Raw genomic sequence first — 72,089 nt, forward strand, 5'->3', positions numbered from 1 at the left:
TCCCCAGCACCGTGCTCTCCCTGCGCCACTGAGGCGCCCTGCTCTGTCTGCGCCACTGAGGCGCCCTGCTCTCCCTGCGCCACTGAGGCGCCCTGCTCTCCCTGCGCCACTGAGGCGCCCTGCTCTCCCTGCGCCACTGAGGCGTCCTGCTCTCCCTGCGCCGCTGAGGCGTCCTGCTCTCCCTGCGCCGCTGAGGCGTCCTGCTCTCCCTGCGCCGCTGAGGCGCCCTGCTCTGCCTGCGCCACTGAAGCGCCCTGCTCTGCCTGCGCCACTGAAGCGCCCTGCTCTGCCTGCGCCACTGAAGCGCCCTGCTCTGCCTGCGCCACTGAAGCGCCCTGCTCTGCCTGCGCCACTGAAGCGCCCTGCTCTGCCTGCGCCACTGAAGCGCCCTGCTCTGCCTGCGCCACTGAAGCGCCCTGCACTGACCGCGCCACCCTGGCGCACTGCTCTACCCGCGCCGCCCTGGCTGCATGAACTCTGCGGGCCGCCCCGGCCGCCTGAACTCGATGGGCCTCCCGAACTCGGTGGGCCACCCTGGCCATTTGAACTTTGTGGGCTACCATGGCCTCCTGAACATTTTGTTTTCCTTGTCCCTCCCTCCCTTGTTTACCCCTCCCTTGTCTGTTCCTTCCTTGTCTGTTTCCCATTTCCCTCCCGTGCCCCCCTGGTCTGTCCTTCCCGTCCCGCACTGGTCAGTCCCTCCCATGCCCCCCTGGTAAGTCCCTCCCGTGCCCCCCTGGTCAGTCCCTCCCGTGCCCCCCTGGTCAGTCCCTCCCGTGCCCCCCTGGTCAGTCCCTCCCGTGCCCCCCTGGTCCTTCCCTCCCGTGCCCCCCTGGTCCTTCCCTCCCGTGCCCCCCTGGTCCGTCCCTCCCGTGCCCCCCTGGTCCGTCCCTCCCGTGCCCCCCTGGTCAGTCCCTCCCGTGCCCCCCTGGTCAGTCCCTCCCGTGCCCCCCTGGTCAGTCCCTCCCATCCCGCCCTGGTCCGACCCTCTCGTCCCACCCTGGTCTGTTTCTCCCATCGCTGTCCCTAGTGGAGCGTCTGGTAGCTGCTCCTTAAGGAGGGGGTAATGTCACATGCCTGTCCTGTCTTGTGTGCACATGTGGGTTTTGTGTTGTCGAGCATGTGCTCCTGTCATTGTCAGGAGTTCCCTCCCCCTTGTTATCTGATTAGTGTATAATGGCCCCATCTGTGTTCTCTGATTCCCTTTTGATTTCTTCCCTTTATAAGCTCCTTGTGTTTGTCAGTCTTGGTTGGATAGTTGATATGTACTGTCTATGTATCCCGTTCCCCTGTGACTTCTATGTGGTATGTATTTAGTTTCCGTTTATGTATTTTTATGTATGTTTTCCCCCTCGTGGGTTTTGTTTTGTATTTATGTTTTATTTGTTGTAAATAAATTATCATTTTTCTGCACTTGAGTCTTCGCACCTTTTCATTCATTTTCACATTTAAAAAAAATACAGTATAATTAGCCCTTAATTAAAAATACTAACAGTATAATTACCCCTTAATTAAACATACTTACAGTATAATTACCCCTTAATTAAAAAATACTTAAAGTATAATTACCCCTTAATTAAAAATACTTACAGTATAATTACCCCTTAATTAAAAAATACTTACAGTATAATTACCCCTTAATTAAAAAATACTTACAGTATAATTACCCCTTAATTAAAAATACTTACAGTATAATTACCCCTTAATTAAAAATACTTACAGTATAATTACCCCTTAATTAAAAATACTTACAGTATAATTACCCCTTAATTTAAAAATACTTACAGTATAATTACCCCTTAATTAAAAATACTTACAGTATAATTACCCCTTAATTAAAAATACTTACAGTATAATTACCCCTTAATTAAAAATACTTACAGTATAATTACCCCTTAATTAAAAATACTTACAGTATAATTATCCCTTAATTAAAAAATACTTACAGTATAAATAATTTGTAAACTTTCCTGATAGTTACACCTTTATACCCCCAATATTAAATATTATACCCATATACTTACTTTTTATTTTATAGTTAATTATAGTTACACTATAATTACAGAAAGTTATGCTGTAAATTCACTTTAATTATGCAGTACTTTCCGGGCCGTAATCTAAAGCGCTACCAAAAATTCTACAGCCAGTGGTTTGAATGCTGAACTATATTTGGTGAACAAACTGAAATTCCATCGAACGGGGGATTTTTGGAGTTCATAACTGACATCACTGCTATATCCTTTACAGTCTGCTGGGAATCTTAAATGTTTTGCTGTTTCAATTTGAGCGATTTTCTATGATGTTTTAAGTTTTGTATTTGATGGTTTATTGATAAGAGAGAAGATAACCTGGGGAAAGTTGTTCTAATGTACGGATCTCACTGAAACACATAGCTTTCTTTAGAACACTTAATTCTACAAGATTATATAATTTTACAAAGTTTCTACACTTCCATACAATCCAATTACACTGCCATTTAACTGTCTTGCACATAATAAACACACCTTTGAAATCTAAAATGTCACAGACCTATGCAGACTCCCCTCAAAACATGCATTGTTCCTCAACCGGTCCATCCAGTCTTCTACCACTAGCAGAACATGTCACAAATGACCCACCAGCCTCCATGAACTCACCCTATGCTGACCAGTATGTGACACCGGCCCATGCAGCAAGGCTGCTAGGCTCTGGGGCCTCAGTGCAGATACCGCCACTCTGCTTTCATAACAGCCCAGATGGACGACGAGGTGGCCAGATGGATAGGTCGGTTCATGCCTCTGCATGCAGTAGACATGGGCCCTTATGGAATTACTTCTGTGACAATAATAATGAAAGTACATTTTCAAGAAACTGATGAAAATATCTTTGAAAAGGAAAAAGAATAAATCGTGGCCACATTTTTTGACACTGCATGTTTTGCTAACTATTTCTCATATTTCTTTGAGATATTACTTTTTAGGGCCACAGAGAAATGTCACTTCTCCAGGTAGGCATACATTCATTCATGTTATTCTATAGAATGCATAAAATAACGAACTTAAGTAACTTTTTAGCTGTTTTAATACGCAAGGGATTTTGTTAGATTTTAAATGTCTAATGTTACCCTGTTAAACTTGGTAAGATCAGCATGGAATTATGTAGTTACCTTGATATGTAAGCTACCCAGGCATTGTTTATACCTGCAGGAACAAGTGCGAGAAGATATCTTACAGCGTATGCTAACCAAGTTTAACTTGATTTGTCGAAATGAAGCTATAGATTTGGATTACCTCCTGGAGGTTGCTCGGCAAGAACTTGCTTTGGCTATTAATGCGTCCAATCATGTAGACATCCCAGATAACTTAATTAGGGGTCTACAGGAGTTAATCAATAATATATCTCTCAATTTGGAAGAGACTTCAGGAAATGCTGCATCAGAATTTGTATCTTACACCTGGGAAAATTTGGGATGCCCACGTTTGGAAATCAGCAGGGATGAGCTTAGAGAACTTCTCTCTACTGCGCTTCCTGTAGAAACTCTTGCAGTTCTGTGGTGGTTCAAGAAGAACAATGGACAGAAGACTGAAGGAGCAGTCCCTCTCTGTCAGACACTGCCATTCCAGCATATCAGATAATGAACTTGATGGTGTGGTGAGATCAATAAAAATAAGAATGCCCCATGCTGGTTACAGGCTAGTGAAAGGGGAACTTTTGGTTAGAGGGCACCGCATACAATGGCACAGGGTGAAGGCCAGTATGCAACGGGTGGATGGAGCTGGAATTTTGGCCAGAATGTTCCAGCTTGGTTTTGTAGCTCGTAGAAGCTATTCTGTTCCTGCTCCATTGTCCCTAGGTCATGTGGATACCAACCATAAACTAATCACGTGAGTATTTGCACTCTAAATTTCACTTGCATGTAAACGCATACAAAAAATATTGCTGTCTTCACATAGTGATGCGTCCATATGTACACAAAACAAATTGCGTACAATAAACAGCATAGTTGTATCTGTATGTCTTTAGATTCAACATTGTGATATTTGGTGGGATTGATGGGTTCTCAAGGAAGGTACTGTTTGTCAAACTTTGTATATGGTCTGTTTTTAAACTCACAAGGCTATAATAGTTGCCAGATTTTTACAAATTGGTATCAAAAGTAAATGTTCTATTATGAAATATTACGTTTTTATTTTATTTTAGATCCTGTATCTTGATGCTGCTGCAAACAACAAAGCATCGACTGCTTTCTCATTTTTTTTGGAGGGTATCCACAAACATGGGTGGCCGTCGAGGTAAAAATTATCTTTACTACATGACATGTTAGTCATGATGATTTATCAGTGTTATTAATCAGTGACCCCTTCAAATCTTTTGTCAGATCGCCTCTTTGATAATTTGCACTTAGTGATTATCGCTCACATGGGCGGGCACTGATTTGCTTTAGATTTCAGGCTTTGTCAGCAGTCTCCACAAAACTGAAAGTGATAATCAGGGCTAAAATCATCTGTGTGCTTGACAATAAACATACAATTACAGGATCTTGTAAAAAAGTTTGTAAATCAGTAACATGCATGCATGTTGTCTAAATGGTTTCCAGAGTACGTGGTGACCAGGGAGTTGAAAATGTGGACATCACTCGTTGCATGTTTTCAATACGAGGAACGGGCCGAGGCAGTTTCATTTCTGGAAAAAATGTGCACAATCAAAGGTACAAACCAAATCATTAAAAGTTGCATCACATGCTCTTTATTTCTTGTGGGGCACAGTCACTTGCCTTACACATGATGCCACAAACAAACATCTCTACTTTAATCTCAGCAGAAACCACTTTAGTCTAATGTTGAAACTCACCAACAATGAGCAAATTTATTTGTAACTATACGGTTATCTGGACCAAACGTGTCTTTTAGTCCCATTTGTTTAGAGGTGGGGTTAGGGGTAAGCCATCGTGTGGTCTGGATAATCGTATAGTAATTTAATTTTTTAAATCTCCCCTGATTAAAGGGGTGGTCACTACACCGTTTTTTATATTGACTTACATTTTTAGTCTCCCACAACTGATTGTATATAAATGGAAGCACATGCAAAGAATTTTCTCATTGCTTCATGTGCAGCTTTAAAATTGGTGTTCTTTCAATTCAGTTTAGAGGTCACACCATGATGCATCTTCGAAACCTGAACTTTGTAATGCCGCAAAATGAGAATTATTTGTATTTTCTTTGCTATTTTGTAAGCTATGATTTGTGCATACTTATGTGTCTTTTTTTAGAATTGAGCGTCTGTGGTGTGATGTTTGGTCAGCCATCTCTTGTAAATATTATGAAGTCCTTCATACAATGGAAGAAGAGAGAGTACTTGATCTATCCGATGAGCTTCACCTCTTTTGTGTGTGCTATGCAATTCTCCCACGGTTGAAATCGGACCTGAAGGGCTTCACGGAGAGCTGGAACAACCATCCGATCAGAACAGAGGGAAATCTTTCACCAGAACAGCTTTGGTACATTGGAATGTTACAGACACCAGTGGATGAGCCAGATATAGAGGTATGCTTTAAGCATCTATGCAAAGTTAGAAAGATTACACATCCAAAAATACTAATTCTGTTTTGATATGCTCAACCTTAAAAGGTATTTCAACTAAAAATGTAAATGCTCATGTCATTTCAAACCCGTAATTTTCATCCATCTTCAGAACACAAATTATCTTTTTTATGAAATATAAGATTTCTGTCCCTCCATTGACAGCTACACATAACTACCACTTTCAAGCCCTGGAAATCATGTAATTTAAGTAATACATGTGACTCCAGCAAGAGGGCTCTCAACTCTGGCTCTCTTGATCTACTTTCTTGCAGAGTTTAGCCACATCCTTGTGTAATTGATTTAGGTTAGAGCTAAACTCTGCAGGAAAGTGAATCTCGAGGACCAGAGTTGAGAACCCCTGCAATCGTTACTCGTTTCAATGCCTGGTATAAATGGGGCCTAAAATACATTTGGGCAAATAAATGTCAGGATTTTCATTCTGGGTAAACTATTAATTTACTTTAAATATAGCTTCTTTGGGATAGGATAATTTACCAGTTTATCAAACTAAATAATTTAGGTCAGCCTTAAGTTTTTATAATTAAAAGCAGTTCACATTGTAAAATTACAATGGTTTCTTTTTTTCAGGTGGTGGAGCAACTTTTTCGGGAGGAAACTGCTGATACTGACCCAGAGGATGGTGTGGTGGTGCCAGAGATCCATTGCCCCTTTTCTGACCAAAAACTTGCTGTTCTGCATGGATTAATTAATCCCTTGACATCATCATTGAATGACAGGGAGCTCTATGTCCAGACACTTGCTATTGTCAAAAGATTGTGCTCTATTTAACATTTAAATGTTTAAGTAAAACACTCACAAGTATACATGCAGTTCTGTCAGAATTTTAATTAAAAAATAAATCCGTTAATTGCCATTAATTTTATACAATGCTGTAAAACATTTAAACATTCAGGCGCATGTAAAGTTATCAACACGTTGAAAATTCTCTTTGAATTTTAAAGATGAAATTAAAATTATTGAGAGAAATTCTATGTGGACATTTGAGTTAATTTTAAAATCTACACTCTAGAAAAGCAACCTCCATTTTGCACTGCTGTTTTCATTATTTCTTTAAATTCATTGCAATTTGACAGATTTTTTTGTTTTTTTTCCCACTACGATTTCTCAATTATTGTACCTGCACTCTCAATTGCCTACTGTTGTTATGTCTACTCTGTTTGTCATTTGGCTTTATTGTTGTTTGTTTATTGTAAAGTGTCATTGAGCTCTGGAAAGGCGCTATATAAATAAAACTTATTATTATTATTATTATTATTATTATTATTATTATTATTATTATTATTATGTGCAGTGGGAAATGTAATGGTTTGGGTGCATGCACTGATGATTGGATAGCAAAGTGTGTGGCTTGGCAGTCGTTGCATACAAGTGTGGTCAAACTGAACAGTAATTTTAAAGGCCTCTCTCTCTGACAGAAGCAGGTGCCTATGCGCTTGACCAGTCAGCCACTGCATCACCTGTGGGACAGAGAGTGCTGCCTCATCCTGGGCATCTCAATCTAGGGCAGTAAAATATACAATGTTTTTAATAGCCATTTATAACCTCACAACATTTGTAAATTGTACCACTTGTAGTTTATTTCTGTGATCAAAGTGGAATGTTTAGCATCATTACTTCAGTCTTCGGTGTCACATGATCCTTCACAAATCATTCTAATATGGTGCTCAAAAACGTATCAATGTTGAAATCAGTTTTTGCTGCATTTGTGTGGAAACAATGATACCATTGAAACATTTTTGGTAAGCTTATAAAGACATGAATAATTGTATTCATTAAGGATGTATTAAATTGACATAAAACAAACATGTATAAGGTTACAAAAGATTTATATGTAATAAATGCATTAATAAATGAACTTTCTATTCTTCAAATAATTTTGAAAAAGCATAACTACTTCCACAATAATGTTAAGCTATGTTAATGTTAAATTTTTCCGACAATAATAATCTGAAATGTTTCTGAAATTAATTAAAATTTACCTTCGAGCTCCATCAGAAAATCCTGGAAGTGATTCAGTATTTGGACCTCTTTGGAATGTTTTAGAGTGCCACTCTCACTCATTTGTGGAACATGATGGGATACAATGTAATGAGAGTCCACCTGAAACACACAAAAAATGACAAGCATTAAATAAACCGTATCATGCAATATACAATAATAATAATAATTTAAGGATTACTGCTGTATCTTTTAAAACAGCAATACAAAATAAAACTAGTACGTTTTTGAAATCCTATCACTTCACCTTATCATTGCCACCTTGCACAACAAAGAGGCTGCGGCACACTTCCCTGTTCTTCTCCATAGTGTCAATTAAACCATAAAGATGTGAACCTTCACGGAGCTGCTGAAGCATGAGTGTTCTCCGAGCAGCAGCATACATTACAATCGCTCTTTAAAGAAATAAAACAACAATTTCAGTGTTAATGTTTAACCATTGTGTTTTCTGTGGAAGATACATAAATGTTACGACCCCCGGCAGGGCCGTTTCTAGCCGTCTCTGGCACCCTAGGCAAGATTCATATGTCCCCCCCACCCCCTCCCCCCTTTTTTAAAACTATCACTTGTAAAGTAAATATGACTTCCTTATTTCATGGGCATATTGTACATGCATTAATCCAATAATGTAGCTAGGTTTATTATCACTGAGATCACAGATGTTGGGGGGTTCGGGTACATGCTCCCCCGAGAAATTTTTGATTTCTATGATCTACATATGTGTATTTTAAGATGTTCTGAAGGCCAAAAAATTAGATAACAATAGCTTGAAAACCATGTCACTCGACGCCGCTGCGGATTGAAGAACACACTGACACAAAGACTAAAAGACGGGACGAAGCCGTAGCCGAAGCCTCGCGCCAGTTTTAAAGGTTAATCACATATTTTTTTAGGGGGGGCTGAGGCATAAGTTCATAAAAATTGGCCTAGTGACGCCCATGGTTATGACAGTATTAGCCTACTTGATCAATTTACACTAAACAGCTATCTCTGATGTAAAGATTTTTTTATTCAAATTAACTGCTATAATGTTCTGCACCTGAAATGAGCATGGCGTGTGGTCCGTCCAGTACTAATATTCAGTGTAATGTTTTGCTCAATGTTATGATAGAGAGACCAGCTTAGTAGAGAACAAGTAAGCAAAGCTTTCAAAGCAAAGTTAGCTTTCTTTTTTATATTTCCTCTTTTTTCTTTTTACGATACTGAGCCCCTGATGGCTTTGACCTTTTCATGATGATAAAACTAAAGCACGCTGTGACGAGTAGAAATATAGTGTGGCCCCTTTAAGAGTTGTTGCCCCTTTTGTGTATGTGCGCACTGAGTCTTGATCTCCCATGTGTGGGGATTATTTTCTGTTTTCTGTTGCTAACAGTCAGTTATTTTGTTTTATTGAGTAATGTTGTGGACGGAAAGGGAGTTTGTGATGAGAGTTCAGCGGGGAATAAAGTGCGATCTGTTTGATGTTAATCGCCCTCGTGTTTGCATCCACTCCAGTTACATTAAGTGAGCTATCCGCATTTTTCACTCGGACACAAGCGTTACAACGCCACGGATGACGACGTTCCCTGCCGCCCTCTACATGATCTTATTTCATTACAGCAGCGCCACTATCACCATGGCGACTTCACTCCAATAATCGCAACTAATCATAATGCCTTGAAATAGCAAAAGTACGAAATATTAATAATAAAATATATATGAAATAACTAAAAAACCTTGTTGGGGCGGGGGCTCACTGGCGCCCCCCAGCTGTTGGCGCCCTAGGCGACCGCCTAGTTTGCCTATGCCTAGAAACGGCACTGACCCCGGTCTAGGGGTGCAGGAGTGAATATAAAAAAAACTGTCCCAAAACAGAGTACGTTTAAAAGGAAAAGTTCTCGGGTTCCTGATTTTAATTTCTTTGTGAGGACAAAAAGATGAGTGTTGCCACAAGTCAATAATGAAAAGTAAATCAAAACTCAGGGATAGCTTCGGGGCTAGGCCAGGCCAAAATAACAAACAAAAAGTCAACTAAATATACCAGGAGAAACTAAATTCCCTGTCAAATGAAAAATAGAACCAAAGAAAAATACAATGTCTTACCTATCTCCCTACCTAAACATAAACAGGAGAAAAAATGGATATAAAATAATGTATACAAAATAAAAGGCACCTAGCCCCTACGGTTTATAAATGACAAACAAATAATATAACCGTGGCACACACGCCACTAAAGTAACCAAAAACAAGTGATAAAGGAGAGGGGGTAACTTAAATTAAAAGAACAACACCTATGGCTCACTCACTAGTAATTCACTCATACAACTTGTGTTTTACAACAGTACACAGGACTAAAAATCACACGGATCAGTCTCTAGCTCTCTCCTTCCCTCCTCTAGCTCTCTCCTTCGCCTTAAAGGGCCGCCGCACCACCGTGACCAACCAGCGCTCTCTGACGTCACGTCCAATTTGGGGCGGAACAACCTATTAGAAACAATAGGAGGAGAGACAGTGGAAAACAACGGGAAGAGAGAAAAACAGCAACACATCCGAGAATACAGTCACAGATGTAACATAAAATAAATACATTTAAAAAATATTGCAGAGTAAAACCTTGTTATATTCTCCTTGTTGTCCTCATTTATAGGCCCCGTGTAGCTACAGTTGACAATCTGTTTACTGTAAGATGACAAGTCTGAGGCCTCCTCAATCTATAAGTAGAGGAAAATCTAAAAGTGTTACACTTTAAAAAAAAACAATACATGTCAAAGTGAAATACATAGAAAGAAACTATGACCATTTGTTTTTTGATACCATTTTAATCAGTGGTGAAAACTCAGCCTCATGAACGTTATCTTTGGTAGCGTTTTCAAGGGTTCCACTCAACAGAAAATCATAACACCAGTCCTGAAGAAATCTTGGAGCTGGGCCTCCCTGTGCAAGGCTAACAGAAAAGACCTCCCCAGCAACTCTGTTGCAATGACAAGAAAACAAGAAACAAAGTATAGTAGAATTTTACAATTTACCAGTTAGTGTGTATTTGAAATTTACATATTTAATATTTACATATTATAAATTTACACATATTACATGACATTTACATATATTAAATTTGAAATTTAATATACAAATTTACATATGTATATTACATATACATATATACATTTGCTTTTGAAAGGATTGTTAAGCCTAAAACAAATGTTTCCTATTTAGATCTAGAAAGGTTTAAATCTCATTGATTTTTGTACAGACAACAACAGCTGAGATTTTCTTATTTGTTTTCCACAGAAAAAGCCACACTTAAGTTTGGAATTGACATGAGTGTGAATAAATGACAGCATACATTTTTGGGTGACCTATTTCTTTGAAGAGCAACACTTACCGAAACAGGCCATTGTCAAGATCATTCAATGAATACTTTGGCATTTTGCCCTCCTCTACTTCCAAGAGTCTGGTCTCTATGGGTGCTTTCACATCTCTAGTTCGGTTCATTTGGTTCGAACCAAAGGCAAACAATTATACATTGTTGCATTTTTCAGCTTTTTTGGTTCCTTTTCACACCACACTGATTGCTTTGGTCCGAGCCAGTTGAAACGAACCAAAACGCAGGCACGTGACAACATCCACATCACTCATTGGCCGTGGCGTATTTCCTAACCTGCTTTTCGATTGGTCAGAATTTATGTGTGGGAAAATTCCAGCAGAAGAGGCAAAGCCAGCAAACTATAATAACACTATGGAGAGACGACTGCGCGGGCCAGTTTTGTCCCTTGCCATAATCTACTACACTGTGTGTATTTACCACAGTAGGCAAACAAAACATTTCTATAATGAAGCGCGGATGCGACATGAAAACAACGCTCTAATGCACTGCAGACGGCGAGCGCGCATCGCTCGTCACTTCAAGAGGAGGCGTGCATTAATTATTAACTCTTGACATGCTCATCTTCCGAAAATATTGCCAACGATCTATCAGGTAATAATGTCATGCACACAATGTCAGCGCAGCTATACGGCAGCTGGTTCAGTCCAAAAATGATCAGTACTTTTGCAGTTGGTTCTGTTGGAGGTCGGATCACGTTCTCACCACAAACGAACCGCTCCAGAGTTCGTTTGAAATCGTACCGAGACCAGCTCTTCAAGGAGGTCTCGGTACGCTTGTTTGGTCTGCTTTTGGTACGATTGCTGCTTTCAGACCTGACCAAACGAACCACACCAAAGAGGGAAACGAGCTCTAGTACGATTCAACCGAACTAAATGAGGCAGGTGTGAAAGCACCCTATTCCACCAATCAGTTATATATATAAAATAAATATATCTAACCATAACAAATTAACAAGAAATAAAAAAATAGGTGTAGTGTTTAAGATAAGTTACTAAGTAAAAATATATAAAAATTCTACCTGTCAGGAATTCTTTTCGTAGAGCACCTGTGTCAACTCCAGCCTCTCCTAAGAAAGTAATCTTTAAAGTGTTGACCGGGGAGCTGATCTTTTGTCGCCTCCAAAGTAACAGACCTCGTTCTACAAGGTTTATTCTGGACACACAGATGTTGAATTCCTTGGAGCTGTCAACTTGAGCAGCTAGCCATCATAGGACATCCTCCTCACTGTAAATTGTTAAATCTTTTAAATATTTAGCACATAATGGTTTAGGCAGCATGGTACATTAGTTATACATTTTACAAGTAAATTATTACTTAACAATATAAATGTTATTTTTTAATGTGACGTAAAAATATTTAATTCAGTGCATTTATAAGTAGCTAATTTCCATTAAAGTCTAATTTTCCATTGAACATGATTTTGATCCAACAAGAAATGTCAAAATATACATCACGCACCATTAGACTGCAGTTTCTACACTGCTATGTGTATCGCATTACCTTTCCAAGTCACCACAAAAACTTGCATCAAAAGAAACGTTTTCATGCACACAGGACACTTTGCATCTGTCGACTAAAAGGCAAGTGATTATGTAAAATTCTAAAGGCAGTCAGAAGGATGTCATCCCATGACAGAAGTAAATTACCTTTTCCTCGAAGGCTGGAGGTGAATTAGTTACCTGGTTATAGACAAAAAACAACCTAAAAAAACAAGTAACCTTAAAAACCTTAAGTAAACTTAAAAAAACAAACAAAAAAGATTTTACCTCTGGTTCCGAATCTGAGAGTGTCTCATATTCCAGAGTATCGCATTCCCTCACATGCAGGGCAAGAATTTGAAGTGGCATCATTTTAAAACATTTCTTGCATTCTGCTTTTGGCATTAGCGAAAATTCCTGTGCATTGGAGGGAAGAGGAGAAAGATCGAACTCATCCTGTAAAGGTACAATATACAGCATGGTTTTCCCCCCTCCAGTTGCACATCTGATGGTACTGACACTATATCCTTCAGAGTCCGGGGGAACAAGATTCAGACGCCGCCTTCCCTGTCCACCTGAAAAAAAAAACATGTACATATATACATATACACACTCCATTATAAGTAAATATTTTATACATCATCATCATCAATATATTTCATCCTTTAAAAGTCTTAGAAACTGGTTTATGAAAAAAAAAATAATAATATACCCTCACAATTGGAAAATAAACTGTAAAATAAATGTATTAATCAAATGCATTAACCTAATAATCATACTAATAGTGTGTCAATAATATTAGTCAATAATAAAGGCATTTTGATGATACTGGAGGTTAAAAACATATATTTACTCCCTCATAGCATTCTTAACCAGACTTTTTGATAGTCAAATGCAAAATAAGATTTTGTTTTCGTCCACATAGCAAAAGTGTGAGCGGAGTAATGTGGTTTCATTATATGGACATGATCAGCATTTTTGTAATATTTAATTATTTTGCTGTTCATTCTCAGATATTCGCTTTGAATAATGGGTAACACTTTACAATAAGGTTAATTAGTTAATGTATTAACTAACATGAACTAACCATGAGCAAAACATTTGTTACTGTATGTGTTCATCTTTGTTAACATTAGTTAATAGAAATACAGCTGTTCATTGTTAGTTCATGTTAGTTCACAGTGCATTAACTAACGTTTACATGATTTTAATAAAGTAGTAGTTAATGTTAAAATTAACATGAACAAAGATTAATAAATGCTGTATATGTGCAGTTCATTATTAGTTCATGCTAACTAATGTAGTTAACTAATGTTAACTAACGAAACTTATTGTAAAGTGTTACCGTATTATGATGTTTAATTGCTGAAAACCTGAATATTGACTATAGCCTACCATACATGAAACTACTTGCATTGTGTGATTATCTGAATCTCTGTAACTTGCACTTAGGACTTGTAGTGGTGTCCAAATAGTACCAGATGCCTTGTAGAGAAGCCATCCTCCAGATGCTGACTTCATTTTGGGGTAGGTATCACAAAACAAGCTGGTCACCTAAAATCCACAATTACAACAAATTATTATTACAAATAAAGTTATTCTATGCATCACCTATGAATGAATATGTTATGCATAACCTCAGAATGAGTCAAATCATCAGTCAATGACAGATTTCGTTTCCCCAGTCCAGCCTGCAGGAGTTGCAGCTCCTCCGCTGTTGAAGGGGTCATTTCTGTATTTTTATTTAAAAGGAACGCTGAAAACACAAATGGTTTCCAAGCTTTGATGAACTTGGCTGGTTTACTACAGCTGGGTAAACGCCTTTTGGACCCCCGCTTAAAAAACCCTGGGAAAGACCTTCAAGAGATGATTAAATCAAAAGTTAGTAATTCAAAATATGCAGAACTATATATATTCTGTGACAGATTGCTTATGCTACTCTATGTAGGCTTATGAGAGTTGCTTTGGATAAAAGCATCTGATAAATGCATAGGCTACATTTGAACAAAATTGCATTGCAAATAGTAACTGTCATTGTTTTCAGTCATGACTGCAAGCTGAAACCTGGCCATCTCTTGGTCCACAGTCTGGCACTGTCCTGAGCACTGCCCCTGATTCTGACTCTGCCTCGTGCTGGTTTTACCCAGCGACTGGTTGAGCACCTCTATGATGTTATGTATAGCTGATGCAGCATCTGCTGCACCAACATTTGAGCTTTGCTGCAGAATAAAGATCAGTCTGAGATCTTTGCTTAAATTACATCATGTAACATCCTTGAATGCATCACATTTGTTGGGGTATAATACAAATGTTGGGGGTAGCAATCAAAGTACTCAAACTACAAAAATTGCACTGCAGACATGTGAATAATTAGAATATAAACACGTCAAGATTGATCTATTAGACATAAAGAAAGATAACTTGGATAGCAGCTAGAGATCAGAAAACAAAAACTTGTTTCTAGATTTGATTTTAAACTTACCTCAAGCTGCCGATCGAATGCCATGCAGTTGAGGATGCCGATGACGCTCCGTGCCACTCTTGATTAACGTTACTCATCTCGGCTTTAATATTACGTTAGTGATGTGCTTTTTTTTTTTTTTTTTTTTTTTTTTTATTGACATACAGACATACAAACCACAATAGTGCAGTAATTGACAATCGAGTAATTACATAATTCTAGAAGTGAAATAAAAGTGTGTTAATGTATAAGGTGTGTGTGGTTGAGTGTAGGTATGGGTGTGTATTCAAAAGCAAAATTACACATTTATTATTTATTATATTATCACTACCACTTATCATCATCATACCATCATCATCATCATTGTAATAATCAGTGTCCCTTTTTTTATTTTATTTTTTATTTTCCTATGTAATATTTATCATTGTCACCACTTTCAATGGGTCAATAAGTTTCACATAGTATAATAATAATATAAGATAATCCTCCCCCCACATTTTTTCAGTCCCTATACTTTTTATTTTATTTTTTATTTTATTTTTATGTTGTGTGTAGTGTCTAAGGTGCATTAAAAGAAGGGGGACATTGTGCGAGTGTCTCAACTTAGGACAGAGATGCTGTCCTAGAGAAACCATTTCTCGCCTGTCCTACCTGCCTTAGTGTTTATGAGGTATTTCAATTTAAATATACATACATACACACATTTCTCTTCTACATTGTGGTGCATTAAAAACACATGAAAAGATTAGGGGGAAAATTAGAAATAATCAATCGATTTTACTATAGTAGTAGTGGTGACAATGAAAACCAGGTTTGAAGTTCCAAAACAGCAATAATAATAGTTGATGATGATGATGATGATGATGATGATGATGATGATGATGGTGATGATGATGATGATGATGATGAAAGCAAAGACAACAATGGAAACAGCAACAATAATAAAAATAATAATAATAAATAATAGCAATCATAACAATAACAATAATTAAACAATGAAACAATATTGACAATAATTGGAATTATGCAGTAATGCCTGTGGATTGATTAAGAGATGGGAAGAGACGGAGTTACGGAGAGAGAGAGGATTCAGAGTTGTAAGAGGTCAGAAAGTGTTGGATGGCAGAGGTCGCTTTCAGATGAGGGATTATAGGGGACAGATGTGTATTCCATTGTAATAAAGTCGGCGAGAAGATTTTTCCAGTGGTTAATGTGTATATTGTTACGAGTTTTCCAGTTCATGAGGATAGTTTTCTTGGCAATGGTTAGGGCTATGAGGAGAGTTTTAAAGTTTATAGTTTTATCTGTAATTATTGTGAGGTCCCCAAGCAAGCAAAGAGAGGGATAATGGGATGTGGCCGCCCACTATAGTGGATAGTGACTGTGTGACCTCTTCCCAGAAGTGTTTGATTGGAGTGCAGTGCCAGGTTGCATGGATGTATGTATCTGTAGATTTCTGACTGCAATGTGTGCAAATTTCTGATGTGAAACCCATTTTAGCTAATCTATTGGCCGTGTAGTGTGTTCTGTGAAGTGTTTTGTATTGTATCAATTGAAGATTAGCATTTTTGGACATGAAATAGATGTTTTTACAGATTTGGGTCCAGAAGTTGGCATCAGGAGCTATTGAGAGATCGTTTTCCCATTTTATTGTTGGTAAGTATATGGTCTGAAATTGATTTGAAATGATTTTGTATATTTTGGAGAGAAGTTTCTTTGGAGATGAAATGTTAACCAAGTCTGATATTGCTGGTGGAAGTTCTAAATTTGTGGCTCGGATGTTATTGGTGTGCTTTAATATAGCCTACTGTTGTCAGACTGTCCCAAAATTTGCGCCGCTGAAGTCTCTCCTTCCGGTTCAAGGAGCCGTCAATCAAAATCTCACTAGCCAATGATAGCAAACCGCTGTTAAGCCCGCCCACACGATAGGTCTGTGTCAGAATTGCGAACGAAAACTTCAGAAGCGTAAACGAAAACTTCAGAAGCGTAAACGAAAACTTCAGAAGCGTAAACGAAAACTTCAGAAGAGTAAACGAAAACTCTGGAAGCGCATTTGTAAGTTCAGATCAGCGAAAGAAATATGAGAAATAGTTAGCAAAACATGGAGTGCATTAAAAACGAAGTCAAAAAATGTGCCCGCGGTTTATTCTTTTTCATTTTCGAAGATATTTTTTTCAATTTCAATTAATATTTTCATCAGTTTTTCAAAAATGTACTTTCATTATTATTGGCACAGAAGTAATTCCATAGCCCTCAGAAGCCAAGCCTTGGCAAAGTTCTACACATCATGTTTTAGTTGAGATGCCAGTTGTGCAGCAGTCACTCAAACCCTATCGAAGTGCCATGCCATATCCAGGCCCCCAGGTATTCTCTAGTTATTCGTATCCCCCTTCTGTGCCCAGGCCGAGTCTACAGAGCCCACCAGTAGCGAATGTTACAGTTAAGCACATAGCTGCTGAGCAGGCCCTGCAAGTGCGTTCCGCTGAAGCCACATTTCTCATTGCTCAAGTTCCAGGCTATAGTGGAGTCACCCCGTCACCCCCATTTGCTAATGCATGGGCCCCCAACATAACTTAACACAGCCCTCAGGTGGCATTAGACCAGACAGCCGCTGATAATCCTCTTGGGCTGTCTGCTCAACAAACACTGATGCCAACTTCCCAACTTAACATGCATGTTGATGCTCGCTCTCCAGTTGCCCCTCCACCTGCATCTGCCAGCCAGTCGGCCCACCCAAACGAGTCACAATTAAGGCCTCCTGCTCAAGCAGTCACAAACCAGTCTCTTCCCATGGCAGCCTATGGAGGTTTCATGCAAACTCATCAGGTGAAAAATGTGCAAGTCTTCAGAGGAAATCCAGACTGTAAAATACTAGTGAAAGCCTGGATTTTTGACATGCAATGCCTATTGGAGGCAATAGAGCTCCCAATGCGCTTCTCCACTGTTGTGCGACACCTGGGGGGTGAAGCACGAAATCTCATCCTTAACCTACCACCCCATGATCAGACCCCTGAGAAAGCGTTGGACGTATTGAGAGCCAAATACAGCGACACCCGTGGTTCCCTAGACCCTCTGGCTGACTTTTACGAGCGGAGCCAGAAATCAGGGGAGTCTGCCTGTTCTTATGCTATAGCACTGGAGGCAAAGTTGCGAACAGTAGAGGAGAAGCAAAGAGGAGGTAAGCCCTTTGTAAGGAACCAAGCAAGCCTAGCACAAGGAACACCAAAAAGAATAACTTTACAAACTCATAATTTCCATATAACAAAACAACAAACAAAAAGAAAAGAAAAAACAAAGTCAAACCATTCAGATGAGAAAGAAACAAACTAAAAACAACCAACCGTATAAAGTATTTTGATGACCAGGTTAGATGTCAAAGTTAGTGAATTAGGAGAAAATTTGTATTTGTTTCCGATTGATGTTGGCAGTACAAGTTTTAATATTATTAAGACTAATGAAATGCAAGTTAACACAATTATTAGTTGCTAAGAGATCTCAGTAACATCACTCACTGTGCTCAGATTATTCTCCTTAACCAGAGACACTCACACTCTCACATTTATCTCCTCTAAAGCTTCATAAAAGATCTCAAGAACATCACTCACACAGCTCAGATTATTCTACTTAACCAGAGACACTCACACTCTCACATTTATCTCCTCTAAAGCTTCATAAAAGATCTCAGTAACATCACTCACACAGCTCAGATTATTCTACTTAACCAGAGACACTCACACTCTCACATTTATCTCCTCTAAAGCTTCATAAAAGATCTCAGTAACATCACTCACACAGCTCAGATTATTCTACTTAACCAGAGACACTCACACTCTCACATTTATCTCCTCTAAAGCTTCATAAAAGATCTCAGTAACATCACTCACTGAGCTCAGACTTTTCTCCTCAGCTAGATACTCTGGCACTCTCACTTTTGTCACCTCTAAACATTTCATAAAAGATCTTAATAATATCACACATTGTGCTCAGAATATTCTCCTTAGTTAAAGACTCTGGTACTCTCACATTTGTCAAACAAATGATGTGCCCTATGCACATAAACTGTACAGCTTTCTTATTGTATCAACAATTAACCTTATTTACTAGCCTGGATGCCAGCCGAACTTAGCCCCCGCCCACAAATTTTTTAGGTCGGGCAGTTCGGTCTGGCCTCACTCCATAGAGGAGTAATTATCTCCGAACAGAAACTGTTCGGACCAATGAAATCATCAGGGCGGGCTTTAGACGATGATGGACAGATGATAAACAGTACCGTAATCATCACGTCATCAAAGGGGCTTGGGTTATATTTGTTCAAATCCTAAACGGAGAGCTTGTTTGTATCTGCATCACCTTCACTATTTCTCTCAGAAATGATGATCATGTTGGGTAAGTACTCTGTGTATCATTAATTTATTCATTTTTTTTACAACACCGGCAAAGACCGTGTATTCCAGCCTGATTTCAGCGCGCGTGCAGACAGGGTTGCCAAGTTTTTACAACAAAACCCGCCAACTACTAGACCTAAACAATAGCTTCTCAGGGGGTTCTCCGGGGGAAAAATGGTGTTTGAGGGGTGAAATGTGTGTTATTTTGGCAAGGTTGCCTGCTAAAATTCACACTCATGGGTCTATGTATCACATAATAGTCACTTCAACCCGCTGACATAAAAAACAACCCGCGGGGGAAAAACGCGGACTTGGCAACACAGTGCAGTTGAGCTCTGTTGACATTTGACAATGCGTCGCTTCGTTGCTCTGATTGTTGTAGCTCTATCCAATTAATGTCTTTCCTGGTTCGGTTAAAACACGCCCCATAATCACAGCCCAATGGAGCATCAGACTCATATTCTGACTAGAATTGAGTATGACCACGTCAGGCTACTTATTTACTTTATTTCCACTAACATTTTCTCAATTCTTTTTGAAAATGAAGAAATTGAAAATGCCTTTCCGATCTAATATGTGATGGGAAAAGGGAGTAGAGAGAGTGTGGCAAAAGGCAGATTCGATCCTCTGATCGAGTTGGGTCAAAACTTGATGACATGCGTCTTACCACTACACTATAGTGACAGTTAAAGGTTTGACCCATTTCTCTGTCTTTATCCCCGTCAAATGTTACTATCGATATAGCCTCTGATTTCTTACGGTCCAACTCGTCTGACGCCAGTCTGATACATTCTTCCTCTTCTTCATCTTCGCTAAGTTGTAGATTATGGTATTATTCAGTCTTATTATGACGCTTTCATCGTTTGCTCAGATCATCTCTACAGCCGGCCAGAGCGCTGCATAAATAATTACCCACGCGTCCCTTGGAGGGCGGGGCAATAACAAAAGCCAGTATGGAAATACACACAGACAAAACAAGGCAATTTCAACCTCAAAATGTACGCTTTTAAATATACAATTAATGCCATCTCAAACACGGAGAGGCTCGTTCGTTATTTCAATTAACAGATTCTGCAAAAAAACGAAAATCTCATAATTTGAAAAACAAAAACAAAAAACACTTCTTTCTCATTTTGCTCGAAAGTAGAGCTGCCGACTTGTGTCCCTGGTTTCCGTGACGGGTCACATATAGCCTTACAACAAATCATCTGACCGCATATACCGAATTGGGACAACACGTTTTTCTCAGGCACTCAGCTATCCACCCATAATTGTCTCGCGACCGGTTGAGAAACAGTGCTGTAGAAAAACACCCTATCACTAGGGATCAATGTTGCTGGGACTCCAAGGTAGCATTTAGCCAACCTGGCTAAATGGGGAAACTGGCTTTCTTTGTCCTTTCACCATGCAACTCCAGTGATCACCCAAGTCGAGTGACATGCATTTGGATATATTTAGTTAGGGTTATTTGGATTTTTTTTTTTTGTATCTTTGTATTTTTTTATTTTTTGAAATAAAAAGAAAGAAGGAAAACATTTCTATTTTGTAAGGTGGCAATTTCTTATGAATTAATACAATGTGATTCTTATGAAAAGGTTGTATTGGATTTCATTTGACATATTAGGCTCTTGATACATATTGTTTTGTTAATGCCATAACAATTTCACAACATTCCAGTATGCATTTGTGTTCACGTTTCTCATGCTGTAGTAAACAGAATCCATAAAAGAGAGTTCTGTGAATAGCACTGCTGACTGCATGGAAACAAATAACAGCAGGGATTTAAATCTGTCTGGGATTTAAATTTCAGTTTATACTATGATTAAATTAACTTTTTTGATTATCTTAAAATTGAAAAAAAAAAAAAAAAAAAAACCAAAAAAAAAAAACCCTGGATATTAATTATTAAAAATCTTCTGGATTTGTTCATTGCCCACTAAAGAAAAGATTCAGTTTTGCCAGACCAGCTTTCAGATAACTCAAAGTATCTTTGTTGGCTTCCTCTGCTACAGCTGTTCTCCTCATTTCCTCCAGCTCTCTGACCCAGTCTTCTTTCCCGGCTTCCCTCACTCTGGGGATGAAGAAATCCAGATGCTGAAGAGTGAAGGCCGAGTCTGGCTTTAATGCGATCTGAGACAGATTCTTGATGGTCTGGTAAGCTTCGGACAGAAGAGTTGACTTTTGGTCCTCAATCTCCTGCAGATCTTGGTCAAGATAATCGAGTACAACTGAAAACCTCTTAAAGGATATATTCTCATGTTCTTTTTTAAAATCGTCAAAATCTATCACCATGCTTGCGTTTCTGATGACGTATTTCTTGTCTTCTTTGACGTGTTTGCTGTGGTGGCACTTCCCTGTGCACACGGTGCAGTAGCCGCTTTTCATGACTTCACAATATTTGGGATTAAAACCCCACCAGCAGTCAAACTCATGGCAGTTTTCCTCACAGACCGTGCAGATCGTTGCCTTCCTGCTCTTCCATGACTTGCTCTCAATGGGCACCTTAATTTTCACTGTCTTTTTTACTTTAATGGGGAAATTTTTACACTTTTCAATCTTTTCCATGTTTTCTCTCATTGCCTGCTGTATCTGAATTCTTTCAGACTTCTTTGACTCTTTCTCTTGAATTCGCAGTTGTAAGTTGCAGATAAATGCTTCAAATCGAATGCGCTCTACAAGGACAGCTGAAGTCAGCTCTAAACTTCTTCTGGTAATTTCATGCAGAGACTGAAGGAAATGCCTCATGCCATCCATGCTGTCTTCCCAGGCGTCTCTTTGAGCACGAAGGTAACGTTTCTCAGTTTGACGGTCTTCATCCTGCCGGTTGTTGAATAAGAAATGAACAGGTTGGCCTTTTTTGTCTCGTCTGCAAGGGATTCTAGCTTTGTTAATGGCACCGAGGACGTTTTTAGGTGGCAGACCATCAGAGTGTGTGATTAGAAACACAATGTTGTTCACAATGTCTTTGCCAAACAAAGACAGAACTGAACAGATAATGTAATGCTGTCTGTCTGAGAGACGATTATTAGACGCTTGAGTCACAAAACACACGGCGTCAATCTCATGAACTCCATCACTGCTCTTAAACAGCATGGCTAAATTCTCAGCAACTTCCAGATCTTTTTCCAGTCCTCTAGTGTCTCCATATCCTGGAGTATCAATGATGGTGAGAGATACAGGACTCTCTTCAGGACAGACCTCATACATGGTGATTTCAGAGGTTTGTGATTCGGATTGGTCTCTGACCTCTTCTTCTGTGATTTCATACCATAGTTCTTCCTCAAATTTTACACCAAGTAAGTAGTTGACCATGGTGTTTATGAGAGTCGTCTTGCCAACGCCTGTTTCTCCCACCAGCAGAACAATTTTATTCTGTTTTCTGACGTCTTTGTTCCCATAAGTCCATTTTCGGACTTTCCCATTATCATCAAGCACTTTTCTCTCTGTATGCAGACGGTATCGCTTTGAAGGACCTCCATGAATAAGAGTTGATCTGCTTGATGGAAGAGTTGGCAGTCTGTAAAGAACAGATGGAGGCAAATTATTTGTAGAATATTTCTGTATCAAGAATCCCAGATTAAACATATATGCAGTATATTTTCAACATGATAACATAATGTAAATAAACAATATTTGAATCCAAATTCAGCTTAAATTTAAAAGAAGGTCTAGCGACACAGGCGAATCAAACACACAATCGCCAGTTACATTTAACAAATATGTTTTGAATGCTTTGTGCTTAGTAACAGACCTTCCCCCAACACAACAGAGAAAGATTCTCCGTTACCCTGGAAACCATCTGATAAGACGTTTTACGGCCCAAAAGTATTTGGCCACATGAAAAGTCCAGAGATAAAGACACAAAGCTTGTAAAACACACGCTTTTGCCTCAAATCATAGACAAACCATCTATAAATGAATATGCACCCCAGGACATTGTATGTAAACACATAACTGTCTTTCCTAATGTTTCTTCTGTATGGTATTTTGTATCTTTTTGTCTTTGTCTTAGCAACTTACTAGTTCAGGTAACCTCATATATGTCATGCCTCCTATCAAATTAATGCTCACTTCATGATGGTTCTCACAGGCTTTCACTTAGAGAGTAACAAAAAATAAACAAAACTGGAAAAATAAATAAATAAGATGAGATCAGAAAGGGAAAGGGAAAATAAGAAGGGAGTGTTTTTACCCATTTAGTTTCAACTAGGAGATATGGCTAAGCAGGTGTCATATAAGCATATGTGTGTGATACTGCATAGATCATACTCATAGGGTTAGACTGTTAGCTTAAGCTAGCAGGGACACACCAAACAACTTAACGTCAAAAGAAAAGAAACAATGGGAAATGTTTCTAGTTCTGTATGTGGTCTACAGTGCATTTGGCCGGTAACCGTACTTCATGGACTAGGCCTGGCACTGGGGAGTGAAGACTAATAGCCTGTGTGACTCTTTAAAGAGACAACAGTTGTTAGAACTATTGTAATCTTATAGCCTAGAAATCTAGACGCACCCTAGCGGCAGCAAATTTAATTTGCCCGCAAGTGTGGTCTAGCAACTCTCAATTCCTATCTGAGCTGTATTCCTCAGAATCTGGACGGCCCAATCACATCGTTGTATAGAGTCAACGGGCGGGGCCATAATGACAACGGCCGAGTTGCGTTTGCGTGCTTCTAGTAACACAGAAACTGGCGAACGGCGGCAGTCTTTCGAATCAGCTCTGCCCGCGCCTCCGGAAGACTTGGAGTTAAGCTTTCCTCTGAGAAAAGAACAAAGAGCGGCACTGAAGTCATTCTTAAAAAGGGAAGATGTGTTCGGAGTTTAGCCGACCGGATACGGCGAATGTTTAATCTGTCAGCGAGCTCCCCTTCACCGTCGTTGCTCCGGTTGGTGTAGCGCTATCCTATCGCGTGCAGAGGGAGTTTGAAAGACAACCGTTTATCCGCCCCTCGGATTGAGCTGTCTATGGTGAGTTTCCAGACCAAACATCTTGATGTGGGTCTGGCTTGTCAGGCTAGTAATCTTATACAGAGAAGGAAGATGGTGATGGTAAGGTAACTAAAGTAAGGTAAAAGTACAAAATAATATCCTTATAGCTTCCAGAAACTAAAAGGAAAGGTATGTAGACAAGTTGACATAAATTAAATTAGAAATTAAATTAGATCGATTTTGACCGATTTGAACTGCTCAAAGCGCCACAATCCGGTGACCCCTGGGGGTCACAACAGGAAGCGCACCTAAAACTTATTGAAACATCTTTAACAAACCATTCACAAATGTCTTGTTGAAGGTGTATTCAATTAAAGGGGTACTTCAGCGCTGGGAAGATGAATCTGTATTTGAACTGGGTCATCAATGCAGTAGAAATGTGAAATTATTTTTGAATTTGGTGCCTTCTAGACTGAGAAAAGACAGAAAATGTATTTTTGTCCCATGGGGATGAAAGACTACAATTCCCAGAATGCTTCGCTGCCCTGTGCCATTCCCCAACGCCACCAACTTGATTACAGTGACTGAGTTAGAGAAGACACTACAATTAAAAACTGAACGTGTCTGTTCAATATAATGAGTGAGTCACCGCGCGAGTATCACAGCACTGAGCACTAACTGCACGAGTGATGAGAGCTGAGGTAATCGCGACTACACTCGCGGCATACATTCACAACGCGAGTTCAGTCTGGCGCGTTTCTGTTCAAGCCTTTACAAGCTTAACTTTCATTGAAATTAATTTGAGAAGTTAAAAGACTTACATTGCACACAATAGCTCCGTTTAAATGAGTGCCTGTAGCTGAGCTCTCTCTGCCAGCTGAGTGTAATCTCCCATCCCCCATGCGCAGATTCAAAAAATGCGGAAATGGCTCCCTCTGCTGGCTGTAGTCTTTGGCCTTTGGGCAAACATTCCTCCTATGATGCAAAAATCGTCAATTTGCATCATAGGAGGAATTTTTCTAGAAATAAAATGCATAAATCTCTTGTCTCAGGGAGATATGAGGGGGGAAAGCACAATAATTTGAATATACTCCAGGGTTTCTACTGATACAAAGCCATATGCTAATCGCTGAAGTAACCCTTTAAAGACAATCAAAGAACCATCTAAACCTGAGGTTTCTTATAAGGCGTGATTTTTCAGTAAATTGTAGTGCTCATTTTGTGAAAGCTGGGTTAAGCTGGGCATACACTGTGCGATTTCTATGCGTTTTCAGCAAGGTTACCTACTCACACTGTACGAGTAGATCGCATGCGATGTAAAGCCAAAACTCACGATTGATGTTCTCACACTGGCCCTCATTTATCAATCTTGTGTAGAAACGGGAGTATATGTTGGCGTTAGATTATGCTTACACTCCTCTCATCGCCTGATTTATGAAGCTGTGCGTACCTCTGCAATCCAGGTGTACGCAATACCTGCCCTTGATAAATGCTGCAGCTGAAAACGATCGTCATTAGAATAACACGCCCCTATATATTCAAGTCTCCGCCTCCCGCACACCCTCATTTTACGCCATGGACACACGGAAGACGGCAAAGAAGCGAAACTTCTCCGACGTGGAGATCAGGCGCGTCTCAATCATCTCACTAGTCCACTAGTCAGGGCACTGATTAGGACATAAGTCAATGGGCTGACTCCCTGATCAGTGCCCTGACTAGTGGACTAGTGAGATGATTGAGACGCGCCCGATCTCCACGGCAGAGAAGTTTCGCTTCTTTGCCGTCTTCCGTGTGTCCATGGCGTAAAAAGAGGGCGTGGGGGAGGCGGAGACTTGAATATATAGGGGCGTGTTATTCTAATGACGATTGTTTTCAGCCCATCGAGACCATCACCAGGGAAGTGGAAAAACACAAAATTATTTTATTTGGGAGTTTAAAGAGTGGGATTAAAGGCACCTACAAAAACAAACGAATATGGACCCAAATTAAGAGTACTGTTAATAGTGTGGAGGTTGAGAAGTGCACTCCAGCAGTTTAAAGCTGTTTGGATGAGAAATTATCACAATAATGCATTATTACAGAACATGTTTTGAAACAATTAGCATTTAATTTCGTATCACGGCACATGTAGGCTATTGGGGTGTACGATATGATGATGTGATGTGGAGTACCATTCATTCACATTAATAACTACATGACAATTTGTACGATTCTTATTATTATTATGATTTTTATTATTAATGACGCTTATTGTTATTTAGATTTGTCGTTATTATTTATTTTATTATTAGTATTATTTAAAAAAAGAAGAATGTGATTATTATTATTTTGTCAGTTTGAATTATTTTAGTCCCAGTCCGTGCGCAGCTGCCGGGCCTAACCCTGAACCGTCAGGTAAAGCGCACAGGCTCGCAACTCGAGGAATACATGCCTACAAATCAAATGCTTTGGTAAAGTCACACAAATTAAACATTGAAGTCCATGTTTATAATTACTATGCTGCTGTTGTTGTGGTTTTTTACAGTGGGTCATAATATAGCATATCTTTGTCAGTGCGTTTTGTGGTGTTATGAATTGTTTTTCTGCGCATTTTCCCACTAACTCCAAACGTGCGTACACCACCTCCTGAGCTGGCGTAGGATTTGAGCGTGCCGTACGCCAACGTCCATATTGATAAATCTCAAAGTCACCGTGGGTTTGGGTGTACGCAAGGTGTACGCTGGAAATTTGGTGTACGCACTTTTGATAAATGAGGGCCAATGTGCGGCCCGACCGTCGAGCGCGTCTTGATAAAACCCCCGTGGCGATTATAGACCATGGTGTATTATAGAGAGGTAAATGCATCAGCTATTGATATCAAGAGGATTTAGAATTTATGTATAAAATTATTATTATTATTATTAGAGTAGGCCTACTTTTATTATTAAATTGATATTACATTAATTTGCCCCCTCCCCCAACAATAATGCATAATCGACACACTGCATAATAAAATTATAGATAGATTACTCCTCACTATTTAAAAACATTTAGCCTGATTAAACAAGGAATTATAGGTCTATAATTATATGATTATAATGTCAGAACACTGCAATAATGTCCGTCTCAATGAAAAGGCAGATTTATCTAAAAACAACTTGTTAAACACAAAATGGGCCTATACTTCTCTTCTATTTTTTTCTCACAATATGGACCAAAATAGAAATATTAAGAAAATAAATAAGAAAGAAAATAAGGCAATAGGCTACGTTATCAGCATGTTGAATTACATTTATCTCTCGTTGTCTGAGAATATGCGCCGAAAGCTTGTCAGATGTTACTTTCACTTTCTGTAGTGAATAATTGACTGGGTTTGAGACTGCGTTTAAACTGCGCATTGCGAGATATCGACTGACTCGCGTTCATGAAGAAAAAGAATACATTGCAACATGACATTGTGTCAAGATGGACAACGGTTCCCACTTTCCGTCATAATAAGATTAAGTAGGCCTAGGCTAAATATTAATTAATATAAAAAAAACAATGTGAAAGTAAATCAAGTTTTAAATTTAAATTAATGATCAACTAGCTAAATGAATAATATGCACTGGATATATACAACACAAACTGGAGGCACAACAGTTTACTTAATTTCTGCTGTTTGATAGCTGCCTATATAATTAAAGATCTCCCTCTTTTCGTTTTTTTTTAATGCTTTTAAAAATGAAATGGTTAAACTTCTGCTTTGGCGCAGGCGCAGTGAGGATAATTTTAAATTCAAATGCACCATAATGCAGGATATCACATCTACGAAATAATACATTTTCTAAGATCCCCCCACAAAAAAATTGCCCCACCTTTAATATTTTTCACCAGCTGCTATTGGGACCCACCAACTTTTTAATTAGCCTCCGACGCTCATGGGTTCACATGACAAAAATGTGCTAAAAACTGATAAAAAGTTTTTGAGATGACAACATTGTCAAAACGATCCCTGTTCACATATCCATCACTTAACCTGAGGACAACTCAATTAGAAGGTATCTTAAACTGTGCAAAAAAAAACAACAACCACAATTTCCAAACTACAGTCCGCGCAGTGAAATTCGGCCATTTCCACCACTGCATAGCGGGGACCCAAAACACATCACTGAGAGTTGGAATCAGTTGTTTTTGGTTCACCCACAACAGATGGAGGAGGGTGTGGGCCCTGGCATTGTGACCAAAGAAATCTCACAGGAGGAGGGGGAGTGGGTTAGGTCAGGTTGAGTGGGTTAAAACACACAGCTGAAGGATGATGAAGGGAAAAATAAATATTGTTCTTTAACACTCTTGCACCAAGTTTGTTTGGGTGGTGGCCATTTGATGTAAACAGTTGTCTCTGACTCCAGAAGAGATTAAAGTTGTCGATGAAATTCTCTCCCTTCATCATGCAGGTTTTTAGCAGCCATGTATTAAGCCCAAGCAACCGTGAGAATCTATTTGTTCCTCTTGCTGGCAGTGGTCCACTGATGAACGGCTGAACTTTCAGTTTTCTAAGTGTTTCAAAAAGTTCATTGAAATCCCTTTTAATGAGTTCTGACTACTCTCTCTGAATATCGTTCTTCCCCACATGAATTATAAGTTGATTTGCAGTCTTATGTTTCATCAGAATGTTCTCAATTTCCCTGTTTACATCAGAAATGGTTGCATGTGGAAGGCAGCATATAGTTGTATCTCTGCTGCGAATGTTTCTGATTGTAGAGTTTCTGACAAGCAAGATGGCGCCTTTGTTTGGCATGGCCGCTGCTGTGTCACATTTATGTAGTTTTTATTTGTTTGTTTTCGTCTCTCTTATGGTTACATTAACCTTGCCTTTACACCACTGTGCCACTGCTGTTCAGACATACGATTGTTTCACCCTGATGAACATTGGAGTGTACATGGAAGGACTTTGTAACAACTGGGAAAGTTATAGTCAAACCTTTCCACCCCCATTGGTGTGTGTGCCCAGCCTACATGAATTCCGATTTTTGTTTCGGTGCCGTGGTAATTCCAAGAGGAGACGAAGGAGAAGGGGCTGCAGAGCTGGCAGTCAGGTCAGAATGAGACTGTCTGGACTGGAATGGGGGTGCACAAGCCTTTTTGTGGGTGGCGGCCGCGGTGGCTGCTGCCTGTTTTTCGCCAGGATGCAGGTGCTCGTTGGACAAGATCCCCTTTAGTCAATGTGGGCCGATGGAAAAAATGCTGTCTGGATTTGCAGTTTGTGGTGGACCTGCCTGACCAGAGACTGACCACTTGGCACCGCTGGAAACCGCGTGATTGTATCAGGTGTTTGCGGCCACTACACCTTGCCATTAAGGAGACCAGCTTGCCATCATCACTCCGTTTAGCACTGCTAAATGTTCGCTCCATCACTACTAAGGCGCATGCCATCAACGATCTTTTTACCAAGGAAAAGATGGATTTCATGTTTCTTACAGAAACGTGGCAAAAGGATAAGGAAGCTGTACATTTAAATGAACTCTGCCCTGCAGGTTGCTCTGTGATTGGGACACCTCGAATGTCACGTCGAGGTGGCGGCCTTGCTGCTGTGTATTGTGACAAATTCTTATGCAGAGTAATTAACTCCGAAACCTTCTCCTCATTTGAGTCACAGATGATTAAGGTCGGTTCTGTTCATATGTTTTATTGTGTGGTAATTTACCGCCCCCTGGTCCTACAGGCATCTTCCTTACTGATTTTACTGACTTTCTATCCTCTATAATCAAGCTGGAGAAAGTTTTAATTATTGGCGATTTTAATCTTCATATTGATGATATCTCATGTATTGCAGCTACAGACCTCTTGTCCATTACTGACTCTTTTAACTTTACGCAACATGTCTCAGGACCTACACATTTAAAGGGGCACACTCTGGACCTTGTTTTCTCATTAGGTCTAGAGATAGTAAATGTGTGTGTGGATGTACATATGAGTGATCATAGTTGTGTTTTCTTTAACCTAAATTTACCTCGGGACCCTTCACCCCCGAGAATTAAGGCTCAAAGGAGAGTTATTAACCAGGATGTTACTGAGAAGTTTTCTATTGTTTGATCCATGCCGACTAAAGGGTTGCAGTGATGCAAATGTGTATGCTGAGTCTTTTAACAGTCAATGTTTAGAAATTTTAGATGAAGTGGCACCTATGAAATCAAACATTGTCTCTCTTAAAAAGCCCTGCCCCTGGATAAATAAATCTATCCAGAGTTGTAGAAGTAAACGTCGGAAAATAGAGCGCTTATGGAAAACAACTAAACTCGAAGTTCACAGGCTCTATCTTAGGGAATTAACTGCTTCTCTAAATGAACTTCTGAAAAGTGCTAGAACGAAATACTTCTCTCAGCTAATATCCTCTAATAAGAAAAACCCCAAATTCTTGTTTGATACCATTAACTCTATTGTTTCGCCATCTGTCCCTCCAATTGCAGTTTTCTCTCCATCAGACAGTAATGTATTCCTTAACTTCTTTGTTGAGAAGATTAGGGATATTAGAGTTAGTATCTTACCTCGACCTGCCCGTATAAAGGCATGTATCTTGGCTCCTTCACATCCGTGTTTCTCCTTTAAACTAGTGACATTGCATGAGGTCACCACTCTGCTAGATAATCTGAAACCTACTTCCTGTCATAGTGATGTTCTCCTGATTATGCTGTTTAGGCAGGTTTTTGATAGTATTGGCCCCTGTGTTGTAGAAATGATCAATACTTCTCTTTTAACTGGTGTGGTTCCAAACTTTTTTAAGCATGCTATTGTTGAACCTGTTCTTAAAAAGCCAAGTCTAGACCCATTGAAACCAATGAATTATAGGCCCATATCCAAACTCCCCTTTATGGCTAAGATTCTAGAGAAAGTGGTAGCAGAGCAGCTTATGACTTTCTTAAAGATAAATTATATTTTTGATAAATATCAGTCAGGTTTCCGTAAAAATCATTCTACCGAAACTGCATTAATTAAAGTCTCGAGTGATATTTTGATGTCAGCTGATTCTGGGAAGCATACAGTATTAGTTTTACTGGACCTCACATCTGCCTTTGACACTATTGATCATAATATTTTGATTAATAGACTTCAGGATCTAGTAGGGATATCTGAATCGGCTATAAAATGGTTTACCTCTTACCTTTCTGGTAGAAGTTTTAGTGTCTTTATTAATCAGATCATGTCAGATACTGCAGGTTTATTGAGTGGTGTACCTCAGGGTTCTGTCCTGGGACCGATTCTTTTCCTGCTGTACATACTGCCGCTAGGACAGATAATTGGCCAGTTTACTGATGTTTCCTATCATCTGTATGCCGACGACATTCAGTTGTACTGCTCTTTTAATCCTACTGAGTTACATAACCTGTCTTCTTTAATCAGCTGTCTGAGCAGTATCAAGCAGTGGCTAAATGATAACTTTTTACTTCTGAATTCAGCTAAGACTGAAACACTGATCATTGCCCCTGAGCAAAGCATATCTCGGATTAAACAACATATCGGTGCCCTAAGCTCGTGTGTCCAGCCGAATCTTAGGAGCCTAGGTGTTGTTTTTGACTCGGCCATGTCCTTGGAGAAACACTCGAATCTACTTATTAAAAACTGTTTCTTTCAATTAAGGAACATTTAGAAAATAAGAGCCTTGGTGTCAAAGGCCGAATTGGAGATGATCATTCATGCTTTTATTTCATCCCGTTTAGACTATTGTAACAGTCTTTTTATTTGTCTAAATAAGAAAGATTTGCATCACCTCCAGACTGTCCAGAATTCTGCTGCAATGATCTTAACCCACACCAGTAAAAGAGTCCACATCACACCGATCTTAGCTTCCCTTCATTGGTTACCAGTGAAATTTAGAATGCATTTTAAAATTTTGGTTCTTACTTTTAGAGCCCTACAAGGACAGGTGCCTTGTTACATTTCGGACCTGTTACAGCTGCGTACGTCTTCACATAGTCTAAGATCAACAGGTCAAAGATTTTTAGTTGCCCCCCACACACATTTTAAAACAAGAGAGGACCGTTCATTTCAAGCTGTGGCACCTAGACTGTGGAATGCATTGCCTTCTTCCTTACGCTGCCTGGACTCAGTGGAAATGTTTAAAACACAGTTGAAAACTCTTCTATTTAAAGAGGCTTTTATCTAGAGTGTAGGGTTTGGCTGGTCTTTTGTGTATTTCTGTTTATTTTCATTTATACTTATAATTGTTTTTGTTACTTATTTTGACTAGAACTGTAATGTTGTGTATTTCATCTTTTTGTTGTGAAGCACTTTGTGATTTTTATCTATGAAAAGTGCTATACAAATAAATTTTAATTACTTGCTTACTAGAGTCACCCACTATCAGAGTCCTTGGCTCGGCTGCGCTCTGAGCTGAGTGACGTGAGTTGCTCGACCTTGAGCGCCTGTTAGCATTAGTGCTAGCTGCGGGCTGATTTAGTCTGTGTTCGATCACATTCATCACGTTTGGGGATTCCTCACCCTCATTCATTAATACTTTAAATCTGTTTTCGAGATGTATCGATGGTGGTCGGAAACTAGTGTTTGCAATCCTTGTGTCTGGGGTAGAGCATGCAACGGCAGCAATATATGAAGCTCGTGACAATCTGATGTCTTGAGTGCGTTTGGGTCTTGCCCCCTGTTTGTGCCATCGATTAATGTGTTGGTCAATTACTTGTTTCTCTATCTGTTGAGTAGCACTAAATTTATGGGACTCAGCTCTGCTGTATGATTCGTCCGGTTTGGAAGTTCCGCAAATAACTTTGTTTCAAGAACTGCAATCCGTTGTGAAAGTCTGTGGAAGTTTGTGCAAAAAGAGTTGAACTAAAAGAGGCCTTTTCTTATCCTTTCGATAGTAGGCAGCTGTGTTTTCCCTTCCGGAATGTAAGCTGATGGCAGGGAGAGACTGGTCGGATGAAATTTTTTGTAGTAATCCAGTCTCCAGAGTTTCAAGTTTTATCTTTAAAGTCAAGCTTTGTTGTTTGAGCACTGTGATTGATTTGCTGAAGTTGAAGTTATGAGATATGTTTAGACACTGAAGTTTAGACACTCTGTTTAGACACAGAAGCTAGCGCTGTTTGGTCTGGGTGTGCTTTATAGCTTCCTGGTCAATGAGTCACCCGCCTATGACGCATCGCCACCCTATTGGCCAGATTTCACGAGTGCTTCATGACGCAATGACGCAGAGGCGTTCCCATAGTGTTTCGACGCAGCTCGAGTTCCCTCGATAAGGGAACTTATTATTTTTCTGGAGATTAACTCTCACTGTCATAATCCACAGATGTTGTGGAAAGTTACAAAATGTTTTTACGGGGTAACTGCATTTCATACTCTTCCAAAGCTAAGGCCTCTAGAAATAAACAATTTGAGGAGCTGGAAAATAAAATACATGGTCTAGAATATCAATTGGCCCATGCTTTCTCTGACAAGCTTAATCAGAAACTCTCTTTATTGAAAGCAGAATATACTTCTCTATCTATATCTAAAGCTGAATTTATCATTCACAGAACAAAGCAAAAATATTATTTTAATGTAGATAGGTCTAGTAGATTGCTTGCACTAAAACTTAAAGAGTGTGAATCTAAAGCCAGTAAGGTTGCCCCTTATCACCACTTTTATTTGCACTTTCACTAGAACCTCTCGCACAAGCCCCTAGACAAAGCCAAACAATTTCACCTATAACTATTAATAATTCCCATCATCACATCTCATTGTATGCTGATGATATTATGCTTTATCTCTCAGATTTAAACACTTCCCTTCCAGAGGTTTTGTGAATGTTCAATACCTTCAGCACCTTATCTGGATATAAATAAATAAATTGGGATAAGTCATTCTTAATGGCACTTAATAGTATTACTAAAGAAATTGCTCTTCCAATTGGTCTTATATTTGCTAATTCATGTCCTTATCTTGGTATCAAAATTATTGTCTCTCTGTCTAGGATTGCTCAGATCAGTTTTGATGAAACTGGTCAGAAAGTCAAGAGGGATATACAAAGGTGGGATAATTTAAAAATGTCAATGCAAGATATAATTATGGTAAAGATGAACATTCTACCTAGAGTAAACCTTTTATTTTCTATGCTCCCGTGTTTTCCTCCCCCTAAATTCATCAAAGAAATTAATTCATTAAAGGTCCCATGGCATGGATTGTTTTATTATTTTATGTTTCCTGGGGTGTACTTATATTGTTAGTACAGTTTTTACATCAAAACAATTCTTTTTCTATACTGATATAAGCCCTCTGTCTTGAATGCTCTGTTTTTCAGGGGCGTGTCTGCTGTGAGTCTTCAGTGAAAACACCCACTGTTGTGATTGGCTGACATCTTTGCATTTGAAATGAGATTATGTGCAGAGGGGGCGTGGTTTAGTCAGGCGTGAGGAGGCAGCTGCAGCGCTGCCAGTCAGATAGAGAGAGACGGAGCTGGGGAAAGATTGCTGAGGAAGTGAGCGCAAGTTTATTTTGTTTGTACCTGAGAGAATAAACACGAGTGAACTTTGCAACATTATTTCTCTCACAAAATGCTTTCACCACAGCTAACAGCAAGGACATGACACGTATATATTAAGAGCTTCTGTTGAGCATAATGAGCAGCGTCATTCAAACGGCAGTTTGGGCAAGTGTGCACTGCAGATATACGTGTGACAGACCGATCCGAACATTACAAAGAGTGTTTTTCTGTAGTTTAATCATTTAAATAACAGATTTGTTTCATGCTGCTAACAGAAATGACGTGAAGTTGATGGTTTTAGTCACTGGCTTGAGTCACTGATGCATCAAGATGGCCAGCGGTGGGACTGACAGTATTAAACGATTTAGAAAGAAAATCAGTGTGAACTTGAATTATTACCTTCACATCAGAAATCACTGATCCCAGATCAGGCATTAATGAACACTGTTACTCACTGTTTGTGGCGATGCTGTTGAATCCATATGGTAAAGCCTGTGCTGCTGACATCCATTGATAAACTGAATATATTCTCTACTATAATTCTATGGGCGGGCAAAGCAGAGGAAGGGGAGGAAACCTTTCCTGTTATAGGAAAATATATATATTTCCTTACGTCATAACAGGAGAATTCAAGATCAGCTCATCTGAGCTCTCAGTTTCTCAAAGGCAGAGAAAGACAGCCTGAACTCAGTTTACACAGATCCAAATTTCTAGCCACTTGGGGACAACATTCAGACTAGGGAACTCATATTAATGTTGAAAAACCTCATAAAATAAAAATGTCATGCCATGGGACCTTTAATGAAGATACTAGCTGTATGGGAGTGAGAACTATCCTGTTTGGGTTACAGTCCTGACTGGAATAGAGTCTGGTTGAATCTCTGCTCCACCTCCAAAAACCCCTCTCTGTGTAATAAAAATTCTAAAGGTACCTTTTTGCATATGTTCTGGGATTGCCTAGTCATATCCAACTTCTGGAAACATGTAGTTCATGCGTTAAAAAACATCACAAAGTTGCAGTTTGACCTTGATCCCAGTCTCATGTTGTTAAATGATGATTCTTCTTATAAACTTACATTCGTTCAAAGAAGACTGTTAATGTCCGGCTTCACTGCTGCTAAAATATTCTGGATGCTTTCTTTTCATGATATTGTTTGCTTGGAATGCAGCACTGCAAGGATTAATGGGGCTAGAATACATACGGTTACCTATTGGATAAAACAGCCCAAGCCTTAAAGGAATTGTTGTAAACTGAAAATGTACTATATGTGATAATTTGCTGCTGTTTGTTTGTATGTTTGTTTTACGTTACCCTAAATGATTTTTTTTTAACTCTATTTATGTCCTTTTATCTTTTCAGTATTTTTGCTGTCATTTTTGTTTTGTATGTTGTTGTTATTTCAAACAAAAAATAAAACAAAATATAATCCCAAAAATAAAATAAAACAAAGATTATCTTATTTGGAAAACATAAAATAAACCCTCAAGTAGAACTGAAAATTGGCAATATAAGTAAGAAAAGATAAATGGGGGAAAAAAAATCTTGGTGTGATTTTAGACCACAAAATCGTCTGGAAAGCACGCATAAAACAGGTTAAAACAAAACTGGCAAACACCGTAGCAATAGTGAATGAATCAAGACCATTTGGATTATTAATCAATGCATAATCTGTATAATACACTACCATATTTGTGTTACTGTGTGTAAATCTGGGGAAACAACTACTAAACCAACCATCGTTATGCACATTATTATTCTTAAAATCACATATATTGAAGTTCATTAATTTGGATTAAAATAAGATGGCACACGTCATGTTCAAAGCAATAAATAATCTACTAAATCTAATAAAATAATCTAGTAAAATATTTATGGAAAGGCAGGGTGGGTTTATCTTAAGAGAAGAATTACACTTTAAAAAGCTTACAATAAGAACAACATTAAAAAGTATGTGCATCACTTTTGTGGTGTGAGGTTGTGGAACAGTTTGGAGCTCACAAAAATTGTGCAAACATTAAACAATTTAAAAAGTTATAAAAAACACTTTATTTAAGGGATATTTAGAGGAATATAGGTGATGGTGAGTATGGGTTATTATTAAGGGTGTGAACCTACAATGGTTAGGTTTGATTACGATTATCATGTCATCGATTTGGTTTACTTTGATATAACAATGCATTGATGATGCACACCATCCTCATTTATACAATTTTGTTAATATAGTCTTAAGCAGTCAGATATAAGAACTAAACCTTTAATTTGGCCTACTCAAAGAAAACCCAGGAGAAAGAGATGTGCCTTCAAAGAGCCTTCATTTGAGGTGGAGGATGAAATGCCTTAAGAACCATTGACTGCACCACGCTAGATGGCACCTTGGGCACGTAGCTCAGCCTTGGATGAAGGATGGCCTTAACTACGCCCGGGGTAAACTCCAGGCAAGTTGGTGTCACGGCCAAGGCCTGGAGATCCCTCACTCTCCTCAGAGAGTAATAGCTAGGAGAAAGGCCACCTTAATGGTCAGGTTTTTCGCCTCGGCCGACTCGAGTGGTTAGAAGGGGGCCTCAGCCAACCCCTCGAGCGCTACAGCCAGAGGGATCTGCCAGGGAGGAGCTGCCAGCAGTGCTGCAATGTCTGAGACCCATATTCGGATCGGCCAACATGGTGCTACTAACACTGGTCCCTTCTCAACGGACCCTCTCCAAAACTCCCGGGAGCAAAGTGATCAGGGAAAATGCATGCAGACGGAGCCTCGGGCACGTCTGCACCATTCTCAGGATATCTGCATCCTGACCTTAATCCCATAGAAAATATATGGGGTATTGTGAAGAGAAAGATGCGATGCCAGAGCCAACAATGCAGAAGAGCTGAAGGCCACTATCAGAGCAACCTGGGCTCTCATAACACCGGAGCCGAGCCACAGACTGATCGACTCCAAGCCGCATCGCTGCAGTAATTCAGGCAAAATGACCCCAACTACATAATTATTGAGTGCTGTACGTGCTCATACTCTTCACTTTCATACTTTTCAGTTGGCCAAGATTTCTAAAAATCCTTTCTTTGTATTAGTCTTAAGTAATATTTTTATGAAGAAAGTGGATTTGGGATTTTCCTATCCCAAAATTAGTTATAATAATCATTAAAATAAATAAATATTTGAAAGATATCAGTCTGTGTGTAATAAATGAATATGATATTCTAATTATATGACCAGCACCTGTATGTACACACTGCAGGGTGTTAAAGTAACTCTAAATCAGTGTTAAAGTTTATGAGATAATTAAGACATTAAGTGATGATTTAGCATTAGTGGTAACCTAGAAATCTAGACGCACCCTAGCGGCAGCAAATTTAATTTGCCTGCAAGTGTCGTCTAGGAACTCTCAATACCCTTCTGAGCTGTATTCCTCACAATCTGGACGGGCCAATCACATCGTGTATAGAGTCGGTGGGCGGGGCCATAATGACGACGGCCGAGTTGCGTTTGCGTGCTTCTAGTAAACACAGAAACTGGCGAACGGCGGCGGTCTTTCGAATCAGCTTTGACTGCGATTCTGGAAGACTTGGAGTTAAGCTTTCCTCTGAGAAAAGAACAAAGAACGGCACTGAAGTCATTCTTAAAGGGATCCCATGGTGTTGAGACTTGTATGGCTTAATATAACATAAATGATGTCTCTTACTGAATTATGTAGTAGAAAACCCATGAAAGATCTACGTTATTTAAAAAATCGATTTTATATTTGGACCATGGGCGGCGCCATTTTGTTTGCGTTCTAGGTTGATGACGTAGAGTGGTTGAACTCCTCAATCAGCTGGCGTTACCCGTAGCTATTTTTACCACAGCGCAACTCGAAAATTGTTTCAGAGTTAAACAAAACAAATGAATTGCTTTGTAATTGTACTTAAAACACACTCAAACATACATGTGCACACAAACTCACCTACACAAGTCACAAACAGATCGGCGGGCGCGCACACACACACCTGACTGCTCTGTCTCAATCCCATGCATCATCACCAAAACATCCTGCCTCTCTTCCTCACGTTACTTTATCCCATCGTCCTACCTAGATATTTCCCTCTGCTGGTCACATTAGGCATTACAGTTAATCTACTATCAACAGTCTATCTAGGGAACAGGATGTGTTGAACAGGATTATCAACACAGGGAATAGATTGAGGGTTATGTATGCGCGCGCAGTGCGTGCGTGTGTGTGTGTGTGTTCGCGCCGATCTGTTGGGGTGTGTGTGTGTTCGCGCCGATCTGTTGGGGTGTGTGTGTGTGTGTGTGTGTGTGTGTTCGCGCCGATCTGTTGGGGTGTGTGTGAGTCTGTGTGAGAGAGAGAGTTTGTGTGCACATGTATGTTTGAGTGCGTGAAGTCGGACAGCTGTTTGTAAATCGGCTGTACACTCGTTATTGCGGTGGAACGTGAGACTGAATGACTGCACTCGAACATGTCCACTATGATGTCGGACAACACTACAAATGGCCGTCCCTTCAAATAATGCCCTATTTAAGGGTATAGGGGTCGATTTCAGATTCAGCCCCTGTCGTGGAGACTGAGCAGCCCAACATCTCGATTGAGACAGCGCAGTCTGTCAGGTGTGTGTGCGCGCCCGCCGATCTGTTTGTGACTTGTGTAGGTGAGTTTGTGTGCACATGTATGTTTGAGTGTGTTTTAAGTACAATTACAAAGCAATTCATTTGTTTTGTTTAACTCTGAAACAATTTTCGAGTTGCGCTGTGGTAAAAATAGCTACGGGTAACGCCAGCTGATTGAGGAGTTCAACCACTCTACGTCATCAACCTAGAACGCAAACAAAATGGCGCCGCCCATGGTCCAAATATAAAATCGATTTTTAAAATAACGTAGATCTTTCATGGGTTTTCTACCACATAATTCAGTAAGAGACATCATTTATGTTATATTAAGCCATACAAGTCTCAACACCAGGGGATCCCTTTAAAAAGGGAAGATGTGTTCGGAGTTTAGCCGGTGAATGTTTAATCAGTCAGCGAGCTCCCCTTCACAGTCGTTGCTCTGGTTGGTGTAGCGCTATCCTATCGCGTGCAGAGGGAGTTTGACAGACAACCGTTTATCCCGCCCCTCAGATTGAGCTGTCAATGGAGAGTTTCCAGACCAAATATCTTGATGTGGGTCTGGCTTGTCAGGCTACATTAGTGGTGACACCTGATGATAATAAGCAGAATTACTGAAGGAAAGAGAAACATTATGAAGGCATTAAGGCACGTCCGAATGTTAGCTGCACTTCCTGTCTTCTGAGAGACATTAATCTGATCCATTTTTTGAAGGCAGCATACATGTGTTCTTTGCTGCCTTTGATATCCCACAATCCTGTGCTTTACATTCTGTGACAGTTGAGCTGGGGAAAAAAAGATGGTGTACGAAAGTTGCGTTTGCGGGTCAGTTTGTGTGTAAATGTATGTTTTTTACCAACATGTTCTACTTTTGGTGTAATTTCTAGCAATAAATTACTAATGCTGTCATTTGCCTTACAAGTCATTGTCTGATAAGGCAGCGAGGCAACGAGTCAGCTGCCTAAGTTTTCGAACGCAGCCAAGAACAGAAAAAAGAGAGACACAACATTTATGACTGACTTGTAGCTGTTACACATGACTTTTAATCAGATTTACTTTATTTCTGTCATACATCTATAGAAGGTCTCACTCACCATGTGACTTATACATTCACCTTGTCTATATCTTCATGTCCTATAGGTCAGCAGTACACTGCACATGTCCCTTTAGTAAGCATATTAACTCACCTGGCACTCATCCTGGACGGGATGTGTCCACTTCACAGAAGATCTTCACTCTTCAACCTGCTTTCAGCAAAACAACTTTACTTTTTGTACAAAGACCATATTTGTTTATTTAAAAAATATATACATTACATTTTTTTAAAAACAAAATGTTTAATATATTATACATAAATATAAATTAATATTCCTACACAGCTCCAAACTGTGTTGAGAGTTAAGCTAAACAATCAGCTTTGATGGAAATACTGGTATATTTACCAGCACACAGATCGAATATGACATGTTGCATGTAAGCAGGAAAATAAAATGCATGATTTCGGATATCCTCAGATCGGATTCAGATTTCCCTCATATGTGGGAATAAATCGGGATTCTTGCATTTGTTTCTGCCATGTAAGCAGTCAAATTGGATATGCGAGTCGTACGTCATTAAAAAGGGACAAAGGCGAATGACACCAACTGGGTGGACACAAACTGCGATCACATGACACTCATGGTACGATGGAAGAAAAGACTAATGTTTTGCTGATCTTTAAAGATGCAGAAAACAAAACAATGAATAATCATTAGCATTCATTTCATATTGCGTCGTTTTACTTCCTTTTCCCAGTTAGAGCATCTTGGGCTGTTTTGCCAGTGTAAATGCAAATATCAGATATGGGTTTCTTTTTTCACAATGCTTTTGGGAAACACAGCCCTGGGCGGTGGCTCTGTAGTTCCCAACATGCTTTGCGAGAGTAAATGCAAGTACATTCAGGGATAAAGTGTTAATTAATGTGTGTTTTAGGGAAAGATAGCAGTTTATGTTAATGATCCATTATGTTGGACATTAGGTTATTGATTACCGTTGTGCTGAAGATTAGCACTGTCACTTGTGATTTTCAATTGAACGCAACATAATAGGTATAATAACCCCAAATCGCTGTCTTCTTCTTTTTTTTTTGCTTAGCAAGGCACAGTCAATATAACTCAATTATCCCTTGTTTTATGTCACGTAAAACTGATTGAAGTATGTTACAACAATTAATTTAAAATTTGTAGGTGGAATCAGGCAGAAATAATAAAGCAACAACTGCATGTTTACAGTGGAAAGATCTGTCATTTGTTGATGGGAATATGAGTTTAAATGAGCAGATAAAACACCAGAATCAAGGTGACTGCATACGGAGGATTGAGCGAACAGTCCTTACCTTAGCCCTTTAGAGCCGTCGACAGAGATGGAAGAGAATAATCCAGAAAAGCAGAGATACTTTCAGTCTGATAACCAGCTTCAATGAGCCCAATGGGACTACATCTATACTTTTTTATCAATCTCCAGAAGAGTGATAGAAAATAGCTTTAGAAGAAGCTCAACACATATAAAATCATAATCGCCCTTGGTGAGTTCACTCGCGTAAAGGATAGTTTAATATTTGATGAACACAACCTTTGAACTCATAAGTAGGGTGTGGGTGGATTTTTGAGAATTATCTTAGACTAGAGTAATTCATGATTGTAAAATCTTCCTGGTTCTGATAAGAGTAAAACTTTGATCCAGTTGTCCAGTACTGCTCAAATTAATGTTTAATTTTTGGTGGCATTGATGAAAGTTGGACAATATATCTCACTGTCCCGCAATGCACAAAACTATTTATCGAAAGTCAAACATGCCCAGCAGATCTTATATGGTAAAAGGTAAAGAGTTTGCATGCTAATTTTTGTGCACACTGAAGACTTCATTAGCCATGATATTAACACAAAACAAAAACAAAAAATCATCTTTTTCAAGTTCAAAGGTCATTTTGAAATAAATGATACCTCCTTCAAAACATCTTTGAGTCCTGTGACTTTCACACAGAGTCCAAAGTTAACACGTACTGAGAGTCAAATGATAATACATTTAAACAGCATTATGAGAATGATAGTCAGTGAAGTCAGCATTATGACCCTGATATTACTAATAATGTCAAAAATCGTATTCAATTTGAAACAGTTATTACCATAATCTTTGAAAATGCTTTAATATCAAATACAGGTGATGGGAATTGACCGAAGTGTTACAGTCTCACACAACAGCATGCAGGTTTCGTTCTGTGTGAAAACATGGCGGAGAAGTGAGAGGTTTTCCAGCCTTTATGACCCAGTGCAGAGGGAAACTTTAATAACACTTTTATAAAACTTTTGTTGTTGTCAAAACTGTTTGAACATATAGTATGTGTTAGTAGAGAACAGGTGAATCATAACTTTAGCATGAGATTGTCTTTTCGGGTATAATATTTTCAGCATAACATTGTATGCCAGGGTATGATTTACAATTTTAAATCTAACTTGTATTAATTTGTATAAATATAGTTGTTAAAGTGACCCTATTATGGATTTTTGAAAATGACTTTTCGTGTAGTGTGTAACAGCTCTAAGTGACTGAAAACATCCTGCAAAGTTTTAAATCTGAAAGTGCAGGATATATAAAGTTATTGTCTCTCAAAAGTAAAAGTTGACTCTAAGTCAATTAAACAAATCTTTTTCTTCTTTTTTTTATGAATCACAAGCCATTTCGTTTTGAAGGTTAGACTTATTGTGCACATTGCGCTTCATATTGTGTAGGTATCAGGCTAACCCGCTAACTCATGTTATTACTGTCTTACTGAAACACTACTGTAAATCAGCTGCAGTATTACCTAAAACTAGTCTATTAATGCAGATCATCTGTCCTTCTTACTACTGTGAGTAAAGATAAAGGCTGGAGAAGGGTTTATTTGACAAACTTTAATGTTCCATCAGTCATTGACGTTAGTGCTGGGCTAACGGATTAACCTTTATTGATGCAATTCCTGCATGTGCACCCCTATACATTAAGCCCCTTTCACACTGCGATTCCGGCAAATACACGGATAATGCGACCCGGCATTTGTTCCTTCACAACTGATGAAATGTATGCAGCTGTGTGTCGTTCAGTTAGCTCCCTTACAGCCAAAGTGCTGAAGGGGCAGTGGGCCAACACCCTTGCCTCTTCATCATATGCATCTTATCCTTTTGAATGATTTTTAATAACCTCATGAATTTAATAATCAGTTATTATCCTTTCAAAATAATGAATTATTGACAATCAATTTTATTTGATCATTAATACATTTAACTATTATTTAATATGATTTTGACTCTATGTCTGCTGTATGGTGTCTTTTGCTTTCCAGAGACGGTCTGACAAAGACAGTCTGACCCCTATCTATGTGCCCTGATATAGATAGCTTGACCTCTATCTCTGGGTCCTGACCAACAGGGCCTTGGAGAGAAAGTTAGAACTTCCAAGAGGTGAATCCTGCCTGTTGTTAGTAACCCCAGGACAGGAAGGGGTGGGAGGATTGGAGTCTCCCAATTGTGATTTCTTCCCATTTATATAGTGTGATTTTTCCCATTGATAGAAGTACATTTTTGTCTTTATATTTCTTTATAGAATGAGGTAGATGACATTAGTCATACTTTTCTTTCTGGAGATTGTTTGTCATGTGGTGTTGATATCTTGTTCTGTTGATAAGCTCACTGCTGCGCTAACCTTGGAGGAGAGATGTGCCCTAGTGTCTTGTGTGTGTGTGTGTTACATGTTCTGTGCAGGTCTTTCAACTGGATTGGACCGCTTTTCTCACACCCTAGACCTCTTGGCGTCTTTCTAGGACTCCCCTGAAGTCAACCCTACCCCAATCTTGGGATTGTCTGATGTATACATCCTGATTATTCTCGCATGACACATTGTTTAGACTTTATGCCAATCAGTAATATTCCACGTGTTCGTAATGATGTAAATCATGCCCTTGAAATTGGTATAACTGGTGTGGTAATTTTGTGTAAGGTTGTGTAGAGTAGAGTCTGGCCTGACACCGCCCTGAGAGACTCTGAAGCTGACTCTACCGATGAAACTGCAAACTATTCTTCAGTAAAATTCTCTCCGATGATTGAACATCCTGACTCCTGTTCTTCATTTCGCATATCTGGTCTATGGGTCAAAACTGTCAACCCCTAACAGTGCGCAACACATTTTTTTTCTCCGTCAGTGTTCTGTACATTTATGCCAAGAACAGATCGGTCTCTGCATGTGGCTGAATCAATTTTAAGCATTAGTAGCCTTCCCTTTAACTCATTCTTGTGCTTTTCCCTTCCCACCTGAGCAACACTAGACACCATATCATGGATATTTGAGGAGTTGATAGAAAAATCATCTCCTGTTGTAATGGGTTAATCATTTTTCTGAAGCCAGTGTCTTCCATTAATGTAAATGGTTTCCCATTGACAGTTACCCGCTCTATGCACGCATCTTTGAGAACATCAATTATTCAGTTGAATATGTAGGCCTGTTGTCTTTGGCTTTTTAACTATGACCACATCCAGAATTGTTTGTCAGTCTGCTGTAGATGCTGGTCTTTTATGCTGGATGAATCAGTAAAGTCTGCTGGATGTTTATGCTGAATGTGCCTCTGCAAGTTTCCTCCGTGATTCCCAGTTCCTTCTGCCCCGCACCCTTCAGTATTGTAGACAGCCATGTTAGACGACTTGCCATAGGAGAAATAATGATGAAAAGGATTTTCTTGGTGGCGGCCCATCTAAAAAAAAAAGTAACTGAGAGTGGAATAAGCTATTATATAGATTTTTTTTACATTCTAAAAATGTGTTCACTCACATTAATTACTGAAGAGAAACAAACAAAAAATGATTTGCATTACTGTATGGCTAATCTTCAAGTGTCTAAGCATGTTTGAACTGAAACATACCTCTGAACATTGGATGGGCAGCCTTCTTGTGTTTATTTAAAGGTCCCGTTCTTCGCGATTCCATCTTTCAAACTTTAGTTAGTGTGTAATGTTGCTGTTAGAGTATAAATAATGCCTGTAAAATTATAAAGCTCAAAGTTCAATGCCAAGCGAGATATTTTATTTAACAGAAGTTCCCTTTTAAAGCCTACAGCAGTCCGGTTTGGACTACACTCCTGCACTTCCTGCTGTAATGACGTCACTAGAACCATTTGTTGACTAACCCTCCGCCCACAAGAACACTCAAAATAGGGGGCGTGGTCTTGTTGCTCTCCCATGTGGAGAAGAGCGCGCATTCAGCGCTTGCATCTCCCCGTTATGGTAAGAGGCCGGACCTTTCCGGGCAAAGTTGGCTAAGCTGCTGTCCAATCACAACACGGGAAGCACTGGCCCAATCAGAACTCGTTACGTATTTCTGAAGGAGGGACTTCATAGAACAAGGAAATTATCAGGCTGCTTTAAGGACAGAGAAAACGTCTCGGTTACGTATGTAACCCTCGTTCCCTGAGGTGGGAACGGAGACGTAACGTCAGTGACTGACGAATGGGGAGTTTCGCTTAGAAGCCTATCATCTCCGAGACTAGAAAACGCCCAATGGCAGTGCCAATGCCATGGGCATGTGAGATTTGCATGCGTAACTCCGCCTACCCACGTGGGTATATAAGGAAGTAGCTGGCATAATCGCATTATGTTTTACTAGCTGAGGAGCCAAGTTGAATTCCGTTCCATCGGCACAGGGGAAGTGGCAGCGGGACGTTACGTCTCCGTTCCCTCCTCAGGGAACGAGGGTTAAATACGTAACCGAAACGTTCCCTGAGGAGGGAACGGAGACGTAACGTCAGTGACTGACGAATGGGGGTCCCAATATAATCATGCCACTCAGCTGTCTTCCAGTGCCCTGCGCAAGTGTGAGTGCCCTGATGCAAGATAGGACGGTCAAAGATCTCCACTTAACGCAGGAATACCAAAGTACACTGGGAGGCATATTCCAGGTGGAGATATGCGCCAAAATGCCTACCCATTGGGAGGACTTAAGAATACACGTATGACCTGAGGGGCTGCATACGGAAGAACACTGGGGTACCAGCCGCAGGTGGATTTTTAACCCCAGGTGGTGAAAGCCCAAGAGGAGGCCACACTCCAAGTGGAGTGTGCCCTGACCCCAAGGGGGCATGGGCGTCCCTGCTGCTGGTAGGCCAAAACAATGGTGTCCACTATCCAGTGAGACAACCTTTGCTTTGAGAGAGCCTTCCAAGAGGTCATGGTAGGTGGCGATAGCGGCCACATGAACCTTCAGGGTAGAAGGAGACAGCCTTCGATCCAATCCTTCTTGGAGAAATGAGAGCACAGACCCGATCGGGCACTTCCAGGGGTCTTCTTGGTGAGAAGAACACCAACTGACGAAGAGGTTCCACTTCAACGCATAGGCATGTCTCGTGGACTCGGCCCTAGCGGAAGTGATAGTAGCCACCACCGGAGGTGGTAGCGGGGGCCGCAGGGGGCCCCATCTCTGAGAGAGGAGATCCTGTCTCAGAGGAATCGGCCAGGGAGGGGCTGTCGCAAGGAGTACTAGTTCTGGGAACCAGGTCCGGCCGTGAGAATACGGGGCGACCAACATGACCTGCTCCTTGTCCTCCCTGACCTTGCACAGAACACGTGCAAGACGGCTCACTGGGGGAAACGCATATTTGCGTAGGCCCTGCGGCCAGCTGTGCGCCAGTGCATCCGTGCCGAGCGTGCCCTCGGTCAGGGAATAGTACAGGCTGCAATGGGAAGAGTCGTGGGAGGCAAACAGATATGAAAGCTTTAGCATAAGTTCTGCTGGGAAGACTCAAATACCACGTCACTTAATGCCTTCACTCTAATCCAATGATATTCTCATGCTCACGGTATAAAGGCTCTGTACTTACACATGTTTGAGTTTGCAGATACTGAATTGATGATTACGTCTTGCTCGCCTGCCAAATCGTCACGTCCACTGACACGCCCGCGTTCGTGAGTCTCCTGTTACCGACGATGAAGTTTGCCGCTTCCTCCTCATCCACATGCGCAGCTCGCACATCCAGTGCCGCGGGTTGACCGGAAAAAGGGCCTTCGGAGGACATTATCAAGCCATGAAGGCTTACCGGTATCCCCATCAGCCGAAGTTATCCAGCGTGTACCTACTGCACCTGGCCTTAATACTCTGGCTAATCCACCAGAACCTGCTTCTCACAGCCCAGTAACCGCTCCTGCACCTGGCCAGATGCAACAAGTCATCAGGAAGAGAACCGCTAATTCCTCGTCGCCACACTCAACAAAAAAGTCTATGCAGCACCCTCAAGCTTCTACTTCACTGGATTTATCCGAGCCCGCCGGAGTTTAAACCACACTGCGTGTTATTTCCCCCAACTAGCGGCGGAAATGCATATGACCAACCGTGAATATTTAGTTCTGTTCCTCTCAATTCCGATTTCGTTTAACTCTATGGTGGCCGATCTAGTCTAAGATCAACACGGCAATCCCCCTCCTTACATTCAAAATGGTGCATCGAGCGTTAAAACGCGAAAGGCGAAGCTTTATTTACGGGTATGTCCCTCCTTGGCTAATGTACTCAGATGGAGGGCCAACATGGCGATTACGTAATTATGCATTCACAATGGCATTTTATAAACTCACAAGAATACTTTATTACTTGATATAAGTAAATATACATCATTGAGCACATATTCTGAAGAACTAATTTATAGATAAGAATAAATAATAAAAGTTACACAGCTTGTAGCTTTAATGCTCAATTCTCCAAGTCATCCAAAGCCTCTTTCAAAGAGTCAAGACCCTGGAATCAAAGATGTAATAACTCAGAGCTTGGTCCCAGCCACTAACGTATTTGCAACCCACCAGCTTCCTCCCCCAGCCATCGGATTAAGCATTACATCCGACGTGCCTTCTACTTCAGCCGTCCAACTTTTCTTCAACCGACGGAGTCAACATTTCAGGATGCTCTGCCACACCTGAAACTCCTCCTTTTAACTTTTCTTCAGCTCAGCTCAGTCTTCGGTAGGCATCTTGTCTCTCCAGCTGTAGTGTCCCCTCTTATTAGAGTGAACATTGCCAAAGGTAAGGATATTAACTTGGCTTCACTTCTGCTTCCCTCGTCTGCCGTTGACAGAAAAATGGTAGAACGTGGTGACGTGGCAGTGCTTCTCATAATTTACGATCCCAGATAACCGGAATAGTTAATTCGGCGATTTCGCCATCACATTCAGCTTTACATAGCCATATTGTGCCAGGTTCCTGATCGGAGGGAAGAGTTAGATCTGATTTAGCTTTAATGGCTGACTCTAACCGAAGGTACAGAGAAACTTGTTTTACGAATATCACAAACCTTCTTAGCCAATCTACTTCTCTCGCTCTACAATTCCAGTCTAGTCTGGTCCGTTACAGTCACGGAATTGCTCGTTCGCCATTTCGGTGGTTTAAAAAAAAACAAAAAAGTGGCATGTTCCATTCGCAGCGCTCATCAACATGACATCAAAGCAGGCTAGTCAAATGCCAAGGCCGTCCAAGGAGCTGAACACATAAGCTCGTTCATACTTCGCTGGCTCTGCAGCGTGAGCCTCCGCCGACTGCGCGCGCTCCTCCCCAAACGGACGAGACGTTTATACTTGACACGCTCGCCGTTGTGCTATTCATAAAACGACAGAGGGTGACTCCGAGTACTCGTCTATAAACCATCAGGAAACGTCGAGTAGAGTGGGCTAAGGTACACAGGTGATGACAATTATTTAGTTATTCTTGATATTATTACTTGCGACGCGAACAAAATATGTAAGCAACTACAAAACAAACAAACAAAAAAACACCTTCAGCTTCACTCCGCGGCGACCTCTTTCCACTGAATATAAACAATGCTTAGGTTCCTAAACAGAGCAGAAAATGCTACACGCAGTCAATTAGCAATGCTTTCCTTGCGCTATTTTAACGAATCCGTTCGTCTTTTCTTAAAGAAATTCGACCACATCTGCAGTTTGCAAGTTCCTCACCCGTTTGGTCTGCTCTCGCTCTATTAGATTTACCCCATAGGTATTAATTTAATTACTTAAGGTATTTATTTATTTAAGGTATTTATTTATTTACTTATTAATTTATTTACTTAATTTATTTAGAGATTTACCCCATAGGTATTAATTTACCCCATAGGTATTAATTAATTAACATTAATTTCTATGTAAAGCACTTTGAATTGCCATTGGGTATGAAATGTGCTATACAAATAAACTTGCCTTGCCTTGCCTTGCCTTGCCATAGCCGTCGCTAACATGATCTGGGGCCATTCATAGTCTCGTAAACATCTCGATGTTCTGCGATAACAAAGCACAGTTGCCATCACTAACAAGGCAGATCATCTTGCCTTTTCAGTAAAGCTTAGTGAGACGGTTTATCTGGCAATCTGTTCTCGTAATTCTAACATTGAAGCTGGAAATATATTCATGGCCACTGCCATGTTATTGCTGACGCGCTCTATCGATTCGATTCCAGTTTTAGACAGAATCTAAAACTAGCTAATCCGTTCCCAATACCCTGTCCTCTCCTAGCAGAAATTAATTAAATTAAACGATATGCTACTTCGGCTAGACAATAGGTCTAAAGGTGTCACTCCCTCAACTTCAAAGCTTACACGTCCGCATGGTCAGCTTTTTCTATGTTCTGTTTAGCCTTCCAAATTCCAGTATTTCCCATTTTAATTTCGACCGATTGTTCCATTCTCGTTTCCAATTTCAAAAAAAAAAAAAAAATCTTCCATCCACCGACTCCTCGCAGGTATTCAATTCTATGCAAAAATAAATAACCTAATTTTCCAAGTCTCTTCTCCGAAACTTCTATTCATTTACTTCTTAAAGGCTTAGCTAAATCCTCTCTTAAACAGATCGATAAACGTCTGCCCATTACTCTGCGTTGTTGCATAAATTCATCAATGCTGTCCGCAACGGTCTCTTTTCATTTTACATCAATATCTTGCTAGAAGCAATGTTCTAGCGGCTTTTTATGGTTTCATGCATCCAGGCGAATTCTCTTCAGATACTAATACTTGCGATCCTTCTCGTGGTATTTCCTTTTCTGATATTGTTTCTCTCCTAATTGCTTCACTCTAATTCTTTAACATTAAAAAAACGACGCTCAAAGCTCCGGCGTCACCTTATCTTTCCCTAAAATCAATAATAATTTTTGCCATTTACATCGATGGTTAAATTTCTTAAAATCCGCCCTAAAATTTCTAACATTGCCCCTCTCTTTATCTTACCTAACGGTGCACCTCTTTCAAAGGCTGGTCAGAACCCATTTAAACTCTGTCGTTAAAAGCTGCAGTCTATCCCCCTCTCTCTACACCGGCCACTCATTTAGAATTGGGGCAGCTACTACAGCAGCTGAACGAGGAATCCCCATGTCAGCCATCAAGATTCTGGGTAGATGGTCTTCCTCGGCCTTCGAATCATACATAAGACCAGATTCTAACACCATTCTTCAAGCTCAGCAAGCTCTACAGTAACTATAAGGTAAATTTCTATGCATCTACTGGTGGTGGTGTCGTTATTTATTCATCCCGTTATATTATTCTAGCCAGCACTCCTCAACGACTCTCTAGTCATGTAATGTGTGGCCTAGCGGCTCTGTTCAATGTGGCCTCGTCTCTATGTGGCTGTAGCAGCCGTTGTGCCTTTGTTACATGTTCGATTAAAAAATAAATAAATAATTAAAAAAATAAATTAATTAATTAATTAATATATTTAATGTGATATTCATGTTATATGTGGTCTACTGTGACCGTGTAGCCTAATGTGGCCTTGTCTCGTGGTCTTGTGGCCTTCATGGCATGGTTAAATGTGGCCTAGTGGCTTTTGTCTCGTTGGCCTCATTCAGTGTGGCTTAGTAGCCTTGTGGCCCAGCAAAGAAAGAGGGGCCTAGTTTCTATATCAGTCTCATGGTACATATTGCCTAGTGCCACATCCGACCTTAATGACCATGTTTCGTGTGGCTTAACAGCCATCGTCTGTACGTCTTGTCTAAATGTGGAATCATGGCCGAGGAAACAGTCTATGTTCTGTGTGGTCTACTGTGACCGTGTAGCCTAATGTGGCCTTGTCTTGTGGCCTTCATGGCATGGTTAAATGTGGCCTAGTAGCCTTGTCTTAAGTATGTCTGTCTATGTGTGGCATTAGCGGCCTTGTGTTTGTCTGTGTGGTCCAATGAGACCTGTTTATTATTTTTCCCAAAGCGGCTGTACAGATGGTCCAATGAGGCCTCATCTCTGTGTTCAAATGGTCCAATGAGGCCTTGTCTCTGTGTTTTCCTAGGAGTGAACTGGCAAATGTAAAAAAAAAATAAATAAATAAAAAATACAGCTTGTCTGCGTGGTGAAATGAGGCCTGATTATTATTTTGCCAAGGCGGCCATACGGATGGTCCAATAAGACCTTGTCTCTGCGTTTCCTATGAGTGAACTGGCAAAGGTCATATATTTTAATAAATATATATTTAATAATAAAAAAAAAAAAAAAAAATCTAAGCCATAGGCATGCTGTATCTTTTCTCCTTTTTACTTCTATTATATAATAACTTAATTCTCTATTTCAGGAATCCCAAGATTTTAGACCGGTGGGTATAATCATTTACCAACTTTTGGGGGTTGGCCCCGTCCCGGTGGATTCACACTCCACCCATTTTTGGGGGTCGGCTGCGCCCCTGCCCTCGTCTTCAGGCAGTAATTGCAGATCCGAGACCCTCGGATTATACTCTACGGACGGGGCCTATGCCAAATGACTCTGTACACTATCAGCTTGCTGAGCTGTTAATAAATGCACTATTGTCAATATATTTCTCCCGAGTCTTTCTGGTAGAAATGAAAGCTTTAGCATAAGTTCTGCTGGGAAGACTCAATTACCACGTCACTTAATGCCTTCACTCTAATCCAATGATATTCTCTTGCTCACGGTATAAAGGCTCTGTACTTACACATGTTTGAGTTCAAAAATACTGAAGCGATGATTACCCCCATCCTCCCCACCACCACCAGTATGGCCCTGGCCATACCCTGCCATGGGGTCGGCTGCGCCCCTGCCCTCATCTTCAGGCAGGAATTGCAGATCCGAGACCCTCGGATTATGCTCTTCGGACAGGGCCTACGCCAAATGACTCTGTACACTATCAGCTTGCTGAGCTGTTAATAAATGCACTATTGTCAATATATTTCTCCCGAGTCTTTCTGGTAGAACTACCTGTGCATCCCCAAACTGATCCCAGATCAGCTGGACTGACTGGGGATGGAGTCTCCACTCCCCAGGGATTGGCTGAATCCGTGAGAGCTCATCGGCTGCATGGTTCAGGCTCCCCGGGATATTGACAGCACGAAGGGACCTCAGGCGCTTCTGACTCCATAATACGAGATGGCGGGCGAGTTGGGACATGCACGGAAGTGTAGACCACCCTGGTGGTTGATGTACGCTACAACGGCCGTGTTGTCCGACCTGACTAGTACATGTTGACCCTTCAGCAACGCCAGGAAGCGGTGAAGGGCGAACCTTACTGCCAGCAACTCGAGGCAATTGACATGCAGGTGGCGCTGGCTCTCTGTCCAGGAGCCCACGGCCGCATGTCCATTGCACATGGCACCCCAACCCGTAGTGGAAGCATCTGTTGACACAACAAGATGCCTGGAAACTCGTTCTAAGGGCACACCTGAGTGCGTGTCTGTCTGCAGGACTCGATCGTGAAGCCAGAGCTGAAGCGGTCTCATATGAAGCAATCCGAGCGGCGTCACCGCGGCTGCAGATGCCATATGCCCCAGGAGCCTCTGAAACTCAGAGGAATTTCAGTGGAACCGCACTCTTGCTCTCTAACTGCCGGAGGCAAGTCAGCAGTGACTGCGCGTGCTCGCCAGTAAGCTGTGCACACATGGTGACCAAGTCGATCTCCATACCGAGAAAAGAGATCCTCTGCACTGGGCAGAGTTTGCTCTTTTCCCAGTTGACCCGAAGGCCCAGACGAGCTAAGTGGTGGAGAACCAGGTCTCTGTTCGCACACACGCTCCCGAGAGTGGCCCAGTATCAGCCAGTCGTCAAGATAGTACAGGACGCAAAAACCTTGCTGCCTGAGTGGCGCAAGGGCTGCCTCGACAAACTTCGTGAAGACGCGAGGGGACAGAGCTAGCCCGAATGGGAGTACAGCATACTGATATGCCCGCCCTTCGAACGCAAACCGCAGGAACGGTCTGTGTTGCGGAAGGATGGACACATGGAAGTACGCGTCCTTCAGGTCGATCGCTGCAAACTAATCGCATGGACGAACGCATTCGAAAAGGCGTTTCGCAGTCAACATCCTGAACGGAACCCTGTGAAGGGATCGGTTCAGGACGCGAAGGTCCAGGATTTGCCGTAACCCACCGGATTTCTTCGGTACAATGAAGTAAGGGTTGTAGAAGCCGGACTTCATCTTGGCTGGAGGGACGAGCTCGATCGTGCCCTTCGCCAGTAGGGTAGTGATCTCCACACGCATGACAGGGGCATTGGGCCCCACCATGGTGAACCGGACACCCCGAAAGCGGGGAGGAGCTCGCGCGAACTGAATCGCGTAGCTGAGCCTGATGGTCTGCGCACCCAGCGGGTGCGGGGCTGGAGCGAACTGGGGAGGCTTCTTGCGGCACGGCCCAGCCCGGGTGAAGGCTGCTGTTGTGGCCACACGGGAGCGGGGGGGACCGCGGGAGGCCGCCCTTGGCGGCGAGGCAGCTGAAACGACTGTTACCGAGGCAGCTGGTTACCGACATCTCGTCATCCTCCGGAGCGCTGAACGAAACCCGCGGACCGGTCGAAACCGAGGCCGCGGACTCCATCACAACGCTCGCGGGTACCGGTGCAACAGAGGGGGGTGTGGGCCGAGGCATGAGCATCGGAGCAGAATTCCACACCATCACCCTCAGATCACTCTGGCCACCAGCTGAAGAGACGTGCTGAAAGCCCAAACACGTCAGACAGTGCGAGTGCCCAGCGGAAGACGCCACAGATCGGCCACACCCAGAAGCACACGGGCGAGACATCCTGAAAAGGACGTGTGAGCTCTTTTGTGAGAGGAATAACCTCGCAGTCGATGCCGAAGCGCCCAGGGGACCACACACGGCGGGAACGCGCCGTACACCAACACCGACTGGAAGATTCTGATCGTCTCGAAGAACTGACAATACTCAGACGGCTTAAGGAGTGAAAGGTATGTAACCCTTGGCTCCGAAGCTTTAAACATAATGCGATTATGCCAGCTACTTCCTTATATACCCACGTGGGTAGGCGGAGTTATGCATGCAAACCTCGCATGCCCATGGCATTGGCACTGCCATTGGGCGTTTTCTAGTCTCGGAGATGATAGGCTTCTAGGCGAAACCCCCCATTCGTCAGTCACTGACGTTACCTCGGAGTGACTGAACGAAAGGGAACAGCGGTGTACAGATAAGTCAACTGTGTGAAACATGCGAAACATGAACTCATGTTATATTGCACACTGTAAACCTAATCAAAGCTTCGAAAACACGCAAAGAACGGGACCTTTAAGAGAAATCTTATCTGCCGGAGAGATTGTCTGCCGACGACTGCTGCACAGGTATTTCACTCACGCTTGATACGTTAATGCCATATGCTGTAGCCTAATTGGTCACTGACACTGCCAAATTAAAATTTGAAAGAGAACAATAAAATAATGTTATAACTGGTTATAGGTCATTTCAAATAAACTTTTCCATTCAGAACAATTCAAATTGATTTTGTTTTCGTTTTTTCCTCTTAAAATTTCGTTCGTTTCTGGTTTTCTTTTTCGTTCCTTGAACCTGTTCAGAGCCATGCTTAGGACATTACATAACCGATGACCTGTCTGATGATAGGAACATTTTTAGACAGTGTTGTATGATGTATGCACAAGCTATGTTGATCTGCAAATTTAGTATGTGCTCAGGATCTGTGAATATTACACTTTTTAGAGCAGATGTTTGTCAGTGTTGGTCGCCCACCTGCAGTGTTGCACAATATCATCTACAGATGTTTGTGTAGACAAACTGATTCAGCAAATAGTATAATTTTAACACTGACGAACCCAACACAAAGTTCAGTCAGATTCTTCTCCAGTATGTGGAACCACTGGCATTCTATCTTATATGCAAATGTGAGATATCGTGGACATTTTTTTTGTTTTGATTTGCTGTGTTTGTATTGGTTTTAAGTTTGTGTTTTTGAACCGTGTGTGTCCTGAATAAAAGTTTTAATTGATTGATTAAAAACAAGCTAATACCCTTCAGTGTTCCAAACACAGGAAGTTACTCTGGCAAATACACACCTACAGTCACGTGTAACACAAATCTGACACTGGTTGTGTAACTATAACACATAAGTTAGTAAACGGTTTCAACAGACTTCTGTGTAAGAGGAATAACACATCAGCTGAGTTACAGGTAACACAAAATGTTTAGTCCTCATATAAACACTGAGATGTGTTAAGAAACGACACAGGTTTTGTTAAATTTGACAACATGTTGTCCCTGAGCGCACACACACACACACACACACACACACACACACACACACACACACACACACACACACACACACACACACACACACACACACACACACACATTACATGAGTTAAAATCTGCACAACATTTGTTGCCCCTGACGTACACATACACACAAACGTTTGTTTTTGTAAAATGCGGGGACATTCCATAGGCGTAATGGTTTTTATACTATACAAACCATATTTTCTATCAACCCTACACTGCCCCTACCCCTAAACCTACCATAGGTTCCTGGCGTCATCATGCAATGATGCCACTATGCATTTCTTTTATGGATTTTTATGCATTTCTCAGTGTCATGTTAAATCAAGGAAACCTTCAAATAGAAATAATCTGTGTCAATGCATATAAACAATCAAATAAAGCTATTTGCCTGAGTGCATTTGCTGATTACTGCCTTTCATTCACTTAAGTTAATGGTGTTTGTGTTCACAGTTAATTCATTTATCCTTCACGTCGGATTCAACAGAAAACTTACACATTTTTAAGAACATTACAGGCACTGATCAACAAATGCGGATATGTTCTTTATGCCTAAAGAAGTAGCTAGAACGAGGAAACCAACTCCTTTTTATTGTGCTTATAAACTCCATGATTTAACATATAGCCTAATCCGCACGCGCAAAACTATAGTATTTTTTTTCTTCATGTTTTAATAAAATGAAGGCCTATTTAATAAACCAGTTCACTTAAGTAAATTGTGTGTGTGGTTACAGTTTCATCCGCATACAGACATGCGTAAACATGGACATGTTACATGTCTAAAGTAGCCTATAGGAACAATAAACCTTATATCTTATAGACTTATACATTTCAATTAACAACTTAAAATAATTTGCATGCACAATTAACTACAGTAGCCTAAAATTATTTAAATCTCATTACAAAAAAGTTTTTTGCAGATTTTAATAAAATGTTATTTAATAACAGTAGTCATAATAAGTATATTTCCAGTAGCCTACGTGCCTCAGACTTGCGTTGCCAACTCAATCTTTCTCGGTAATCCTTGGCAAACTTCGACAGCTGGTTGAACCGGCTCTCTCTGTTCTTTTGTAGTCGGACGTGCTACTTCGGCTTTTGCGTCTTACGTCATCAACCCGGAGCTACGGTTCGATTCAGTTCTATTAGTGAACCGGCTCAACCGTTTACTTTTTAGGTTTGTTTTGATTGTTATTTTGGCCTTTGGACACCCTGACGAGATGCTCGCCCTCTTGTGTACGATTACTTAATACATTTCTATTTTCTTGGTTGTATATGTTTGATTATCGACCGGAGTGATTCGGTGCTGGGATTCCAAACCACAACCCATTTTCATCTTATTATGCCCGGTTAGCGTGTTTGTTTTCTTCACCTAGACTGTGGGGCATAATACGCGGGGCTGCAATGCCGTCAGACCGAACTATCAAGACTTCCTCCTGCGACTGTATATCTGGATGCCTGTCAACCGCTCAGGTAAATTCAAATAATGTACAACATACAACATCGCTGTGTAGTTAGTTAAAGCTGTAAGGCCCTTTGTTCAAACAAAGGTGCTTGTTGTCCAAACTGTTGGTTCCCAGGTTCTGATTCAGGTTTTCCGTCACTTTCCCTTTCCATTCTACCACATGTATGTGTGCTTGTGTGTATGATTGTGTAGATTAGTTATGTGTTTGTGTTTTAGTTAAATAAACTTTTTTGTGCACATTTGTAAGAGTTGATTATGGTCTGCTTCTAAATAAATGGTCGCTTTAATGAATCGATAATGGCTATGAGCTAAGAAAGAGTTATTTATCTGTGGCCACAGAAAATATCCTTTCTAAAGAGTTGATAGACAGTACAGAATGTTCGCTGGACAAACAGATTATTTTGTTGTAATATTAATTTAAATACATTAAGTTAATTTGGTTAACTGAGCCAAATTTTCATTGTTACTTGTAATGAGTTAACATTAATTATCAATATTTCCCCTTTGAGCTATTTTGTTACATATATGGTGGAGATGTAGCCATTCGTTTGAAACATTTGCTTGCAAGCAGACCCAGTAATCAATCTTGTACATTTCTGATGAGTACCATGAGTTTTATTAAAATTCATATACATGCATACCCGTTTCTGACAAAATCAGATAAAACTATAGCTTGAATGCGCCTGTCTATGAACGCTAGAAAGTTTTTCAATGCAAAAATACGTTTAAATAGTACAATTAGAAACCTGATTAGCAAAGAAATCAATCTAATTTCATTAAGAGTTAAATCAGTGCTTGTGTGACAATTGTGTAGTGTGTATTATCAAAGACACGATAGAGACACGCAGACATGTACTTTTATTGAGTGCAGAAATCTTTAATGTTGTAATAGATATTTTGGTTATATTATTTTACTGTTCTGACGTTACATCACAGAACAGTAACATTTAAATCACAATGTCAACCGAAATGGTTGCCTGTAGAATTCCACAAGACATTAACAGAATAAATATCCAAGGTCATACAGAACCAGAAAACCAAGAAAATAATGTTCGATTGAACATGCAAACAGTAGCTCATAAAAATGTAATCTATGAAAGACTATTCATAAATAAATGTAAATTCTTTGTAAATAAATGTTTTAAAAAATTGACCACTTTTATCACTATTTGCTGAATTTGTATGAAAAACTAGCCCTGAAAGCATTAGCAGATGCCCAGAAGATAATCCCAGAAGTTGTAAGTGTATACCATTTATAACTCAGAACACCTGCTTGTGAAGACTACACACTTTTTGTGTGATTAAATGCACACACACGGCAAAACCCCAGTTAAAGTTAATGAGATAATTAAGTGATTAATTGAATGATGATTGAGCATTAGTGATTAACACATGCTGTTAACAAGCAGAATCACTAAAGGAAAAAGTCTGCATTTTTAGGTCACCATTATGGTAATCAGTGTTTGCTTTAGTTGGAAAAAAATAAGTACGGAAATATAGTACGGATAAAATAAATTGCCAAGACAATTCAGCTCATAGTGGTGCGATTGGAATGGTGGCCCCAGAATGCACTGTCCATGCTTTTTGATCATCACTATTGTTGAGATTAATACACTGATTACTCTGATTATACTGAAAATGGCAAGCCTTACGCTGTAAAGTCTGCTATAATCAACGAGCTAAACCCAAATCAGAGAGACACAAGATGATTATTATGTCAAAACATATCCAAAAACATATGATCACATTTTCTCTTGGTTGATCTAGTTACTATAACCAGTAACCACAACCAGAGAAAGTCTGATGTTATAAAGTCAAGGGTCAAGAGCCCAACTAAAGCAAACACTGATCTCCATAATGGTGACTTAAACGGGTGACTCTTTCTTTCAGTGATTCTGATTCTTCAGAACTATTTTAACTATTACTGGTTTGTAACTCTTCGTTAATAATGTCTCTGGCACTTTTAATTTCATCCAGAGTCTTCTGAAATGTAACTGCCGTTTTTCTCATTCGATGAATAAATCTCACAGTTTCAGATTTGATTTCTTCTTCTCTTCTCTCAATTTCTGATTGATTAATTTCAGAGATCTCTATTGAATCATTAACAATACTGTAAATATCAAGAGGAACAAATACAGATGTGATTACTACACTTAGTTTCCCAATCGTTTTGAATATTTTGGCAGTTTTTGCAACCACATCTCCAATTGTAGATGCAATTCTTGTAAGGCCTGCAACGGTTTTCAAGGATCTCACACTTGTTATTATTATTTTATTCTGAGCAGAATATGTCTCCTCCATCTCCTGAAGCTTTTCCATGGTGTTTTTAATTTTATCCAGATGCTGAATTATTGGGTTGACCGTGATTACAAAATCATGGGTGATTATCTCAATAATCTCACGCAGGTTTTTCTGCTTGACCATGTTAGTGACGTTAGATGCTGCACCTGTTACTCCTCCAGCTACTCCAGCTACTCCAACAGCAGTGAGAGCTAAAGTAGTACCAAATGTGAACGGGGACAAAAACAGACCCACTAGTAATGCAATCCCTCCCACTACTCCTGCAGTTGCTCCTACTGTTGATCCAACCAAACTGCCAATTGTAGTGGCTTTGTGCACCGTTTCAAGCTCATCAGTGATGGTTTTCAGATCCTTTATTTTATCAGTGAGAGGTTGATGATGTTTGTCACATTCTGAATTCAGTGCCTCAATGCTTCTTTGCAGTTCATCATGAAGAGCTTCAAGTTCCCTGAAATATCAAAGTTTAAACTTGACCAAAATGGCTTATTTGTTAACATAAATAGTGAGTATGTGTCTAAAAGCAGATTGGGACACTATGGAGGCTCAAACGTGCAGGAATGAACGGACGAATGAACAAATCATTTTTAATTTATTCCAAAATGTATTTTTAAATTACTTTTTCCTTTATTATTTTCTCTATTTATTTGTAAATTTATGAATAAATATAAAATAAATGAATGCATAAATAAATAAATAAATAAGTGAAAAATACATTATTTATTTGTAACTTCAATAATGTATTTTTTTACTTTATTTTTATCTTATTTATTTTATATGTATTTATTTTCATGTGTATTGATTTCCATATTTATTTATTTATTTATTTATTTATTTTTGTGTGCAACATGGAAATAAGGGAGGTGGTCATTGCGTACCTCCAGTGTATCATTATTTGAGAGATCTCAAAAAGATCAGGTTTTTTTCCAACATAAAATACAAAAAAAAAAAAAAAAAAAAATATATATATATATATATATATATATATATATATATATATATATATATATATATATATATATATATATATATATATAATAATAATTGGTGGCAAGTGTAACAGTTCAAGTTTCTCACGGTTTGGTACATATTGTGGTTTTAGCGTGGTTTAGTATATGTGAAATTACTATCCACAAGAATAATATTTAAAAATATATAATAATATAAAGCTCTCAATGGCCTTGCACCACAGTATATAACTGAGATGGTAGCTTTGCTTCAGCCATATAGGACTATTAGATCAGCAAACCAATTTTAGCTGGAAGTCCCAAGGACACGGTACAAACACTGGGGTGATGTGGGATTCTTTTTCCGTAGCTGGGCCCAGACTCTGGAACAAGCTCCCTGCTGATTTACGTATAATCGCTGACCTGGTGATTTTAAAACTCATTTATTTAGACTGGCTTTCAATGTTTAGCAGTTGCTGTGGCATTCTGTGTATTCTATTGCTGTTGGTTTCTTTTTTAAAATGTTTTGTTGTATTAGTTGTCTTATTATTTTTATTGAAAAGCACTTTGGTTCACTTAATGTGTTGTAAAGTGTGTTCTATTTTTACAACCAAGATGGCGGCGCGAGTATATCGCGAGGCTCGGGTTCTCTCCAGATTCTGCAATTTTGCGGTATTTATCTTGCTCATCTCGGGTCTGTTCGTGCAGAACAGTTGTGCCTTTACATCGTACACCCGATGTGAGCTTCTGGACATCGGTTTGCAAATTTCCGACAGTTTTATGGACAACCTTCGACTCCTTCCTGAGATCGCCAGAACACCCGAGGCCATGCACTCTACCCGGCCGGGCGGAAGTGCTCGCAGGCGGCGTCGAGATCGTAAACAAAGGCGGGGAATGCACGGAGGACTAAGAGATAAGCTAAGAGCTAAACTAAAGCTCACACCACATCGGCTCTCTTTACCAAGCATTTTCCTTGCCAATGTACGGTCGCTGGTGAACAAAATGGAGGAGATTCGACTCAGCATCACATACAAGAGACTTTTGAACTGTAACATCCTAATCTTCACGGAAACATGGTTAAACAGCGGAATACCGGACAGCGCTATTGAGCTAGTGGGTCGCCACACACTCCGGGCGGATAGAACATTAGATGGCTCCGGTAAGACCAGAGGTGGTGGACTGTGCATTTACATTAACAAAGCTTGGTGCACACATTCTGTTATTATTGGGAGTCATTGTTCAGTTAACCTTGAGTTTCTCATGGTTAACCTTGTTAACCTTGAGTTTAATCTTGTTAACCTTGAGTTTAATGTTAACCTTGAGTTTCTCATGGTTAAATGTAGACCGTTTTATCTACCGCGGGAGTTCACTTCCACCATTATAACCGCAGCCTATATCCCCCCGGATGCTGATGCCAAGCTTGCTATGAAATAACTTCACGCAGCCATCAGTAAACAAGAGACTGCTCACCCAGAAGCTGCGTTTATTGTTGCTGGGGATTTTAATCATTCAAACTTAAAGTCAGTGCTACCGAAATTTCGCCAGCATGTTTCCTGTCACACCAGAGGAAACAAAACCTTAGACCATGTTTACACAAACATGGCTGGAGCTTACGTTGCGACACCCCTCCCCCACCTGGGACAGTCAGATCACCTTTCTTTGTTCCTCACCCCCAAATATGCACCCCTCATCAACCGTGTGAAGCCATCTGTGAAGACCATCAAGGTGTGGCCTGCAGGGGTAGACTGTGTACTCCAGGAAAGGTTCCTACACACAGACTGGAGTATGTTTGCTTCCCAAGCCACCAGTGGCTCTCACATGGACATTGACCAATACACCTCCTCTGTACTGGATCATATCAATACCACCATTGACAATGTTACAACCCAGAAGCAGATCACCACATACCCTAATCAGAAGCCATGGATGAACGGGGAGGTGCGACTCCTGCTGAAGACTCGCAACACGGCCTTCAGATCAGGAGATGCACAAGCCTACAGCACAGCCAGAGCAAACCTGAAGAGGGGTATCAAAAAGGCCAAGCACTGCTACAAGCTAAAGATAGAGGGACATTTTTCCAACTCTGACCCTCGACGCATGTGGCAGGGCATTCAGGCCATCAGTGACTACAAACCCACCCACTCCACTCGCGCAGCCACAGATGCCAACTTCCTGAACAAGCTAAATGACTTTTATGCTCGCTTTGAAAGAGACCACAGAGAAACTGCCACCAAGCTCAAACCCTCAGCTGACCACCCACCAATCACACTCTCCTCTACAGATGTCTGCAATGCACTGAGTCGGATCAGCGTGCACAAGGCTGCTGGACCAGACAACATCCCTGGACGTGTACTCAGGGCATGTGCGCAGCAGCTCGCTGGGGTCTTTGCAGACATTTTCAACCTGTCTCTTGCCCAAGCAGCTGTACCAACATGCCTCAAATGCACTTCCATTGTGCCAGTGCCAAAACACTCTAGCCCGACGTGCCTTAACGATTACCGCTCTGTAGCACTCACACCCATCATCATGAAGTGCTTTGAGCGGCTGGTCCTGGCACACCTAAAAGATTCTTTACCACCCACATTGGACTCAAACCAGTTCGCCTACCGTAGCAATAGGAACACAGAGGATGCTGTTGCCATGGCACTGCACTCTGTGCTCACACATCTGGACAATAAGAACACTTATGCACGTATGCTGTTTGTTGACTTCAGCTCAGCATTCAACACTGTCATCCCAACCAAGTTAATAGCCAAACTGGGAGACCTGGGCATCAACACCTCAATGTGCAACTGGATTTTGGACTTTCTGACCAGCAGACCCCAGAATGTTCGATCAGGCTCTATCTGCTCCACGTCCATCACACTCAACACTGGTGTACCACAGGGCTGTGTGCTTAGCCCGTTTCTCTACTCCCTCTTCACCTCTGATTGCAAGCCTGTGTATGGATCTAATTCCATCATCAAGTTTGCAGACAACACTACGGTGATTGGTCTCATCAGCAACAACGATGAGACTGCCTATAGGGAGGAGATCCAGCACCTGGCCACATGGTGCACTGAAAATAACCTGCTCCACAACACCACCAAAACGAAGGAGCTCATCGTGGACTTCAGGAAAGACTCAAGAGGCACACATGACACCATCCACATCAATGGAACGGCTGTTGAGCGTGTCTCGAGTTTCAAGTTCCTGGGGATCCACATCTCGGCAGATATGACCTGGACAACCAACACCTCCAGCCTGGTCAAGAAGGCTCACCAGCGCCTCTTCTTCCTGAGGACACTGAGGAATAACCAACTCTCCTCGACTATCCTGGTGAACTTCTATCGCTGACGAAATAGAAAGCATCCTGACCAACTGTGTTACAGTATGGTATGGGAGCTGCTCTATTGCAGAGCGCAAGGCACTGCAACGGGTGGTGAAAACAGCCCAGCGCATCACAGGGACTCCACTACCTGCCATCGAGCACATGCAGAGGAAACGCTGTCTGCATCGAGCTCGCAGCATCCTTAAAGACTCCTCTCACCCAGCCTACAGACTGTTTACTCTCCTGCCGTCCGGCAGACATTTCAGGTCCCTCCGGACCAGGACCAGCAGACTAAAGAACAGTTTTTTTCCAAAAGCCGTCTCTTTGCTGAACTCTAACCCTCGCTGACCCAACTCCCCTCATACATGGCTAACTCTCCTCTCCCCCCTCACATCTGCCTTTACTTCGTTTGCACTACTGGAATGTTCATTTGCACTACAGACTGTTTAAAGGGTAACTAAACCCCTGTTCACAGCCTAACTCCGCCCTCTGGCAATATTTGAAAAATGCTGCAAAAGTGGGCAGAGCCCAGCGGAGAGAGAGGGGACGAGACGAGGGCGGCGCTGAGCGGGGGGCGTGCACCTGAGACCCGTAGTGACAACTTGTTTGACAGTTGTCAGACTCGCAAAGATGGATAGTGACTGGAGTGAGGACAGTAGTTTTGCAACAGAGCAGTCATCTAAAGTAGAGGACTTCTCTCCACCACCTTCACCTGAAGTGGAGGAGGGTGAAATGTCTGTAGACACAGAGTTTGTTGGCTCAAACTGCTATAACTCCCGATGCATACGATGCTTTCATTTATTCATTCATTCATGCTAGCGAAGCAGCAGCGCAAGAGAGAATGAGATCACTAACTAATCTATGAACACTGAACAGCCATATCCTTATACTGAATGCCACTAAAAAAAAATCACAGGACCAATAAGTTCAAACCTAATAGCCTATTAAAACAGATTTCCTCATATTAAATATTCCTCATGCATTAAATAAAAGTTAGACTACATACGCCGGCAGTCTAGCACGTTACGGATTTGTTGTTCATTACCACGGCAACCATTTGCGTGTCAGGGTTTGTCTGAAAGCGTCTGAGGTATGAAAATGATCTGTAGACATGACAGGTGGCAAAACTATCAGAAGAAAAGCTTAACATGTACTTACAACTGCATTATATATCTGTATTTTCTTCATTAGAATGTTGAAAGCAAGTGAAGAGAAAGTTTCATTCATAATGTTTCTACTTCATTTAACATGAGCGCTCATACTGGACTGAAGCCGTTCTCATCATGTGATCACGGAAAACATTTCTCAGGGCGTGGTGAGCTCGTGCAAGGGGCGTGGATAGTGAGCCGTTGGAAGTACTACGTAACGAAGTACCATAACGTCCAATAGGAAAATTCAACTGCAGTAGCCACCGTTCAACCTTAAGAGGGCAGCACTAAGACGTTTTTATACCATATATTATAGAATTTAAACACTTTAAACCCAACTGTCAAAACATTTACTCGACTCAATGAACAATAATAATAAAGCTCCATTCTTGCAGATCATTAACTAAAAAAAGTTGTTCTAGGGTTTAGTTACCCTTTAATACAGCGACAGCTGTTTACTTAAGCATCTTGCACTACTCCACCTTAACTTGAATATGCTCATTTGCACTATATCATACATTGCTACACTGCTCATCTTAATCTAACTTATTGTACACATTGATTCTATGATCATATTCATAGTACATATTCACCTGTATAGTCTGTTTATAGTAATAGTTATCTGTATATTATATTTATATAGCACATATTAACCTGTATATTCTGTTTATAGCAATAATCATCTCTATTTATATCAGTACATAACCATGTCCTGCACTTATTCAACCACTGTAAATACTGCACTTTCTACTATTGCACTTCTGGTTAGACCCAAACTGCATTTCGTTGCCTTGTACCTGTACTTGTGTAATGACAATAAAGTTGCATCTAATCTAAAGGGCTGTGTTGAAGCCATTTTCTATGGAAGCAATAATGTTTTAAGTTCATTTAGTAATACCCGAGAAAACCTGTGTTGCAAAGAAATTGTAATGTAAACAGTTAACCAGCGATCTAGTATAATGTAATTTGATTGGCTGTTAGATTTAGCATGAAAGAAATAGAACCCCGCGAATTAGTCAGAAGCATTGGACTTTGGAGCAACACAGTCTTTTGACCTACACGGAACGGCACAGTTAATTTGTAAGAAAAGTATATCCTAAGTTTTGTTTTTATGATTTGCGATTCATAAATAAACAGTCAAACGAAGAACCTTGGATTCAAGACTTTTATTCACTGACGTTTTGTGTTGAGTACAAAAGAACTTTAAAGTCCTAAGCTAGTGAGTAAGCTTGTTGCACTCACATTAAAGTCAAAAGACTGCTCGACGAAACCGAAAGACGAGCCGCGTGAAAAGATCGCTAAAGAAAAAGACAGCCACACGTGATGACGGCGAGCTAAACGGCCGGGCGGATTTTATGGAAACCTGCTAGTGGCAGCTAACAATAGACCAATACGGAGGAAAACTGCGCCACAGCAAAAGAATACTAAAAGAAAGCCAGAGGTGGCCTACCTATTGAATCGTCGGCTGAATGAAACTTTCCCTGGAACAGGTCTGATATTTTCTTAATGTCTTTCCTGACGATGCGTAAGTTAACACTATAACCTTCATCTAAAAGTGACAGTAAGTGTTCACTGGATATTTCATTCTGGAAGTCATAGAGCTTTAAATAAATAAATCCCGCACATCAGTGACTCTTTTAAATGAGTGTTTACAAGAAGACTAGAAGCCGTGGACAATATTAGGAATTGTGACAGTTTTGCGTGAAGATTTTTAAAGTGACATGACATGGCAGATGAAAGTGCAGCTGCGTGTGTTGACCAAAAGAGGGCGCCAAAGCCCACAGAAAAGGCTGTAGAGGAGAAACTACAAAGGCTGAAAGGAGAACGCAGGGGAAAGTTGGCACAAATAACCAAACAGAAGAATGATTTAGTCAAATTGAAGGAAAATGAACACAATGTTGATTTCATTAAAGATGAAGAATTGCTAAGGTTTGAAAGATGCTTAAGACAGTATGAACGGATTAATGAAGAGTTGTGTGAGTTAATTAATGAAGATGACAAGAAAGCAGATCAAGATGCTTATGAGAACAGACATTCGGAATTTCAGCGGTTCATAGAAGATACAAACAAATGGATTGCAGATGTCCTAAAGAATGAGACAGATGATATTAAGCCACAGGATAGTGTATCCGAAGCTAACTCCGTCGTAAGCCGCACTTCCAGTACTAATTCTGCAATGCTGAGAATTAAAGCTGAACGTGAAGCACTGTTGGCAAGAGCTGCAGCAATGAAAAAGAGAGAAGCAATAGAACAGGAAGAAATTCGTTTGAGAATTAGAAAAGAGCAATTGGAGCTTGAAACTGAGCTTGCTGCTTCAGATGCTAAACTGAAGGTGTACGAAGAATTTGAAGATGCTCATGAATCTAAACATGATTTATTAGAGCTACCTTTAGGACCCAGATTTGAACCACTGATGCGTAGACAAGAAAAACACAGTATAGACCATTATGTGCGTCGTGGAGCTGGTAAGACGTCCCTTACATACAATCCAAAGCCAGCCACTCAAGTTGGTGCTTCAGATGGAAGAAAGTCACCATCAAGGTTTGATGCTGTCAGCAGCACGCCACATCTTAGTCATCATGATCACACTGATTTTTCTTCAGATAGCCTTCACGAAGTGTTGCAGCGTCAAAACGAAGTCACTGAGATGCTCATTAAACAACAGAGTTTGTCTCAACTCCCTCAAAGAGACATATCAACGTTTACAGGAGATCCTCTGACTTACAGATCTTTCATAAGGTCATTCGAGCATGCTATCGACAGTAAAACAGACAGTCATCAAGACCGGCTGTACTACCTCGAACAGTTCACGAGTGGAGAGCCACTTGATCTCATTCGAAGCTGTGAGCACATGAAACCTGAAAGAGCTTATACAGAAGCCAGAGAACTGCTTGACCGTCACTATGGAGATGAAATGACCATCGCTACAGCTTATATCAAGAAGGCTATGGAATGGCCTCAGATACGGCCAGAAGACAGAAAAGGATTGAAGGCTTTCGCTTTGTTCTTGGTTGGATGTTGTAACACAGTGAATGATGTGGACTACATGGACGAAATGAACAACCCCACCAACATGAAGTCCATTTTATCCAAACTTCCATTCAAACTGAAGGAAAAATGGAGAAATTATGCTTATGACATTCAAGAAAGCACAAGAAAAAGAGCCAGATTTCCTGATTTAGTGGAATATGTGTACAGACAAGCAAAGGTTGCCAATGACCCGCTGTTTGGAGATATCCTGGACTCCACTTCAAGTAAACAGACCAACTCAAAAAAGCAACCAAGTATTAGAAAAAGTGAGTCTAAAAGAAGCAGCTTTGCTGTGAATGTGTCTGCTACCGAAAATAATGTCAGTAAAAGCCAACCTGAGAAGAAACCTTTTGCAATAAAGTCAGCAAGTGTTTTTCAAAGTCCCTGTCTTTACTGCCAGAAGAACCATGCACTGAATGCGTGCAACAAGATTCGAGAACAGCCTCTGAAAGAAAGAATTCAGTTCTTAAAAATGAACGGCCTTTGTTTCGGGTGTCTGACGGCAGGTCATATGTCCAAGGACTGTAAAAAAAGGGCCTCTTGCCCAGATTGTTCATTCAAGCACCCAGCTATCTTGCACGTTGTTAAGGAAGACACTTCACCAAAAAACAACAGTGCAGACGACGGGACACAAGACACGAGTGAAGTCACAAGTGCTCTCGTATCTGCAGGGTGCAGAGAAGGTGACTATACTGGGGCCGGGAACAGTGAGCGTATTCTTCCCATCGTACCTGTGCAGATAAAACACAAGAAAGACACAAAGATAATCAGGACCTATGCTTTCCTGGATCAAGGAAGTACAGCGACTTTCTGCACCGAAGAATTGGCGAAGAAGTTGAATATGCGAGGCAGAAAGACAGAGTTCCTGCTTCGTACTATAGCGCAAGAACAGAAAGTGGATAGCTATGAACTTACCGATCTGGAGGTGTGTGGCTTAGATGAGCAAGACTACATTCAGCTTCCCAATGTGTATACTCAGCCAGATATACCTGCAAAAAAGCCCAACATCCCACAGAAGGAAGATTTGGAAAAGTGGTCTTACCTAAGTCGAGTCCATCTCCCAAAACTTGAAGCAGAAGTTGGTCTGCTCATCGGTGTCAACGCGTACAAAGCCATGGAGCCATGGGAGATCATTAATAGCCGGAACGACGGACCATATGCTGTGAAGACCGCTCTTGGCTGGGTCATCAATGGGCCAATCAGCAGATGCCAAGAGAAGGAATCAGATGGTGGCAAAAAACAAAGTTTCCTTGTCAACCGTATTTCTGTAATAAGCATTGAAGATATGCTGATGAAGCACTACAATGCAGATTTTCCAGAAAGAAGATGTGAGGACAGACGAGAACAGTCACAACATGATAAACAGTTCATGCATATGGTGACTACATCAGCCCAGCTTGTGGATGGTCACTTCCGCATCAAGTTGCCTTTGAAGGATGACAAGTTGAAGATGCCATGCAACCGTGGTATTGCTGAACAGAGGCTTAACTCTTTGAAGAAGAAGTTAAGTGGGAATACAGACTTCTTTCAAGAGTACAAGGCTTTTATGGACAACATACTGGAAAAAGGCTATGCAGTAAGGATTCCAGAAGAACAGTTGATTCGCAGTGATGGAAGAGTATGGTTCATTCCACACCATGGGGTTTACCATCCAAAAAAGAGGAAACTCAGAGTCGTCTTTGACTGTGCGGCAACTTACCGAGGTGTGTCGCTAAATGATCAGTTGTTGCAAGGACCTGATCTAACTAACACCCTCATCGGAGTGATGTTGAGATTCAGACAGGAGCCTGTCGCCATGATGGCAGATATAGAGTCAATGTTTTACCAGGTGCGGATTCCAGACACGGACACAGACATGCTACGCTTTCTCTGGTGGCCAGGTGGTAATCTGAATGTGGAAGCAGAAGAGTACAGAATGTGTGTGCATTTGTTCGGTGCAACATCATCCCCTAGTTGTGCGTCATATGCATTAAGAAGAACAGCGGAAGATGCAGCATCAAAAAGTACCCCAGAAGCCACTCAGACAGTCCTCAAGAACTTCTATGTGGACGACTGTTGGAAGTCAGTAGCCACAGAAGAGAAAGCCGTTGCTCTTGTGAGGGAGCTGATGAAGTTGTGCTCCAGTGGTGGTTTTCATTTGACCAAGTGGGTTAGCAACAGCAGAGCCCTGCTGGGCTCCATTCCTGACCATGAACGAGCTGCGGAAGTCAAAGACCTCGATTTGGAACATGATAAGTTACCAGTGGAACGGGCATTAGGCATGCAGTGGTGCACAAGTTCTGACAGCTTCAGGTTCAAAATAAATCTACCGGACAAGCCATGTACAAGACGGGGCATTTTATCTGTAGTCAGTTCGGTGTATGACCCAATGGGTTTTTTGGCACCACTCCTACTACCTATCAAGCTAATTTTAAGAGATCTCTGCCAAGAGAAGAAAGGTTGGGATGAAGAGATTGATGAAAAATCATGCCGGACATGGAAGAAGTGGCTGACGGACTTAGACAAACTTTCAGAACTCAGTCTTGACAGATGTTTCAAACCCTCTGCATTTGGGCCCACGAACGCTGCTCAAATTCACAATTTCTCAGACGCTAGCCAAGATGGATATGGTGTTGTGTCGTATCTCTTGCTGACAAATGACCGAGGTGAGAAACATGTATCATTCTTGATGGGAAAGTCCAGAGTCGCTCCACTCAAACAGATCACAATCCCAAGAATGGAGTTGACAGCAGCAATGGTTGCAGTCAAGATCGATCGGATGTTGAAAGAAGAACTTGAAGTTCCTCTGATAGAGTCGGTCTTCTGGACGGATAGTACAACGGTACTAAAGTACATTGAAAACGATGCCCTTCGCTTCAAGACATTTGTAGCCAACCGAGTCTCTTTTATTAGAGAAGCAACTGCATCTTCTCAGTGGAAGTATGTCAACACCTCACAAAACCCAGCTGATCAGGCTTCAAGAGGTTTGAAGATCCAGAGCTTCATGGAAAGTAAAAGCTGGTTTCAGGGGCCTAGTTTTCTGCGAAAGGAAGTTGAATGGCCTGAACAACCTGAGCAATGTCCTTACCTTACTGAAGATGATGTTGAAGTGAAGACATCTGTTGCAGTGTCATGCACAAACTTGAACGAGTGCATAGATCCACTGAACCAGCTTGTTGAGTATTACTCCAGTTGGCATAAGCTGAAAAAGGCGACAGCCTGGATTTTGCACATCAGAAGGACGTTGCGGTACCTGAGCGAGAAGAGAAAAGAGTTTGAGCAGAACATACAGCAGAATGAGAACGATCCAGAAAAATGCAGATCTATAGTTGAACAGCAAATGGTGATGTGCAAAAAGAACATAGAAAAAAGAATACTTACCATGGAAGATCTATCCAGAGCTGAAATTGAACTGGTTAAATACAGTCAGAGACAAGCTTACATGGAGGAGATAAAAGCTTTGCAGCCAGCAGGCTCCCATGTGAAAAAGAACAGCTCTATCTTCAAACTGGATCCACACTTGAAAGATGATGTGTTGAGAGTAGGAGGACGTTTGAACAGATCGGCGATGCCTGAGGAGGCCAAGCATCCTGCCATTCTGCATAAAGAGCACAGAATAGCTCACCTCATTCTTCACCACATCCATCAAGATTGTGGACATGGAGGTAGGAACCACATCTTAGCCATATTGCGACAACGGTATTGGATACCAAGAGCCAATGTAGCAGCAAGAAAAGTGATTTCAGAGTGCAACCTCTGCAGAAGACTGCATGCAAAGGCAGGAGAGCAGAAAATGGCAGATCTGCCACAAGACCGTTTGCTCCCTGACAAACCACCCTTCACCAACACGGGTGTAGATTATTTTGGACCTTTCGAGGTCAGAAGAGGACGTGCAAAGGTTAAGCGTTATGGAGTGCTCTTCACATGTTTAACTGTCAGGGCAGTGCATATCGAAGTAGCCCATTCTCTCGATACCGATTCATGTATTAATGCCATAAGACGCTTTCAAGCCAGGAGAGGTCAAGTGTCAATAATTCGTTCCGACAATGGCACAAACTTTGTCGGCGCTGAACGAGAGCTGCGTGAGGCATTGGCAGAGCTGGATCAGTCTCGTATCAATGAAGTCATGATGAGAAAGGGTGTGCAATGGATTT

At 40.8% G+C, this 72,089-nt stretch overlaps 1 protein-coding gene and 4 long non-coding RNA genes across 5 annotated transcripts in view; 1 reads left to right on the forward strand and 4 right to left on the reverse strand.

Annotated features, from left to right (window-relative positions):
* Positions 1–4,570: 4,570 nt before the first annotated feature.
* Positions 4,571–6,446, forward strand: LOC137088373 (uncharacterized). Its single transcript, XR_010907555.1, has 3 exons — positions 4,571–4,687; positions 5,249–5,522; positions 6,150–6,446. It is a non-coding gene; the product is annotated as an uncharacterized lncRNA (long non-coding RNA).
* A 401-nt stretch (positions 6,447–6,847) lies between these two features.
* LOC137088395 (uncharacterized) lies at positions 6,848–7,998 on the reverse strand. Its single transcript, XR_010907557.1, has 3 exons — positions 7,828–7,998; positions 7,562–7,682; positions 6,848–7,080 (listed from the first exon to the last, which is right to left on the reverse strand). It is a non-coding gene; the product is annotated as an uncharacterized lncRNA (long non-coding RNA).
* Positions 7,999–10,153: 2,155 nt separating this feature from the next.
* LOC137088384 (uncharacterized) lies at positions 10,154–11,022 on the reverse strand. Its single transcript, XR_010907556.1, has 3 exons — positions 10,942–11,022; positions 10,374–10,530; positions 10,154–10,270 (listed from the first exon to the last, which is right to left on the reverse strand). It is a non-coding gene; the product is annotated as an uncharacterized lncRNA (long non-coding RNA).
* Positions 11,023–21,164: 10,142 nt separating this feature from the next.
* Positions 21,165–41,796, reverse strand: LOC137088422 (uncharacterized). Its single transcript, XM_067452112.1, has 3 exons — positions 41,599–41,796; positions 40,412–40,468; positions 21,165–22,785 (listed from the first exon to the last, which is right to left on the reverse strand). Exons 2-3 carry the CDS (start codon positions 40,420–40,422, stop codon positions 21,195–21,197), a joined length of 1,602 nt encoding a protein of 533 aa, XP_067308213.1. The 5' UTR covers positions 40,423–40,468; positions 41,599–41,796; the 3' UTR covers positions 21,165–21,194.
* A 16,638-nt stretch (positions 41,797–58,434) lies between these two features.
* Positions 58,435–72,089, reverse strand: part of LOC137080892 (uncharacterized) — a 17,271-nt gene continuing 3,616 nt past the window's right edge. Inside the window, exon 3 of the long non-coding RNA XR_010906348.1 lies at positions 58,435–59,972. This is a non-coding gene — a long non-coding RNA (uncharacterized lncRNA). The remainder of the gene's footprint in view (positions 59,973–72,089) is intronic.

The sequence above is a fragment of the Pseudorasbora parva genome, chromosome 1 (genome assembly GCF_024679245.1).
Source record: "Pseudorasbora parva isolate DD20220531a chromosome 1, ASM2467924v1, whole genome shotgun sequence".
Lineage (NCBI taxonomy): Eukaryota > Metazoa > Chordata > Actinopteri > Cypriniformes > Gobionidae > Pseudorasbora > Pseudorasbora parva.